The sequence below is a fragment of the Petaurus breviceps genome, unplaced genomic scaffold (genome assembly GCF_028583685.1).
Source record: "Petaurus breviceps papuanus isolate PSGF00001 unplaced genomic scaffold, PetGlider_PUasm1.0 176, whole genome shotgun sequence".
Classification (NCBI taxonomy): domain Eukaryota; kingdom Metazoa; phylum Chordata; class Mammalia; order Diprotodontia; family Petauridae; genus Petaurus; species Petaurus breviceps.
This window is the reverse complement of record NW_027185771.1, coordinates 3,922,348-3,990,158: the sequence shown is the minus strand read 5'-3', so window position 1 is coordinate 3,990,158 and position 67,811 is coordinate 3,922,348. Positions and strand designations below refer to the sequence as shown.

The following is a 67,811-nucleotide window of genomic DNA, read 5'->3' as shown; positions in this document are numbered from 1 at the left end:
TATGGGTGCTGCAGGCAGGCCTGTGCTAATAAGTGTATAATGGCCCTCTTTTATATATGACATATTTACCCATTTCACTGGGGGGGGGGGGAAGAGGAAGGGGAAATGTACATGTGACACACTTTTACGTTTAATCTGTATAATTAAAACTTTTCTAAGTCTATACAATCAATAAAACAATAAATCAAGCCCTGATTCATAGTATTTGCAAAATCTGGCCTCAGACACCTACAAGTTGTATGACCCTGGGAAAGTCACTTCACCCATATTTACCTCAGTTCCTCTTCTGTAAATGGGGACACGCTGGAGGAGGAAATAGCAAACTCCTTCAGTATCTTTGCCAAGAAAACCCTATGGACAGATCTATAGTGTCACAAACTAAATCCATGGTGTTATGCAACTAAACAACAACGACAATGACAACAGAATGCTCACTCTAAAAATTTAACATTTGGCTCTCCTGGTTGACTGGAGCTGGTTGCAGCATATTCCTGGCTACAGGAGAAGATGAGGTGAGGGTGGGGAGAGGCACAGAGCTAGGAACAGTAGTGGGTCCCTGGCCTTTCAGTGAAACAATTTCAGGGAACACAGAGAAAGGGAGCACAGAATTAGAAGATTGAGCTCCTGACTTTCTGCACACTTTGTTCTCCCTTCCTCTACCTCCTCTAAGCCTGTTACTTATTCCCTCATCTTGGTTCATAGCCAAAAGATTAAGGTTCCAACCTTGAAGGTTCTTTGCCAAGCTGGTAATGGTGGAAACAATGCAGCAACTTTGTTCAATGTTTTCCATTTACTGTTGGTGATTTTCCAGCAGGAATATCACTTAAAAGCCCCAGTCCTCTCTCTTTTCTTCCTGTGCTGGCTGGAAACTAAACCCACATCATCCCCTTTCAGGCTGTAGCACCTAGAAAATTCTCTAAGACCAAGAGGAACATCAGCACTTAAATGATTCTAGCAAGAAGTCCAGCTATTCTTAGTAACTCATTTCTGCATCCCGATCTTTCTGTGCACATAATTACTTCCTGTATCTAATCTAAATCTCTCTTCTTGCAAAGAAGTACAGTTCCCTTTGTCCCACCTTGGGAGGAAGTGAAGAGGGATTGGGCATCCTTACAATAATCTTTCATTTACTTTCAGACACTGAATAATTCAATTTCCTCTGGACTCTTCTAGTTTGTGTTTTATTCAGCTATCTAAATCACAAGCTGTTTGGGCACCCAGAGTGACTGGAAAACCTTCCCAGACAAATTGTAATCCTGAAGTCCTAGAATGATTTTTTTTCCATCTTTAATTTTAAGATTCTGCTCTCTGATGGGCTTCCTGTGATTGGCAGAGGACAGGGCCAGTTATTAACAAAAGGGGAACAGTACTCAGTGATTGCATCTGGTTTCCAGGTGTGGTGCTAATATACAGTACTGTTTTATAATATTTGTAGACATTTATATGAAAAGGCAGGTTACATCAGCTTTCCACTGAGGGTTAGCTGGGACTTAGTGCCTCAGACCAACCAATCAGAACCCAAGCAACCTCTGGAAAGAGGATGCCAGAACATGAGGCAAGGGTCTGTTGGCCGCTGAATTTTCTGTAAAGTTAGGCTTCTACATTATATGTGATATACATTGCCTATATGTGTTCCACGTTGTGTCTTTGCTTTCCCGTCCTCTCAAGATTTTACCTTTAGTTACAGCAATTGCTTATAAGGGCTTATAACCTGATCTGTTACAAACTGAACTTAATCACACAGTTTTATGCAGCTCGAGGGTGGGGGCAGGTTTCATTTTTGTTTTTTCATCTCAGGGTCCAGCACTGGGCTAAGTGATTAATAAATGCTTGTGGATTCATTGATTCTTAATCCCATCTGTTTATTTCATCCCAGGAGCCTTCATCCTCTTCCTTGGGTTCTTTAAACACAGTTGTTTTTTTTTAAACACAGTTCCAAAAATTGATTATACAATTATAGAGTCCTGCCTCAGACACACATTGACTGTGTTCTTGGGAGAGGTAATGCTCAATTATGCTCAATCCCCAAAACAATTAATCTAAAATATTATCCTACCCCAAACTGGTAAAACAAGTTTCTCCCCTCCCTCAACCCCCTACTGCCTGTATCCATGAAATTATATTATGAAGAGAGGGAGTGTGGCTACATAGGAGTCCATCAGAAAAAACGTGTGTGTGTGTGTGTGTGTGTACTACCAGAGCAATATGTCAGTAATGTGATGTGACAGTCAAAAAAAACTCATGTGATTATAGGCTGCATGGAAGAACACTGACTCCAGGACTGGGGAGGTGATTATTTCACTGGACAGTATTTCACTCAGAGCAGCTGGACCTGGAGTCAGAAAGACCTCAAGTTCAAATTCAGCCTCAGACACATGACATTTGTGAGACCCTGGACAAGTCACTTAACCTCTGTCTGCCTCAGTTTCCTCATCCATAAAAAAGGGGTAGGGGTAATAACAGCACCTACCTCCCAGGATTGTTGTGAGGTTAAAATGAAATAATAATCATAAAAGTGCTTCACATAAGTGCCTGGCACAGTTTAGGCACTAGATGAACGTTAACTATTGCTATTATTATTGTCAGTCATATCACATTTGGTATATTATGGTCAGTTCTAGTCACACAGGTGAATTGTTAAGTGGGAGCCCATGTACAGGAGGGAGAATATGAATGATGGTTAAGGGCCTTGAGTTCATACCCTGAGAGGTTCAGGTGAAAGAACTTGGGGCTACTTGGCCCAGAGAGAAGACTAGGGTTGGGAGGAGGTGTGTGGCACAGACAAGTAGCTGTCCTGAAATATCTGAAAACTGTCATGTGGAGAAAAGATTAAATTTGTTCCATTTGGCCTCAGAGAGCAGACTCAGCTTGATCAAAGGAATACTCTGATCAGCAGCAGAGGTTGGGGGTTGGAGGGGGAAGGCAGGTAGGTGGTCCAGTGGATAGAGCACTGGTCCTGCAGTCAGGAAGACCCCAGTTCAAATCCAGCCTCAGACACTCACTAGCTGTGGGACCTTAGGCAAGCTACCTAATCCTGATTGCCCCCCCCCCCCGAAAAAAAGGAATACTTGAGAGGTAGATTTAAGCTGAATTCAGGAAAGACTTCCTAATAATTAGAGATATCCATAAAGGGGAATGGATTGCATTGAGAGACTGTGTGTTCCCCCCTCACTGGAAGTCTTTAAGCTAAATCTGAATAGCTAGATTAGATAGATAGTAAACACTTTAGTTGTGAACATTGTTCAGTCATTTTAGGTCGGGTCCAACTCTTCATGACCCCATTTGGGATTTTCTTGGCAAAGATTTACGAGAGTGGTTTGTCATTTCCTTCTCCAGCTCATTTGATAGATGAGGAAACTGAGGCAAACAGGGTTAAGTGACTTTCCCAGGGTCATACAGCTAGCAAGTGTCCAAGGCTGGATTTGAACTCATAAAGATGAGGCTCTCAGACTCCAGGTCTTATGCTCTATCTGCTGTAGCCACCTGTAGCAGCAAGCAACCCAGCATCCCCAGGGTGGCTGCCAACACAAGTTCTTAGATCTGCTTTTCTAAAGGAAAACAACTCAAAATGGGTTAACAATCTTGCTTTAATCAAACATAAGTCATTTACCTAGTTCAGGGGGAAAAGGTCAGCACCCAGAACTTCAGAGAATACAAACAAGTTACAAGCAAACAACAAATACAGAGAAACATCAGTAGACAGGCTTCCAACTGTCTGACCATTACATCCATACCTAGTCAGTTACCAGAGAGGGAAGCACCAACATCTGGGTTTTCAAAGTAGGGGGGCTCAACGGCTGCCCAGAGTCTTGTCTGGTCAAATCACACAATTCTTATCACAGTGAACCCCAAAGCAAAACCTCACATCAGGGTATATATAGCCTCCTGGGTCAGAGAATGTCACAGCCCTCTAGAACCGCTGCCCAATCAAAAAAGCAACCAGGTGTAGGCATTCCTGAAAAACAAGCCTCCCATGTGACCACATTCAGCCTATTATGGGGCAGAGTATATTTTCAAATCAAGGAAGGTTCTCAGAGTCACTTAAGCCTATCAAAGGGCCTAAGAGCAGAGAAGATCTTAAATTCCTATTCCCATAACACCACCTAGCTGCCTTAAAAACACTTTTAAGACACTGGTCTCTGGGTGGGCTCAACCACAGTTAGCCAAAAAAGAGAAAAAAGATTTTAAAAATTCAATAAAAGCAATCAATATATCCCCCAAAAAAGCTTATGTCACATGCATTTGTTCACATTTTAAATTCAACTTGTAACTTTTAAAGCAGTCATACTCATTTGTGAATCTTCCTTCTCTTCAGTGCAGTTTTTAAAAATGCTTTAAATCCCCTGCTTATTTTTCTTCCTTTCTTGCCCCCCCCTCTCATTTATTTCCAGTTTAAAGTAAAAAAAAAAAGGAAAGAGAAAACTTTATAAACTTGATAATCAAACAAAATAAATTCCCAGCCCCCTTCACAGGACTGGGAAGAAGTTTAAGAGGTTACATAGTAATAGGGAAAAAACCAACAGATAAAGGAGAGCTTGGAATGGGGAGAGGGTGAGAATCATGCAGTGGGCATTCTTTTCTGGGTATGTGGCAGACTAGAAAGCCACTGGGGTCTCCCCCGACTCCAAAACTCTGAAACGATGACACTGTTTATGACTTTCTGTCTGACCTTAAAGAAGTTACTCAAGCTCTTCTTGGTTATAATAGCTGACTCTTCAAGGTTTTCAAAGCACTTTACAAATATATTAGCTCATTTTATACCTACAACAACCCTGGAAAGCTACATGCTTCTATTATCTTCATCTTACAAATGAGGAAACTGAGGTCTATGGAGGTGAAATAGCTTGCCTGGGGTCATGAAATAATTAAGGTGGGATTCAGACCCAAAAAGTCCTACAGTTTAGCCACTGTACCCTGCTCTCTCTACATCTCACAATCTGGCCCTCAAATACCTCCTTGGGACAGTAAACATTAATATTTCAGTGAATCTGTGCTCTCAAATTATATCCAAAATAGGTAGTATCAGAAATGAGATCTGAACTGGATTTAGTGATGAAAAGGACAGTTTCTTTTTTAATGAGTTTCTATTGATGCCTTCTGTTTCTTGCATCATCTATAATTATACCCAATATCTGTCCCCCTCTCTTTCCCAGAGAGTCATCTCATATAATAAATAGTATTTTTTAATAGGAAAAAAAAAGTCAGACCACCTGATGGATACATTGAAAAAGTCTGAAAACATGTGCAATGTATAACACCTGTGGACCGCCAGCCTCCATAAAGATGTAGGTTCTGCTGACTTCTGCTGACTTCACTCTGCATCTGTTCATGGAAGTCTTTCCAGGCTTCTCTGTATTCACTACATATGTCCATTTCTTATAGCACAGTAGTATTCCATAGATCCATGTATACCACAATTAACCATTCCCAACTTATGGATATCTACTTCGTTTTCAATTCTCTGCTGTCACAAAAAGTGCTGCTATAAATATTTTGGTGCATATGGGGACTTTTTTCTTATTAATAGCTTTGTTATAAAGAAATCTGGAAAGACTTATATGAACTCATGCAGAGTGAAATGAGGAGAACCGGAAACATTACATATAAAGAGAAAGAACTCTGAAAGGCAGAACACTGATCAACACAGTGACCAACCACAATGACTTTAAAGATATTCTGCCCTCTGCCTAATGGAGAGGTGATGAACTCAAGATGCAGAATAAGATATTATGCTATCAGACAAGCCAATGTGGGAATTTATTTTGTTTATCAAGTTTATAAAGTTTTCTCTTTCCTTTTTTTTTTACTTTAAACTGGAAATAAATGAGAGAGGGGGGCAAGAAAGGAAGAAAAATAAGCAGGGAATTTAAAGCATTTTTAAAAACTGCACTGAAGAGAAGGAAGGTTCACAAGTGAGTATGACCGCTTTAAAAGTTACAAGTTGAATTTAAAATCAAATTACCATATAGTGTTCCAACATCACAAATAAGTATAGCAGCTTTTAAAATTACAAGTTGAATTTACCATGAGATCGAATTACCAAATAGTGTGCTAGCCTCTGGCCCATTAGGAGTATAGAGTACATAGCAACACTATGATTGTTGGACCTTTGGCAGTTGAGGGTCTATCAATGAAACTGTTTTATCCAGATTAAAAATTTGGTGAGGTATTGCAACCATAATAACAATACTCACAATATTAATAGCTAGCATTTATATATCTCCTTATGGTTTTCAAAACTCTGTGCATGTTATCCATTTTAATGGTACAGGACACTATTAAGTGAAGGGACACATATGCACTGAACATTTCATGTCACAGGGATTATATGTTTTTATATATATTTGATATATACATACATAAATGCACATTATTTTTTATAACAGCATAGAATGTCACTTTTTTTTCTCTCAACTCAGAAAAGATGGGGTTTTTTTTGCCTCTTCAGAAGGATATTGTAGATAGTTTTTTACTGTTTCCTTGTCACTGTATCAGCTAATTAATGTTTGGGAAAGGAACAAACTTGTTATATTTTTAGCTATCTTTTATTTATTTATTTACTTTTGTAGAATGTGAGCTCTGATAAGAATTATCGTGATTGCCAAAGTGTCATATTGTTAAAAAGAGAAAAATATAATAAAGTTTTGCAGTTTCTTTCTTCTTCCCCCTCCCCCCCCATTTTATGACTGGCATTTGCAAACTGTTTTAAAATATCTCATTTGATCCTCCCAACAGACTTGGGATGGCAAGTGCTACAATTACTCCCCCCCACCCCCATTTTACAGCTGAGGAAACTAAGGCAGGCAGAGGTGAAGTGACTGGCCCAGAGGTGAAGGGTCCCACTGCTAGGCAGCGTCTGAAGCTGCATTCGAATTCAAGTCTTCCTGACTCGAGGCCCGGAGCTCTGCGCACTGCGGAGCCCCTTAGGTGCCCCATTTTATTGTGGTGTTTAAGTTCAGAACTTTAAAAAAATTTTAAATAAACCGGAATCCCCAAACTAAAGACAGCTTTCAGGGAATCTGTAAACGCTGCAGGAGGCTAAGAACCGCCCCTGCCGCCGACCTTCTGAGCAGACATTGGCTACCAGGGCGGCCAATCTCGGGAGGACTCGAAGCTCACAGGAGCCTAGGAGCAAGCGTGACTGGCTTCCTTCAAGCCATTTAAGGGGAACTAAGGTGGGCCCACGGCTTACAGCGCGCACGCGCAGCATTCTCCCCCCGCCCACGCCCCGGTGCGGCAGTGCGCAAGCGCGGCGGGTCCGCGGCCGTTGGGTCTTATGTCGCGCCGGGCCCTCCGGAGGCTGCGGGGAGAACAGCGGGGCCAGGAGCCCCTGGAGCCCGGGGCCCTGCGCCTAGGCCTCGAGGATCGTGATGACGGCGGCCAGGAGGACGACGAGGAAGTGGGGCAACTGCCGAGCGACCCTCGCCGGAGGAGGGGGAGGAGGGAGCGCAGCGCCATTAGCAACTTGTACGAGCTGGTGAGGAGCCGCCGAAGGGAGGGGCTGGAGCGGGGAGGGGGAGGGGGAGAGCGAAGGAAGAAGGAGGGGGAGGGAAGGGCGTAGCGGGGGAAGGGGAGGAGAGGGGGGCGGGGCAGGAGGCGTCGGCGTGAGGGGCGGGGCGGGCGCGCGGCGCTGCCGAGGAACCGGGAAGGAGCCTGGGGCGGGGCGACCGGAGCCACGTCGAAGGCGTGGTGGGGGAGGAGTCCTCCGGGCTCCGGAAGATCCCGGGACATTCCATCTCCCGCCCCCGCGTTTTTGCCTGGGACGCCCTACTTCCTGTTCCCTAGCCAGTGGAATCCGGAGCCCTCCCCCCCCCCCCCCATTTCCCCGGCGAGGTTCAGCCCCGGTGCCGCCCCCTGCCCGAGGCCTTTCCTGATGGCCTGTCCCGGGTTCTCAACCCGGAGTGCTGGGGGTAATGTGGTGTATCTATCTGCCTATATATCTGTAGGTAGAGCTATAGCTGAATCTTTTTGTAGGTTATCTATGTTTAGGTAGATATCTGTATAGCTTATCTGTATATATCCTAAGAATATATGGCTATGTCTGGATTCAGGTATCTATACAAGTTATATCGAGATTCATCTACCTACATCTCCATAGATACCTCTATGTATCTACATTTCTCTTTAGATCTATCTACATAGATAGCAATGTCTGTCTATGTAGTTAATCTGTCTAGATACATAGATATCTGTCTGTCTATTGGTCTGTATCAAACTGTCAATATAGATAAATCTATAGATAGATTTCTTTCTGTCCAAGTTCCCAGAAACCTCTGGATTCCACATTGAGATTGAGAGAGAGAAAAAAAAGATAGCTATAATCAGTTTCTTTTGTAATGTTATAGATTTTATTTTACGCACTTAAAAATGTTATTCTGAGAAGGGTTCCATAGGCTTCACCAGCCTGCCAAAAAGGGGCTATGATACACACAAAAAAACGATAACCCTTTTGTTAGTAGCGCTCCCTCTTTTTTAAATATTTACTTATCTTTGTGCACTTTGTTTATCCCAGTAGAATGTCAGCTCTTTGAAAGCAGAGGTTGTTTATTTTTTAAATCCCTCATTTTCTAACAGTGCTTTTGTATATATTGTAGGCACTGGATCATTTTTTTTTAGTTGAATAGGCTTTAGAGCTGGAAGAAAACTTATCTAATCTGACACTTCGTCCTTTTACAGATAAGGAAACTGAGGCCTATAGGAGGGAAGTGGACTAGATGATCCCTAATGTCCCTATTCTAAAATTACTTGCCAAGGTCATACAGGGAGTAAGAGGAGAGATTTGGGGAACAGTGATATGGGGGAGGAGGAAGGAAGGGACTTCTTGAATTCTTTTTTACCACTAAGGGTTTGATGATGATGGTAATGATGATATAATAGCAGAAGGGCTGTATCCAAGTAATAAAAAGCTTATATTTATATAGTGCTTATATGGTTTATGGATTTAATTTGTCTCATTTGATCGTCATAACAACCCTGTGAGGTAAATAGTACAAGTACTCCTATTCCTACTTAACATGTGAGAAAACTGAAGGATTTTTTTTTTTTTTTTGCTTTTTGGAGGGCATTTGGGGTTAAGTGACTTGGCCAAAATCACACAGCTAGTAAGTGTGTCAAGTGTCTGAAGCCGCATTTGAACTCAGGTCCTCCTGACTTCAGGGCCGGTGCTCTATTCAGTGAGCCACCTAGCTGCTCCCAAGGAAACTGAAGTATAGTTGGAAATATCTGAGGCATTGAAAGAGTTGGATTGAATGATACCTAAGCACCCTTCCAGCTCATAACATTCTGTGAATATTGGAGTCCTCATGGAGAAAATCAGTTTGGATTTGTGGTTGTTTTTGATTTGTCAGAGGGCATACTTACAAGTGGCAGATGGAGGTATTGTGCTAGCAACCGGAGATACAAAGACAAAAAGAAAAATGCAATCCCTGCTGTCAGACAGTGTACATTTTACTAAAGGAATATGGCATATATAGCAGCAGCTAAAAACTATATGCAAAATAATTGTAGGAGCATTGATAACTAGGGAAAATCAGGAGAAGAAAGAGAAAGACCAAGAAAGACTGAGATTGGGTGGATGCTAATGTTCTCAACAGAAATAAAGAAGTTAAGGGGGATGCGAATCCAGTTTTGAACTTGTTAGAGATGGCCAGCAGATAAAAATTAAGACTTAAGGATCAGGAGAGACATTGGGCTGAATATATATACATTTGAGAATTTATAGAAGTTATATTGAACCAATGGAAGGTGGAGACATCACCAAAAGAGAGAGAAAAGGGCTCAAGAGAGAACCTTTGGAATGCTAATTGTTTATGGTTAGAAGTTGAGTGAAGATCCAGTTAAGGAGAGGCTGAAAGGGAATGGTCAAAGAGGTAATAGAAGAGTTAGAGACGGCCTTGTCCCAGAGACCAAGCGAAGAAAAAGGATCTAGGAGGGGACCCAGTTGATGCTTTCTCAAACTACAGAGAGGACAAGTAGAATGAAGACTTGGGGGGAAAGCCATTAAAATGATCAGTTAAGTTGATCTTGTTAATCTTGGAGAGCACAGTTTTAGGTAGAATGGGTAGCATGAAGTTGAGAAGTATTGAGAGGTAAGGAAATGGAAGCAACAAGTACAGAGGGTGGGTGTTTGGTTGTGAAAGGGAGAAGAGATGTTAGATTGAGAGAATAACAAAATCAAGTGAAGGTTTTTTAATGACCTGAGAAATGGTTATAGGTGGCAGGGAAATACCCAGTGGATAGAGAGAGAAGAGGAATTAGGCAAGGTCTTGGAGAGATGGGAGGGGATGGAGATGAGGGCATACGTAAAATTGTGTACTGTGGCCAAGAATAGGAAATGCTACCCCATAGCAGCAAAGAAGAGAATGGGAGATGGTGATGAGGTGTGGAGTGAAGGAGAAAAGGAATCTGGTGACAAGCAGTGGCCTTCATTTTCTCAGAAAAGCTCGAAGGGGACCATCTGGTGAGAGAGACATAGAAGAGGAAGGTTAAGAGTTTTAAGAAGAAATAAAAGGTTGGACTAGCCACTGGGAAGAGTGAAACTATCTGTATCCCCAGTACCTAATACAACATGTAGTAGGTTGCTTAATATATACTTTTTAAATTGAATCAAAAGAAGGAACAAAAGAATTACTGTGTGGCATTAAGGACTCTGTTTAATAGCAGATTGGTAATGATTCCATTTGTCTTGGTTGTTTGACTTTCTCTAGGAGCATTTGGCAGCATGTCGGGTGAAAGTAGAAGGTGGATGAAAGGGTAACCTAGAGTTAGGACTTGGCAAGTCATGTCCAGGGTGGGACAAGGAGGACACAAGAGTCAAGGGTAGAGATAACATATAATTAAATTGTACATCTGTGTGGCTGACATTGAAGGGAAGAAATGGTGAGACCAGAATGGGGTGATGGACCAGGATAAAAGACTAAAGGTGTTAATGGTGAAGACTAGGACTAGGATGAGTGAGGAAGAGGGAGAAATGGAAAAAGAGCTAAGGATCTAGGTAAGAGGACACTTGGTGATGTTGAGATCAAAGATGGAGGTCATAGGAGTTGAGGAGGCTGATGTACAAAATTAACACAGTCATTTGAAAAATCATGGACACCATGTCAGATCAGGCCAGCAGAATTGTAAAAATTATGGAACAGAGTTGTCAAGGCACCATGACTGTGTTTTGATTTTTTTTTTTTTTGGAGGGCAATTGGAGTTAAGTAACCTGCCCAAAGTCACACGGTTAGTAAGTGTGTCAAGTGTCTGAGGCCGGATTTGAACTCGGGTCCTCCTGACTCCAGGGCAGGTGATCTATTCACTACCTAGCTGCCCCGAGTGTTTTGAATTTTTTTATTGGTTGAGTCCTGTGGTTCCATTGGTTTAGGACAGAGTCAGGGAACCTGTGGCCTTCTAGGTCCTTGGGTGCAGTCTTTTGACCGAGTCCGGGTTTTACAGAACAAATCCTTTTATTAAGGGGATTTGTTCTGTGAAGTTTGGATTCAGTCAGAGGGCTGCACCTGAGGACCTACAGGGCCACATGTGGCCTCCTGGGCTGTAGGCTCCCCACCCGTGGTTTAGGAGCTCCCAAGTGAGGAAGCTCTTTCTACCAGTGCAGCTCAGAAGCTGAAGGGTTAAATGATGTGACTGAGTCACACAGGTAGGATTGGAGCCCTAGCCTTCTTGACTCCAGAGCCAATACATTCTTCTGCCTCACCTCCACTCATAAAATGTGCTGTAGCCTCAGTGTCTGGGAAGGGTTTGATTGTAATCACAAAGAATAAAGCTAATACAGTCTATGACTTGGAGGAGGTTACATTGTGCTTGGAGAGGGCTACAACATATACTAGAGAAATGTGAAAGAATTGGAGGAGATGGTAAATAACACAGAATCATAATCAACAGGACTTAGCCACTTGTTGGATATGGGGGTTGAGTCACCCAAATTTATGGTCCTGGATGACTTTAAAAAGATGGTGTCATCAATAGAAAAGGGGAGGGGAGTTCTTGGGGGAAAGATATTGTTATGTTTTGAAAATAACAAGTTTGAAATGCCTATAGAAGGAAGGGAAGGTGTTATCAAATGCTACCAGGCACTGTGCTAAGTATCAGGGATACTAATATAAGCAAAAAGAAAGACAGTCCAGGTGGAGATATCCAGCAGATGGTTAGTAATATGGAACTAGATGTCCTACCATTACCATAAATTCAGCAGGTCCCATAGTTGACCTAAGATCTTCTCTTGCTTTGGTAATTCTGTTAGTGACTCTATCTTTTGTCCAGTTATTATGCTCAAAACCTTGGGGTTATACTTTAACTCTTCCCTCTCCTTCACAATTGGTTTGAGTTTGATTCCACCCCTGCAAAATCTCTGGCATCTATCCCCTCTTCTCTATCCCTATCACCACCACCCTCCTGCAGTCCCTTTCCGCCACCTGCTAGATCATTGCCACAGTCTTCTACCAAGTCTTCTCTCTCCTGGGGCTGCCAGAATTATCTTTTTCACACATTGGTCTGGTCATGTCCCTTCTCTGTTCAAACATCTTTAGTAGTTCCTTATTGCCTGCAAAATATTTTGCCAGGAACTCCCATTTTTCCATTTAGTGTACTTTTTGTAGCAGTAAAACTGGACTCCCTCCATGCTTCCTATATACTCCTTTCCCCTCTGAGTGGGACAGCCTTTTTACTGATCAATTCCCATGCTTTCTTTAAAGTCCAACTCACATGCCATCCCAATGAAACCTGTACTGATTTTCTTTTTTGGAAAAAAAAGATGTTGATTCTTTTCCTTCTTGCTCTCCTCATATCAAATCTCTCCACTCACTGGTCCCCCTCTCCCCCACCCTCATCAGTCTTTTTAATGGTCATTGTATTGACCTGAGTTTTGATGTGTTTTAGGATTTTCCTTTACATTGTTGTCATTAGGGTTCTTATTATTTCTCTCTACATCAGTTCATATAAGTCTTCTCAAATTTCTCTGGATTCTTCATAGTTTCTATGGTACAATAATAATCTATTATTTTTATGTACTACAATTTGTTTAATCTTTCCCCATTCAATGAACATCAACTTTGCTTCCATAGTTTCGACTCCACAAAGAGTGCTGCTAATAATGTTAATGATAATGATAGCAGCTAACAATTTATATAGCACTTACTATGTGCTGGCCACTGTACTAAGCCCTTTTACAATCATTATGTCATTTGATCCTCACAACAACCCTGGGAAGTAGGTGCTGTTATGATCCCCCCAGATGAGGAAACTGTCAGGTATAGGTTAAGTGACGTGTCCAGGGTCACACAGCTAGTCTCATATATATATATATATATATATAAATTTTTTTCTTTTTGGAGGGGGGGAGTTAATTCCTGACTCCAGGGCTGGTGCTCTATTCTCTGTGCCACCTAGCTGCCCCTAGCTAGTCTATCTCTGAGGCCAGATCTGAACTCAGGTCTTCCTGACTCCAGACCCAGTGTTCTATTTACACTACCACCTAACTATCTAAATATTTGTTTAATTATTTTATTGATATTGATATTCTAATTCAAAGGGAATCTTTCTGTCATTAAGCTGTGTTTGTGTACATACATACACACACAGATATGCCTATTATCCTTTTTCCCTTCCCTATTTTCCCATTAGAAATGTTCTTCCCGGGGTGGCCAGGTAGCACAGCAAGTAAGAGCACTGGCGCCAGTGTCGGGATGACCTGGGGATCAAATCCGGGCTCAGATACTTAGCACCACACCCAGAAATAACTGGCCATGCAACCTTGAGCAAGTTACTTAACCCCAATTGCTTTTAGAAAAAAAAAAAGAAATAATCTTCCTCTAGGATTTCACATAGTACTTCTCTTTTGTAACTCCCTGATGCATTTACCAGGTAATACTAAATCTTAGTTATCTATGCATTGTTTGTGTCTTTTAAACTTATCTGCTCCATAAAGGCAGAACCTCTTATCTCAACTAAAGGTTGCATTTTCTCCAGCAACTAGCATGGTGCTATGCACCTGATAGGTGCTCAATAAATCTTTTTCAAACAAATCTGAATAAATAAATGAATATAGTCAACCCTTGAGCATCCACATTAATAGAAAAAAGGAGGGCATGTGGTTAATCCTCAAACACTACCTATTCAAAAATATCTTTAGAATGCAAAGAAAGAAAGTTGAAAGTATGCATATACATATGGACATTAATCCTTTCTGTGTCAAATTCTGATCTCAGGCGACTAGGTGGTGCAGTGAATAGAGCACCGGCCCTGGAGTCAGGAGGACCTGAGTTCAATTCTGGCCTCAGACACTTCATTGCTTCATTGCTTCAGAATTAGATTGGAGCAAATGGAAGCTAATGACTTTATGAGAAATCAAGATGCTGTTAAACAGATCCAAACAAATGAAAGAATAGAAGGCAATGTGAAATATCTCATGGGAAAAACCACTGACCTGGAAAATAGATCCAGGAGAGATAATTTAAAAATTATTGGACTGCCTGAGAGCCATGACCAAAGTAAGAGCCTGGAAAGCATCCTCCAGGAAGTTCTCAAAGAAAACTGCCCTGATGTTTTAGAACGAGAGGGCAAAATAGAGGTTGAAAGAATCCACCGATCACCTCCTGAAAAAGATCCCAAAAAGAAAACTCCTAGGAATATTATAGCCAGGTTCCAGAATTCCCAGATTAAGGAGAGAATATTACAAGCAGCCAGGAAGAAACAATTTGAATATTGTGGAAACACAATCAGGATAACCCAGGATCTGGCAGCTTCTACACTAGAGGGATCGAAGGGCCTAGAATGTGATAATCCGGAGGTCAAGGGAGCTGGGATTAAAACCAAGAGTCACCTACGCAGCAAAACTGAGTATCCTGTTTCAGGGGAAAATATGGTCATTCAGTGGAATAGAGGACTTTCAAGCATTCTTGCTGAAAAAACCAGAGCTGAATAGAAAATTTGACATTCAGATACAAGAAGCAAGAGAAGCGTGAGAAGGTAAACAGAGAAAAGAAATCAAAAGAAACTTATCAAAGTTGAACTATTTTTTTTTTTTAAGCAATTGGGGTTGAGTGGCTTGCTTGGGGTTGCACGGCCAGTTGTTGTTTCTGGGTGTGGTGCTGGGTGTCTGGGCCCATATTTGATCCGGGTCGTCCCGGCACTGAGGCCGGTGCTCTTGCTTGCTGAGCCACTTGGCCAAAGTTGAACTATTAACATTCCTACATGGAAAAACAATAATTGTAACTTATGAAACTTTTCTCAGTAGTTGAAGGGATTAGAAATATATATATATTATATATATATATATGTCTTTATATGAGGGTATGCAGGCATATGAATACATATGTGAATGTGTGTATATATGTTTACAGGTATACATAGATAGAGGGCACGGGACCAATTTAACAGGAAGGGATGATACTTAAAAGGTGAAATTAAGAGGTGAGAGGGATATAATGAGAGGAGATGGGGAGAGACAGAGTGGGGCAACTATCTCATACAGAAGAGGCAAGGGAAAATGGTTACAATGGAGGGGAAGAATAGGAAGGCAAAAGGGAATGGGTCAACCTTATTCCTATTGAATGTGGCTTGAGGAGGGAGGGAAATACACACTAAATAGGGGATCTCACCCTCCAGGAGAATAGGGGGGGAGGGGATGTGAGGGGGGATGATGGAAGGGAGGGCAGGCTTGGGGGGAGGGAAGTTGGAAGCACCCACTTTTGAAAAGGGACAGGATCAAAGTAGAGAATAGAACAAGTGGGATGTGGGATAGGAGGGAGGAAAATATAGTCAGTCTTTTACAATATATCTGCTATGTTATTGTTTTGCATTAGCCACACATGTACAACCTATACTGAACTGCTTGTCTTCCCAGTAAGGGTGGGTAATAAGGGAGGAAGGGAATGAATCTGGAATTCAAAGTTTTAAAATCAAATTTTTAAATATATATATACTATTATCAATATTGTTTTACATGTAATTGGGAAATATAGAGATCCACCATGCCCTACTGGAAAAGTTGAAACGGGTATGGGAGAAAATATGGGAGAGAGCAGATCAGAGGTGGGGATATCCTGTGGGACTGCTGTTTTGGGGGGATGGGTGGGGGAAAAACGGGGAGAAAATTTGTAACTCAAAATCTGGCGGAAATGAACGATGTAAATCAGAAGTTAATAAAGCATTTAAAAAAAAAGATAAATATAAAGTCAGTGCAAGGTTACCTTTGAGGGGAAGGCACTAGCAGCTGAGGGGGAAGAGAACCTAGGGAGTGGCCTCCTGCAAGAAGGACCTTGAACTGAGTCAGAGATGTTGAGGAGGGTATGCATCCCAGCAAAGGGGACAAGCAATTAAAAGCCTTGAAGGAGATGGATAGTGGAGTATTAGGTGTGAAGATTAGCAAGTAGGTCACTATGGCTAGACTTATGAGTATCTGGAGGGAAATAATGTGTTAAAAGACTAGAAAGATGGGAAGGGGCCAAGTTGCAAAGAGCTTTAAAAGCTAAACAGAAAAGTTTGTGATTAACTATACAGGTAATAGGGAGCTACTGGAATTTATTCAGTTGGGAGTAGGAAAATCACTTTGCCAGCTATGTAGAGGATAAATTGGATTGAGGAGACTTGTCAGGAAGACCAATTAAGAGTCTGTTGTAATAGTCCAGATGAATGGTGATATAGGTGGTGACTGTAGAAATGGAGAGAAAAGGACACATGCAACAGCTGTCATAGAGAAAGAAATGACCAGATGTGGCCACTGATTGGCTGTGGGATGTGGGCTGAGTGAGAGAAAAGAGTTGAGGATGACCCTGAGTTTTTGAACTTGGGTGACTAAAAAAATATGGTACCTTTAAAGTAATAGGTAAGTTTGGAAGAGGGAAAGAAAATTCTTTTGATTCAGAACCATTACAGCTGCCTATCAGTGTATTGTTCAAGAAGCTCACCTCCTTCCGCCACAGTGATGTAATGAATCAAGATGTCTGCAGAGAATATATGGCTATGATGCAGATTTCCATAATTTTTATTTTTAATCTACGGCTTTTGCCTGCATTCATTTACAGTAGTAACTGAAATAGGATTCCTTCAGAAATATCCAACAGTGAGAAATCTTTCGTGTTGGTACATTTTTATGTTACACATTACTGCTATTTAGTAATAAATATTTGGAGCATAAGTTTCTTTCTCACCCCAAGAGCCAATTTTGAAAGTAGCTTATATTTCCTATTCTCTAGTTTAATATATAGGCTTAGTATCTCTAACTGTGGTCCAAACTCATCATTTTTTTCACTTAGCAAGTCTACAATGCAATCACTTCTCCCAAGACTTTTGGAATTTATTTTCTTTTCACTGACATAGATAACCAGTGAAGAACCTGAGGATGAACTTTTATCCAAAGCAAGGGGAGAAGATTACAGACTGAAGATACAAGAGGGCGCAGAGAATAATGAAGACACTAAAACTGGAGAACTAGAGGTCAACCAAGGAAGAGATGGGGAAGGTCTTTCACATGAAAACCAGGCAACAACTAGTTCACAGGTATTTGGGAACGAATAACAATCATTCTTCTTTATAGAACACAAAATCTTTCCCACTTACTGAGGAAGGTCAAGGTGTAGTAGATAGGAACCTAGTAATTAAGCATCTGCTATGTGCCAGGCTCTGTGCTAAGTGCTGGAGCTACAGAGAAAGGGAGAAGACAGAACCTGCCCTCAAGCTTGTAGTCTGGAGAGACAGCATGCAGACAGCTGGGTAAAAACATGGCAGAGACAGATACATTGGGAATTGTCTCCAAGGGAAGGCACCAAGATTAATAAGGATTAGGAAGGCCTTCTCGCAGAAGATGGGACATAAGCTGACTCCTAAAGGAAGCCACGAAGCAGAGATGAGGAGTGGGAGAGTTCTAGGCATGAGAGAGCCAGTGAAAGGGCTTGGAGTTGGGCAATGGAGGCCAGTATCAATAGATCAAAGAGCATTTCGAAGGTAGCAAAGTGTAAGAAGACTGGGAAGATATGAAGGGGCCAGGTTATAAAGGGATGTGAATGACAAGCAGAAGATTTTATGTTTGATCCTGGAAGTAAGAGAAAGCCACCAGAGTTGATTGAATTGGGGATGATTCAGTCAGACTAAAATGTGATGTTTTAGGGAGATCAGTTTGGCAACAGAATGGAGGATGAACTGAAGTGGGGAGACTTAAACAAGGGAGACCAGCCATCAGGCTAGTGTAATAGTCCAGGTGACAGGCGAGGAGAGCCTGCCACCAGGGTGGTGGTAGTGTCAAAGGAGAGAAGAGGGGTATAGATTAGAGATGTTATAAAGGTGGAAATGACAGGACTTGACCATTGGATAGGGGAGGTGAGAGAGTTAGGAGTTGAGGATGGTGGTACCCTTGATTGTAGTAGAGAAGTTAGGAAGAAGAGAGGGTTTGGGGGTAAATATGAGTTTAGTTTAGCATATGTTGTGTTTAAGATGTCTATAAGACATCTAACTCAAGATATCTGCTAGGCAATTGGAAATGTGAGACTGGGGGTCAGCAGGGAGCTTAGGGCTAGGTAAGTAGATTTGAGACTCATGTGCATAAAATATGATAATAAATTAGCAATTAACATCTCTGCACACGAGTCTCATAATTGATAATGAAAATTGAAACCATGGGAGCTGATGAGATCACCAAGTGAAATAGTGGAATAGGGGGAGAAAAGAAGAAGGCTCAGGAAGACATGACTTGGATAATGATTAGCAAAGGAGGCAGAAGCAGTAGTCAGAGAGGTAAGAGGGGAATCAGGAGAAAGCAGTGTCACAAAAACCTACAGAGAAATAGAAGGGCGTGATCAACAATGTCAGAGGTCAAAAAAGGCTGAGGATTGAGAAAAAGACATTAGATTTGGTGATTAAGAGACCATTAGTAACTTTGGAGGAAGCAGTCTTGGTTGAATGATGCAATCAGACACCAGATTGCAAAGAGCTAAAGAGTGAAAGGAAAGGAAGTAGAGACATCTGTTGTAGATGGCCTTCTCAAGCAGTTAACCACCAAAGGGAAGAAAGATATAGGATAGTAGCTAGTGGGGGGGGGTGTTTGTTTTTTGAGGGGGGAAGGCAAGGTATTTGGGGTTAAGTGACTTGCCCAAGGTCACACGGCTAGCGTGTCAAGTGTCTGAGGTCGGATTTGAACTCAGGTCCTCCTGACTCCAGGGTTGGTGCCTATTCACTGTGCCACCTAGCCTCCCTGAAGGCAGGGTTTTTTGAGGATGGGGGAGACAATTTTTCAGTTTTCAGTTACAAATATTCTCCCTTCTTCCACCCCCTCTCTGACCTATTGTAATGGTAAGAAATCATGTAAAACATAGTTTCCATATTAACCATGTCCCACCCCCAACCTCCCAAGAAAAAGAAAAGGCAAGGAAAAATAAAGAAAAAAAATGTGCTTTAATTTGCATTCAGAGTCTATCAGTTCACCAGAGGTGGATAGCATTTTTTATCACGAGTCCTTGGGAGTTTTGCTAGGTCATTATATTGATCAGTTAGTAAATCTTTGACAATTGTTTATCTTTACAGTATTGCTGTTACTGTGTAGGTTGTTCTCCTGGTTCTGCTTACCTCACTTTGCATCACTTCATATAAGTTTTCCCAGTTTTTTCTGAAACCACGCCCTTTATGCTAATACTAGTAGTGGTATTCTATATATTCATATATCATCACTTGTTCAGTGATTCCCTGATTGTTCGGTATCCCCTTAGTTTCCAGTTCTTTGCTACCACAAAAAAAGCTGAAACAATTGAATATTATTGAGATAATAGGAAAGGGGGGCGGCGGGGCAAGGCTCTGGAGAGAAGATGGGATGGAATGAGGTGACTTGTACGTGAAGAGCAGTTGCCTTGGCAAGGAGAAGGGCCATCTCTTTAGGTGAAAGGAGGTTGAAGGAAGGATGATAGCCAAAGGTCACTGGGATGAGAAACAGGACAGGAGGCATCTCTCTGTAAATGGCCTCAGTTTTTTTCAGTGAATGAGGTAAGATTATTACCTGGAGGTGAGGTGGGCAGAGGCAGGGAAGATGTGAGAAATCTCCAGGGTTTGGACAAAAGGGTTTGGAAAAGCCACAGTGGTGAGTGAGATAGTGAATTGATTTAGGCAGGTATAAAAGGATTGCCCTGCCACAGTGAAGGCCTAGTTGGGATTATGTAGCATAAACTTGTAGTGGCTCCAGTCATCTTGGTTTTGTGATTTTCTTCAGCTTATTTCAGCAGCACGTTTGTAAGAGCAGAGGCAGCAGAGAGTAGGAGTAATCTAGTGCCAGAGTTGGGAAGGGCAAGATCTTCTATAGGTTAAGGTATCAAGGGAATTGAGCCTTGCTCCATCTTCATTATGCCTGTATTCATGCTTGAGAGGTCTCATCTCCATAGCTTAGTAGCTTTGTTTTTTGGATGCTATTAATTGTATCACCACTAAATATATCCCTTTTAGGACCATGTTTAGATTAGAATAGATTCTAAGAAAACAATAAAATGAGAAATACTGACCTGTTGGGGTTAAATCTTGGGTGCAGTTTCCCAATCTATTGTTTCCCTCTTGTCCCTTCTGGCTGCTTTTCAAGGGATTCTTGAAAACTTTGTTTTCTATTTAATATCTACATACTTTCCCATTAGTTTTAAAGAGGAGGCAGCCTTTAAGTAGTATACCTTAGAAGTAGGATCCCTTAAATATTTCTTTTACCTATCCAGGTCTCTTTCCCTCTTCTGTATTTGGGTACCCTTTTCTTTAGGATAGGTTCCCTCTGTATATGTTTAGCAGTAGTTTATTTGGCAGCTCCTAATTAATGTTGAGTGGCTTTTGTAGTATTTACTCTTGGATGGGGAAGAGAGTTATAGGCTACCTCCTCAAGTTTCTACAGAGTTTTGTCTTTGGGAAATGTTTTTTTTTTTTTTTGAAAATTTTAGCAGTGTATTTTTTTCCCCAATTATATGTAAAGAAAGTTTTCAACACTGACTTTTATAAGATTTTGAGTTGCAAACTCTCTCTCCCTCCCATCTCCTGTCCCCAGGATGGCAAGTAATCTCATAGAGGTTATACATGTACAATCATATTAAACATATTGGAAATGCTTTTTAAGCTATGCACTGGACTGAATTACTGATTCTGATGCTCATTTGTGTGTTTGAAAATACTCAGGTTAGATCTGTATTTCATAGTGCCTAACCACTGCATTCTATCGTTTTTATGTTCAATCCCAAAAGAGTTCCTAGAAAGCTCCTTAAAAGGGAAAGAGCTCACAAAAATAGCCTTCTCTCTCTTTTTTCCCCCTAGTCTCCTTACTTCTATGTTTATTTTTTCTTAAGCATATTCCTGTTTGGGGACTTGGAAGCAGAAATGGGAAGCCTGCTCATACCATAGGATACATCATTGAGTTTTATGCCCAGATCAACCTGTCCATAATCTCCTCAGAAATTGTAATCTGGATTCTTTATTGATATGACAGAGCCCTTTCTTACCCTCTTCAGTGCATTGGCTCCTTATTTTTTCTGTGGATCACAGTGTTCTTCTTTTGACAGCCTAATCTGAATAACAAGCCACGGAAGAAAAAGAAGAAGAAGAAAAATAAGAAAACCACAATGGGAGAAACTCCGGTATGTTTGAGTCAAAGCTTGTGTGTAGTTTGGTCATTATTTATTGTTTCCCTTCTGTCCCTTCTGGCTGCTATATAAAGGAGTTTTGAAAACACTGATTCCCATTTTTTTCTCTGTAAGTATTTTAAATGCTTGCTGTGTGCCAAGCACTATGCTTAGAATAAAAAAAAAAGGCAAAAACACTATCCCTGCCCTCCAAGGGCTTACACAAACAACAGTGTACATATAAGATGTATATAGAGTAGTTGGAAATTTATCTCAGAGGGAAGGTTAGGGGAGTAGAGGCTGGACCAAGAAAGCCCTCCTGTGGAAGATGGAAATTGAACTAAGTCTTAAGGGAAAGCAGAGAAGCTAAGGACATAGAGATGAGAGAGAGAGAGAGAGGTCCTGACATGGGGGACATTTAGAGAAAAAGCACATTAGGTGATGGAGTAGTGTGTATGAAGAATGTCAGTAGAGTATGTGCAGGGGTGGGAGAGGTGAAGGGACAAGGAAAATAGGAAGGACCAAGGTCATGAAGGCTTTCAAAGCGAAGGAGGATTTTGTATTGGACTTAAGAGGTGACAAGGAGCCTCCAGGATTTTGAGTGGGTCAGAGCTGTGTTGTAGAAAGTCTTTTTGGCAGCTAAGTGGAGAGTGGCCAACTTTGGGGTGAAGCATGAGGCAGGGAGACCCACCACGAGGCTATTGCAGTAATCCATTTGTGGGAGTGAGAGACTGCCAGGATGATGATTAGGTGAGTGGGCAAACATGGTGAAGGTGGGAATGACAGGGCTTGACAACCGACTGTCTATATATATAGAGTGAATGTAGGGGGATTTGGGGTGACACTGACAAATGTGGATGGTGTGAGCCTTAGGGAAAGGCTGCACAGTGACCGTGGAGAGGGAGTTTGGGCATGGCAGTAGGAAATGGGGAGTATGAGCAAAAGTACAGTCAATGCTACAGAGGGTGACCAGGGCAATTTCAACAGCAGCTTTACTCACTGTGCCACCTAGCCACCCCTGAAGTTGGTTAATAATTAAGCATGTATGCATTCCACAGGACACAGTGGAAAGGGATGGGCAAATCTGGAGTGGGACATTTGGGTATGGAGCTAAGGGAAGGGAGATAGGGTTTGGGGAACAAGCAGTGGGGGTGGGGGAACAGGTTTTCTACTTCAGCACCCTGGAGTTTAGAATCATTGAGTTGGGGAGAGTTTTGAGCTATGAGTCCAAGCACAGTACCAGGAGGCAGGTGATGATCAAACTGTCCAGGGCCCTCTTTTGAGGTTCAGCCTCCCATCAGGTAGGCCTGCTTCACAGTGGACAGGGAGAGGTAAAGATAGAGCATGGGGGGAGTCTAGACAGGAAGCAAGAGCTGGCAGTTACTGTGTGTCTGTTCTGGGAAATGTCCATAGAGCACTGGAGAAGTCTTGGAGCCTGGATCCCAGGCTGAGGCAGGCCTCTGGCAGCAGGCCCCAGTAGTAGTATAATTTAGATAATTCTGAAACAGAAAAAAAGATTGCTTAACAAGGTTTGCTCTCCTTGTTTCATGCATTTCCTTTGGAAAATCAGCAATCCTCTTACTCTACTGCCTCTTTTTTTCCTTTTCCAATCTGTCTTATACAATTGATAAGCAACATGCAAGCAATTGATAATTCTCACTGCTCCTGTGAACTGTACACCCTCTGTTGATTATTATTCTGTTAACTTGTCAGTTCAGTAGCAAGTGGAAATAGTAATTTGTGTTCAGTTTATTGTCAACAAATACATTTCAAATTAATGCTTTTGCCCCTTTGGTTGTAGAAATGAATCGCTTTCTCCTGGCATTACAGTTTTAATTTTATGTTTGCATAGTCCAGATCCTAAAGCTGTTTACCTGTTTCTTCCTCTTTAAAAAAATAAAAAAAACAAAAGTTCTTGATAACTAATGTGTCGAATGGTTCTCATGGCAGAGTAGAATAGAATTATTTTGATGTTATTCTCTCTTGAATTTTTTTGGTGCTTGCAGGAAGATGATGGTCTGGAGGATATTGACAGCATTTTAGAGAAAATTGAAGTTACCAGTGGTCTTTCAAATCAGACTCAGAGCAGTGTCATTATGGAGAGTCGGCCTCTGCTCTATGTTGAACACAGGTAAAAGACTAATGGTGGATTTTTTTTCCCCAGCCTTTGATGTAACATAGAGCCCATCTGTTGTTTAGCAGGGAAACTATTCCTTGGAAAGTGTTAGATTTATTTTGTTTTAATTCTTCAGGATGTTTTCTTGAAAGATGTTACTATAAAATGTGGTCCTTCATTTCAGATCAAATTACTCAACTGTTAATCTTTTCCTTATTCTAACTGCTGGCTGAGAGGGAAAATTAAATCACTTGGCTCTTAATTTCCAAGTTTTTCTGATTTATTCACTCTGATAGGAAAACAGATAGTTACCTACATGTTTGGGGTGAGTAACTGTTTCATTTGCACTTTTTTGAGTTAGCAAACCTCTCTGTTGGCCAATTCCTACAGTTATTCTTAGTCCAGAGAGCCTGGAAACCCTCTGGGCTATGACCTTAGTGGCTCTTCCTGGAAGAGAGAAAGTTTGATTGGACCTACATGTTATAGGGGAAGGATTCCTGAACAGGGAATAAAGATACTATCATCAAGCCCTGGTTCTGTCATTGAAGAGTTGTCTGAATTTGAGCCTTTTTTGCCCCATACATAAAGTTAGGAAAGGTTTTTTGATTGCAACATTACTTTTTAAGTACTTTTAAAAAAAAATATTGTTGGTATCACTGGTTTTTATACCACTTATTTCCCAATCACTTCTTCAGTAGCCCCTTCCCATAGAGTTATCCCTTATTACAGAGAACAAAGACGAGAAAACAGTTAAACAAAACTAACCAGTATATCCCCAAAGTCTGCCATTATATGCAGTGTTCTACATCCCTCCCACCTGTACCCTTCTGCAAAGAAGTTGGGGAGATACTGTCTCATATGCCCTCTTTGGGGCCAAGCTTGGGCATTATAATTTCACAGGATTTCATTTTGGTATTTTTTATGCCTTTTGTCTGGATGTCACAGGGTTTGGGTTTTTGGGTTTTTTTTTTGAGGGAGTTCAGGGGATCCCTCTCCTCTTCCAGCTTAAATGCTCCCTTGAAATAAAAGTAATTTAGCAAAAATATCTTCAGTCCTTTTTAACTCTAATATGCTAGTTACATCTCATCTGCCTTCATAAATTTCCTTCTGCTTTCCCTAGGCAATATCTCTCACTTCCTTCTGTCTTGGTGCACATCCTCCTGCCTTCCTCTCCCCTGCTCTCTTTTCAAGGGAAGATGTTGGAACAGTGTTGTTTGGCACGGCTGCCTTGTCCTCAGTGAACTGTAGGTCCATAGCTTATTCCTGCAGCCACTACAGGGCATTCTGCATATAGGTTGAGGTGCAAATAGCTAGTTTAACTTGTAGAGGCATGCACGCTGATACTGATCTTTGGACAATGCTTGGATACAGAACTCAGCTCTCTTCTCTTATTTTCCCATCTCTCCAGCTTTAGGTAGATGGGTTTGTTTAGCTCACTCTTGTCATGTTATTTAACTGTTAGGGATGCGCTTTGTCCTGCTAGTCTGCTATTCTTTTAAAGATGTGGAAGACATCTTTAACAATTGGACAGGTAATCTGCTTTTGAGAGGAGCGTCTGTCTGCAGGACACATGCCTCAACAACCCATTGCAAGTACTAGAAACTGTCATTCTGGTCTTTTCCCTGAAGCATGTGCCTAGCCTAACTCCATGGCTGGCCCTGCAGAGGGCAGTAACTCAGACTTCAGAGTGAACAGGATCGCTGATTGTTAACTGTTGGTCAGTCTAAGGCCACGATTCTCACTGTTCCTTTGTTATTTGGAGTTTAGGGATTAAAAGAAAAATTCTCAGTTGTAGAAAAATTCCACTTTTGTTTGTTGTCTTTTATTTCTAATTCTCTAGACACTTGAATCCAGAGACAGAGTTGAAAAGATACTTTGGAGCTCGAGCTGTCCTTGGAGATCAGAGGTGAGAGCAAAGCTTGATGTAAACTGAACTACTAAACTTTAGTAGTATTTAAAACAGCTGTTGACAAGAAATCATAACATTCCAAAAGTATGCTGTGGATACAAAGGAATAGTATTTGTCTTCATTAATTTTGGAAAAATAAAGTTATAGTAAATTGTTGGAATCTTTGGTGTTAACATGTATATGAAAGTCCTTAGAAGGAGATAGACTTTGCTCAGTGCTTCTTTTTGAGGGGAAAATGTGTATCTGTGTTGCTCATCTTTCATTATTTTTCCCTAACTCATGTTCTTAGACTCTGTGTTGACTTCTTAGTAACCATTGGCATTCTGGGACTTGATGGTCATGGCAACCTAAGTCGGATGCCTGATTGAATATTACCTGTCATCAGTAAAGCGTAAAGTACCTGACATGGGTACAGGGCTAGTCTTGATTTATTTACTTGGTTAACCTTAGGAGTGTTGGCAGTTTGAGATTAGATTTAGATTGGAGACTGTTAAAAAAAAATGATAGAAAATCACATCCCAGGTGACACTTTTTGGTCAAATATGTTTACAAGGCAAATACTATAGGGTGTCTCAAAAGTCTTAAAGTGCAGATTAAACTTCAATTGCTTATCTAACACAGCTTTAATACCTTAAAACTGTACCAGAACTTTTGGGGCATTCCATATTTTATGGTGCTAGAGAAAGTCAGATCAGTCAGGGAACTGAATCATGTTTAGATCAGAAAGAACTTCAGAGATCATCTAGTGCACCCTCCTTTTACACATGAGGAAACTGAGGCACACAGGGGGTGAAGTGACTTACCCAGGGTCACCCAGACAGGGAACAGAGCTGGCCTTTGAACCCAGATTCTTTTTTTCCTCATTCCAGGCTCTTTGCTCAACACTTGGCTTCTGTAATGTTTGACATCAACATTTCACTTGATTTAACGTCTTAAAACAGCTGGGGATTTTAGTCCTACTTCTAAGTTCTAAACTTTAAAAAACTAGTATCTTTTTTTTTTTTTGGAGGAGGGAAGGCAAGGCAATGACTTGCCCAAGGTCACACAGCTAGTACATGTGTCAAGTGTCTAAGACTGGATTTAAACTCAGGTCCTCCTGACTCGAGGGCCGGTGCTCTATTCACTGCACCACCTAGCTGCCCCTAGTATCATTTTTAAGGAAAATTCTACAGGGACCATGAAGCTTTGTGTCTATAATGTTGCAACTTATAGTGTGAAAGACTTCTTAATTTTTTACATATTTACCAATGATTAATAACTGATGGAATTTGTCCCCAGAGATAAAACATTTTCTGTTTTTTAATCCACAGACCTCGACAGAGACAGCGTCAGTACCACCGAAGCACTTGGCTGACCACTCCAAAGAGCACCTGGCCCCGCTATAGCAAAACAGGTTGGGGCTTCATCAGGTTGTGGTCAGCAGGGTATCTTATGCCAGCTGTGGTCATCATCAGTTGTCATTACAAACCTTTTTTGGGGGGCCATGCTTGTTCTGTGTAATTTTGGAGCATTCATGCAAGACTTTCATGCACATTATCCTGTTTGATCTTCATAGCAGCACTTTGAGTTTGGCAGGAATCATTATTCCTATTTTATAGGGGAAGAAATAAACTCATTTAAGTAATTTTCCAGTGGTCAAGTAGCTAGTAATTGAGAGTGCTGGAACTAGCACCTAGCTTTTCTTGTCCAGAGTTTTTTCTGCTGTTTGCAGGGGGAAGTGGGGAGGTCTTTGATGTTTTTTGCCAACAGATACATTAGCGTTTGGGAATAAGGAATATTTTGAGGTATACATCTATTAAATTTTATAGCTTTTAAAGCACAAATTTAGGGTTAACTTTAACCCTGTATTAAGACTTTTAAGATGTACACATTTACTTTTTCAAATACCACCTGAAAATAGGTTTTGTTTTTTAAAATTAACCTTTTTAACTTTGGAATTTTGAAGCATAGGAATCAATTTAGTTTTCAAGCCGTTTGATATATAGTGAATTTTAGCATGACTGTATAGGAGATTCATGTCCATGTTTATCCCTAGGACAAATTGTGACTGTGGCCAATTCTAGATTTTCTTCCCATTTTTCATATCCTTCAAGCTTCTTATGTTCTTATCAAAAAAATATCTTGTGAACTACAGGCAATATCTATAGTATTTGGACAGTTATTTGGTCTTTGTGTTGTCCGTGTGATAAGTGTCTTGTACTAAGATGTTCATCCAAGCAGGGCATCACTTGGGAGGAGATAGGGTTAAAAACTACCAAGCTGTTTCATAAGGGCAGACCAGAGCTGGATTTTTTCTGGTTGATCAGAAGAATTAAGATTGTAAATACCAGTCAACAGTTTTAATTTGCTTATGAAAATTGAGCTGTTGACACCTATCCAACACTATCCTTGATAGAACAGGAAAGAATGAGATACCTTTTCCCCTTCTTTACTAAAAAAAGACCTAAAACTTATGTAGCTACACCATCAAACATATCACCCCAAGGCAAAGAGGGTGGTATTGCCTGTACCCCATTCCATATTCCTCTACCATTTGAGTATACTTTTTCCATGACGTTTCCCCTTTCATGGCTGTCCTTAGATATTCATATTAGCCTAACATCATATGGATACAATTTTGGGATGGAAGCATGTGTTAAAATGTGGGCACCAGCATTCCCATCCTCCAACAACCTTTCACGTAGTGTTTTTAAGGCAGTCTAGTGCTGTTAGTTTTATATTCAGGTTTCTGTATCAGGTCCATTTACTGTATTTCAAAGTATCACCACTAGTATTGTCTGTTTTTTTCTAAAGCAGGTTATGTGAGTAAATTATTCTATAGATCTAGACTAAACCAGTTTAAATTAAGTTTGAGGAAAGGGTTTAGCTCTGACTTTTAGCTGTTATATTTTATCTAAAACAAGCATTAAAACCCTGGAATTTGGGAATTGAGAATTGAGAATATAGATTAACAAAAATTCTGCCAGTAGATTTTAAATACTCAAGAAAAAGCAGAAGTTATTAATTTTTACTAACCATAACAACTATTCCTTATTGCTGAATTAATACATATAGTTTTGTGAGTGAGATGTTATAGCCCTATTGAAACTGGCTAGGATTGGCTTGGTTCACTGATAGAATTTCCACTAATCCTAGGTATTACAATGCGAGTATTAGAATCAAAAAGGGGAGTTCAGCACTTCACATTTGAACACCACCGAGAGTACCAGCAGGTGCAGTTCCAGTTCCTGAATGCAGTGGAGTCCATGGACCCAAATAACATCGTGGTATGTTTTGAAGAGAGTGTGACTAGAATGTACAGTCCATCCTTGGGTCACTGTTATGTTATGGTAACACCCCTCCATGGCCAAAGGGAAAAGAGTAGAGGACAAACTTTCAGGCCAGTATGAGAAATAAGAATGCTCCTTTGTGTGAGTCCTTTCAGATGAGGAAATGGGAAATGATTATATAAATAAGTGTGAGATGACCTTTAAAGACAGGGTTTAGCTACCAGCTATTCTATTTTTAAACCTTTTTCTTTAGAAGAAAGCTAAGTTATTTATTAGCATTTTAGTAGAACAACTTCAGCATTGAAGTTTTATGAAAAGTGTCCAATTTGCTTAAATTTGATAGGAAAATTTGAGACTCTGGGCTAAAGTTGAAGTGATATGGATACATTGTTCAGGATCTGAAGAATTAAAAAACTCACATGAACATCAAACGTTTCAGACCCATATCACTCCTAAAGACATCTTTTTACAACATGATTTCTTTTCTAGATGGGTCTTATAAGTGGATTAGGTGCTAGGTAGGATTCTTGAAACAGAATTGATTGAAATTGAAAGTTATCACAGTGCACTGCCCTTGTTTCTCTCTTTCACATGACAGGTTATCATGTAGCTAAATACCAGCAGAGAGCCTCTCTTGTAGTGTGCCAGTGAAAAATATAGCCTGAACTTTTATATGCCCAGTACGCTCTGAGCTCCAGAGGAGCTCCTGGAAATGAATCTGTCTACATACTTTGACCCAAGGATAGGGAACCTGCGACCTCAAGGCCATATGTGGCCTTCTAGGGCCTTAGATGTGGTCTTTTGTTTGAGTCCGTGTTTTACAGAACAAATCCTTTTTTTAAGGGGATTTGTTCTATGAAGTTTGAATTTAGTCAAAGGGCCACATTTGAGGATATAGAGGGTCACATGTGACCTTGAGGCCACAGGTTCTCCACCCCTGCTCTTCCCCCAAAGTAGGTCCAAATCTTGTCCCTGGGAACTTTGTTAATTTAAGATTTTTGATGGGATGAGAAGCCACCTGAATATAATCATACTTGTACTCTAGAGAGGCCAAATTTCAGAAGGTTCAGAAAAAGGATAGGTAGGATCCTGTGAATAGATATTTTGCAAAGGAAGTCATCCTAGAAGGGATGGGATTCTCTCAAGAAAGAAATTCTTTAAAAAGTAATAAAAAATAATTTTGATGAGGAAATGGAGCTACCTAAAAAAAAAAAACTAATGTGATGTATAGGTAACACAGTTTTGATTTTTTTTTAAAAGATGTATAGAAGATAGAGACAAAGGTAGGTAGTAGAAGATGCTTCTAAAATCTTGGAATGATTTTGTAAGAATAGCATGAGGATCACTATAGCTCAGAATAAGCTGAGGCTGGCAAGGAGAGCCAAGGATATCAAAGGTTTGGGCAGGGGGGAGGTTAATTTAATTTAATTTTAAACCTATATAGGAAGCAAAATAATATAGGAGGATAAGCTATAGGACCAGGGTTGATGGAACAATCATAACTGACAATAGGAAGAAGACAGAGCTTGCTAATTTTCATTTTACTAAGAAGAAAGGTGTTTGGATTAGAAAAGATGAAATGACCAATAGGGACTTAATAGACACAAGAAATATTTAGATAGGAAGAGGAAACTTAGCTACCTTTGATTAATTCAGGTGAATAAGCCTAGAAGAACATGACACTTGCTGAAAGGATAGATCATTGTAATTACTGAACTGCTGTAAGAGATGTTTGAAAGGTCACATTGTACAAGAAGGGTACATAAGGACTGGGAAACCTTGAATTTTGATCTAGTTTTTTAAAAAGGGAAGCGAATACAGTCTGTAAACTGGAGGCTCTTGAGCTGGATTTTTGATTTGTGGTAGAATTTTACTACTTATTGTAAGGGTGGTTAACCTTCTGAAAAGGAAACAGGAAGCAGTAGCATGGCTTCATTAGAACAGGTCAGGCCCATCTATCTTTGTTTGCTTTTTTAGCAGAGTTGCTAACTGGTATGTCAGGGTAGTATTGTAGGGATAGTTTACTTGGCCTTTAGCCAAGTCTTATGGAAAAGCTAGAGCAGTGGGGCTAAAAGACAGCACAAGTAAGTGAATTCAGAACAGGCTGAACGGTTGGATGAACAGCTCAATTGCAGCTTGGAGAAGGTCTCCCGTGAAGGCTTCCCTTCCAGAATTGTGGTTGGTTGGCCCTGTGCTGGTTTTTTTTATCAGTGACTTGAATAGACATAAATGGCACACGTCTCAGATATGCAAATGAGACATCACTAGGAGGAATAGCTAACATTGGATGATAGATTCATGAACTAAAAAAAATCTTGACCGACTGCAACTTTGCAGTGACAGAGTCTTATAAGAAGAAATTTAGTAAGAATAAAGTAAAAAAATCAACTTCACAAGAACAAGGCAGGGGAGATGCAGTGAGCTAGGAGTTTGAAAAAGATGTGTGAGTTTTTGTGCACTGAAAGTATGAATCAGTGGTGTAATAGGACAGCCAAAAAGGCTGACATAATCTTTGATGGCATTGAGGACAGTGTCCGGGACCAAGAGAGGGAGAGTTCTCTGATCAGGCTATATCTGTAATGTATTCAACTCTGAGCACCACTTTTTAAGAGGGACGTTATCTGATGAACTGGAAAGCATCCAGAGGAGGTTAATCAGTTTGTGGTGAAGGGCTTTGAAAGTGTGACATGTGAGTATCATTTGGAGGACCTCGGGGTACTTAGCCTGGAAAAGAGAAGACTTATTTGAAACATGTTAGCTTTATTCAAATATTTGAAAAACTTAGATAGAAAAGGTATTCTTCTTGACCCCAGAGGTCAGAAGTAGGAGCAGTGGGTTACAGAGCTTTCCAGAGATGGAAAAGTCTGCCTCTGGAGGCAAGCTGTTCCCCCATGATAAGAGGTCATCAGGTAAAAGTTGGGTGACCGCTTGTTGGATATATTGGCGAGGGGAATCTTGTTCTGATGTGGGATGGTCTAGATTGCCTTTATACCTTTTTCCCACTTAGAGATGTTGTGATTATCCTCCAATATCAGGAAAGGACACTAAGTCCTCTTCTGGCATGTATAAACTGATGTAAATGATGGAGAGATGAGAACTACCAGGTATTTTTTGAGTTCCAAATGAATTCCCTTATGTGAGAAAGTTTAAACATGCTGTAAAAGAAATGTGAATCTATCGAGTGCTTTTATATTATTTGTATACTCATAGGTTTAATTTCCAAAGAAGGTCAGTTGCATTAAACAGTATGTGTCTGATATCATAACCATCTCTTTTCCCCTGCATTTTCAGCTTCTACTCCAGGGAAACCCTTATCACATAGACTCACTGCTCCAGCTCAGTGATGTATGTCGACTCCAAGAGGATCAGGAGATGGCGCGTGACCTTATAGGTAAAAGTTAGCAACAACTAGGACAGCTGTCACCTTGTCGGGGCAAAGGGAGATTGTAAATTTTTATTCCTGGCTTAGTGTGCTAAAACAATCCATCTCTCCTCTTTTAAGAGCATTTTAGTGGCAAGAGAAATGGTTTCTAAATGTAGTTTTGATAGATGCCAGGCAGTGATTAGTTTTGCCAAGATGGAACAACAGGATAAGGTGCCCTTGTTCTGACATCTTGAGCTAATAGTTATTAGCACTTTAAATGAAATCATTGAGTCAAAATATCATTCCTTAAGAAACTTAATTCTGTCAGTCTCTCAAATTGTCACTCTATATCTAGCCGCCCTTTCAATGCCAGAGTCCTAAAAATAATTTGTACTCATTATGTCTACTCATCCCCATTCTCTTTTGAACTTCATGTAATCTGGCTTCCATTCCCACTTCTTTACTGAAACTACTCTCAAAGGTTATTTGTGATCTTTTTATTGCTGAATTCCAAGGTCCCTTTCAATCTTCATCATTACTAAAACTTTTGACACTTGTTGCCACCATACCTTGTGGTTAAGTTTTTCTTTCTTGGCTTCTGTGGCATTGCTGTCTTGATTTTCCTCCTACCTGTTTGTCCTTTTTTAGTCTCCTTGGCTTGTTTAGCAGGCATCTCATGCCCCATAACCATGGATATGCCACCTATGGCTCTGTCCTTGGCCATTTCCTCTTTTTTTTTTTTCCAGTGATGTTGTTTATTCTAATGGACTTGGTTGTTATCTCTATGTAAATGACTCCCAAATTTCATTATGCAGCCTCTAATATCTCTCCTTACCTCCAGCCCTGTATTTCATTGCCTACTGGACATCTCCACTTTGATGTCCTGTCAGCAACTCAAATTTAACATGTCCAAGAAATAGCTCATCATCTTTTTTCCTAAACAGCCCCTTCCTCTGGGTTTCCTATTTCTGTTTAGAGTTTCGTTATCCTCCCCTTAGACACACACACCACCAATCTGTTACCATAGCCTATTCAAGCTTCACAAATTCGCTTAATGTCTATTCCCTTCTGTTCATTCATATAACCTCCATCTTAGTTCAAGCCTTCCTTTCTCTTTCCTGGATTGTTATAATAACTCCTAAATGGTTTTCCTATCTTAAGTCTCTACCCTTTTTTTTTGCTTTTGGAGGGCAATTGGGGTTGTGACTTGCCCAAGGTCACATGGCTAGTTTTTGTGTTAAGTGTCTAAGCCTGGATTTGAACTCAGGGTCCTCCTGACTCCAGGGCTGGTGCTCTATTCACTGCGCCACCTAGCTGCCCCTCTACCCTTTTTCAGTCCATCCTCCACACAGCTTCCAAAATAATCTTCCCTGAAGCATAGCTCAGTTTGTATCTCAAGAATTTTCGTTGACTTTCTTTTGCCTCCAGGATAAAAGGCAAACTCCTTGACCTGGCATTCAAAGCCCTCTATGCTCTGGCACCTCCCTAATTCTCCAGACTTGGAATGTAGCATTCTAACCAAACTGGAACACTAGCTGTTTTCCTTGACCCTGCATTCCATCTCCTGTCACATGACAGTCTGCCATGCCTGGAATGCACTTCCTCCTCCTTTCCACCTGTCAGAATCCTTTCTTCTAGCTCAGTTATGATGTCAAGTTCTACATGAAACTTCCTCATATCCTTTAAGTAGCTGATGTTTTTCTCCTTCCTCAATAATACCCAATTATCATTGAATAAGAGTAGAAAGAATGTTACACTTAATCTGTCGAGTGTTTTTTCCAGTTAAGCTCCTTGATGGCTGTCAGTATTAGATTTATTTCCTTTTTCCTTTGCGGCACCTAGCACAATGCTTTGCACAAAACAGTAACTTAACAGCTGTTAAATTGAATTTAAGTTTAATTGACTTAGTCACACCAAGTGAATTGCGTTGATGAATCCACTGGGTGATGGCAAAATGGATACCAAAGAAGCCCTGTCTTAGTGTCACAGGCAAGTCAGGGACAAGCATCTTGGTATTCTATCTTCTGCTTATCCATTCTGTTAGCTTGCAAAAATTTTATATGTGCGTGTGTGTGTGTGTAGCAAATTAACCCCTGCCACAAAGAACTTTTTAACTTGGTGAACATTATGAAAATGGCTCCTATAATAGCATTTTTCTTATTTTTAGAGAGAGCTTTGTACAGTTTGGAATGCGCATTTCACCCTTTGTTTAGTCTCACCAGTGGAACCTGCAGACTAGATTATCGCAGAACTGAGAACAGGTTAGTGACTTCTCATTTTTGTGTTTTGCTTTTGTTCCACAAACTTAGATTCAAAGATCTCTAGATCATGGAGATCTGTTAGCACATTATCAACTGCAGGTTGTGAAAGAAGCAAAGTGTATCTCTGTCCCATTATGTAGTGTATTCACTAGAAGCATTCTGCTAGAACCAAAAATAAATGTCAGTATTAGATAAGTAACAAGAGACTTTCCTCATTTCTTTGCTTTTAATTTCTGGAGTCGAAACTTCTAAGGAAAAAAATTCTAAGGAAATTTTTGAGGGTCAGAAATCATAATCGTATGTCCTGTTGTATAATACAGTAAAATCTATAACTTACTTCACCCTACACATGTAAAATACTTAACATTTCTGTACCCTTGATAATTTTGACTGTCCTTTCATATGCATTATCTCATCTGATGTTTACAACACTGTAAAGCAAGCAGAGCCAGATATATTGTACCTTTTTTTAGGTGGAAACTGATGTTCTTAGTACTTAAGTTATATGGCCAAATTTTCAGTAAAACTCTTTATCTACATAATCTGTTTCGTTATCTAGAGCTTTCTACCTGGTTCTCTTCAAGCACATGATGTTCCTAGAGAGGAGAGGCTGTCCCCGAACAGCCCTGGAATTCTGCAAACTTATCCTAAGGTAAATGCTAGCTGTTAACAGCTCAGTCCATATAGAGGCATATGCTAGTCATAAGCTCATTTGAGTCATGAGACATCCTGTGTCTTCAACGTAACTGTTCATTGAAGATGGTTGAAGGAACTCACCCTGCTAAGAAAGTGCTGAATAATCATACTTTGTGGGTTTTGTTGCAACTGTAGCTTAATTTCTTGTGCCGAGATCATAACAGCTTCTTTCTTTTATTCTTTTGCTCATTTTCCCTTCTCATGGAAGTCTCGATCCAGACAATGACCCCCTCTGCTTGTTGCTGATTATTGATTTGCTGGCATTACGAGCCAGGGATTATGGGTTCCTAATACGTATGTTCCAGGAATGGGAGGTGAGTTGTGAGAATTTTTGAATCACAGACTTTTAGTACTTGAGTGGCCTCTCAAAAAAATCTAATTCAACCCCATGAATGAATGACTTTGGAACATTTTTGACATGTAATCATTATAGCCTCTATTTTGACATTGTCATTGTCAGGGAATTCACTAACTCTTAAAATAATTAATTGCATTTTTGAAAAGCCCTAATTGCTTGAAAGTTATTCCTCATGTTGAGCGAAAATCATCCATTTTTCTGTATTATTTTTTTTTAACCAAGTCTGAGTTCTCTTCTCTGGAACAACACAAGAGTTAAATCTAATCCGACTAATGCCGTATGTGTACGAGAAGACTGGTGTCATATCTCCCTTAACCTTTTCTTCTCTGATTAACATCCCCAATTTCTTCATAAGACACACTTTCCAGTTCCTTCACCATCCTGATTACTTTCCAGACATACTTCGTTTTGTCAGTACTCCTTAAAGTATGGAGCCTGGGAAGAAATACAATGCTTTGAGTGCATTCTGACTTAGACACAGTATAGTGGAAATAATCCTTCCCTTGTTCTTGGCACCACTTACTAAATAAAGCCCAAGATCAGATTAACCTTTTCCACAGCTCGTGTCATACTGCTCATTTTTGATGACTATCAATTAAAATTTATTTCTTTTTCTTTTTTGCCTTTTGGAGGGCAATTGGGGTTAAGTAACTTGCCCAAGGTTACACTGCTAGTTTTTTTTTGTGTGTGTCTGTGTGTGGGTATTAAGTGTCTGAGGCCGGAACCAAACTTGGGTCCTCCTGACTCTGGGGCCAGTACTTTAAAAACTGCGCCACCTAGCCACCCCCTTAAGATTTATTTCTAAAAATTTTAAATTCCCTTTTAAAAAGCTTATCAATAAGGATTTCACCATGCAAAGGGCACATTAATTCTTTTTCACAGGAACTGCTGTCTCATCCTATGCTAATAGTTCCTTCAAACTCAGAAATTCACATTTTCACTCTTTAAGTTTTGTCTTCTTAAATTCAGGCCATTCTTGTAGTCCTTCAGAATCTTTTTAAGTCTGTTAGACAACATATTGGCTATGATTTTGCTAAGTGATCACTCAAGTGAAAAGAGGTGATCACATCCTCCTATCTAAGGGATTTTCTTTCTTCCTTTTATCTTCTTCTTTTCTTCCCTCCTTAAATTTTCTTTTACTGAGCAGCTGAATTGTCGAGAACTTTTTCTGAGAATAGCTTCTCAGTTTAGGCAGTATATGAGACAGCATTATGTGATAGCTGGAGGGCTGGGTCTGCAATCAGGAGGGACCTGGGTTCACCTCCCATCATGAGCAAATCGCTTCACATCTCTGAGCCTCAGTTTCCCATCTATAAAATGGATATGGATAAATACAGGGTATTTTTTAGAAAATAATGTGCTGTCCGTTTTTGTCTTTGTAGTTGTTAAGCCTGCCTAGTCCTTCTCCCTGCCTCTTAACCAGTCTTCTCCATCTCCTCACAGTGCTCCAAATTCCTGTAGGTTCCACAGCATCATTAAGCCTTGCAAATGTTTCTGTCTAGCATGTCTAGTTCTGGGCATTTTTCCCAGAATTAAACAAACAAACATGAGGAAGTAAGAGTCTGAGAACCATAGGTGCTTATGAAGTTAGAAGGGAATTTAGATGTCATTTGGTTCCTCTCCTCCCTGAAGCATTAATGTATAACATCCCGTTGTGAAAGGTTATCCATATTATCTCCAGTGATGGGGAACTTTACTCCCTCTTAAAGTGGCTCATATCTTTTGTTAATAGCTTTTATTGGTAGGAAGGTTTTTCATATATTGAATGAAAATAATGTCTCCCTGTAATTACTTTTAGGGCCAGAAAGAATGAACCTGATACTTGTAAATAACAACCTTTCAAATATTTGAGGACAGTGATCATTTCATTCCTTAGGTTTTTGGGGGGGGTTGGGTTTTTTTTTTGTTTGTTTTTTTGGAGGGGAGAAGGGAGGGCAATTGGAGTTAAGTGACTTGCCCAGGTCAGCCCAAGGTCGCATGGCTAGTAAGTGTTAAGTGTCTGAGGCCGGATTTGAACTCAGGTCCTCCTGACTCCAGGCCCAGTGCTCTATTCACTGCGCCACCTAGCTGCTCCTCTTAGGTTTTTTTCCAAGCTTAAATAGTTCCAATTCTTCCAGCCAGAATTTAGTTGGCTAGTTGAAAGTTCTTTCATATACTGTCCATCATTCTCTGAATGCATTGCTGCTTAATTTTGCTTTTCCTAAAACGTGGTGCTGAGAACTGGACAGTTATCAGTCTAGTTGTGTCTCAGAACTGAGTAATGGAAATTATGACCTCCCTCATTCTGAATACTAGACATTTTTTAATGCAACCTAGGCTCGGGTTGACATTTTTAACATTTGTAGCATACAAATGACTTGTAGTATGCTTGCTTTTTAGGTCTAAGAACTTTCCATGTGACTTGCATTCTGACCATGTTTCCCCTATCTTGTATTTGTATAAATTTTTTTTTTACCCAGTAACAGGATAATTTATCCATTAAATTTTATCTTGTGGAATTTGACCCATTATTCCAGTTAGAGACTTTGACCTAAGTAGAGATTTTCATCATAAAAAGAGACTACTAAAATGTTTTTGTTAGCCAATGTAGAGCCTTTACCTGTGTCTGCTGAAGAGGCTGAACCACAATAGCATTAGTTTAACATTTATTTATGTTCCCTCCTTCACCTCCTTCAACTAAAAAATCTCATTTCTTTATCATTTATAGAGTCATCGAAACTTGTCCCAGCTCCCAAATTTTGCTTTCTCTGTCCCACTGGCATATTTTCTTCTCAGTCAGCAAGATGATCTCCCAGAGGTTGAACTGAGTTCTGCAAGGGAGAATGCATCTCGCCTAATCCAGCAGGCCCTCATCATGTTCCCTGGTGGTAAGTTTGGGTCGCTCCTTGGAAGGCAGGAGTGGGACATACCCAACAAAGGGCTACACTGGAAGCTAAGCTTGTTAGTCAGGAAGCCCCAAGCAGAGTTCCTGTGAAACAAACCATAGCTGCTTTATGCCTTAAGAGGCAAATCACCCCCATGGCTTATTGGGTGCAACCTTAAGCCAGCACCTCCTGAATCCTGAGATCACAGGAAAGAAGCATGTGCAGGTTTTTTACTCTGTTGAGTCACATATCCTTTATAATGAAAGTGGCTTCAGACTTGGTTTTTTGAGCATGATCATAGTCTTCAGCAATGCAGCTAGTTTTTAATAGGGTAGGGTACCATATCCTCTTTTTCTTTTAATTTTTTTTTCAGTTGAACATTTTTTCCCCTCCTTCACACCTTCCCATCTTTCCCATTGGAAAAAAAAGAAAAACAAAACCCTTGTAACAAATATTCATGGTCAAGCAAAACCAGTTCCCAGATTGGCCATGTCAAAAAATGTGTCGTCTTTTCCATATTTCATTCATCACCACTCTGTTAGGAAGTAGATGGCATTCATCATCAGTCTTCCAGAATCATCGTTGATCATTGCATTAGTCAGAATCTGTGTTTTTCAAAATTGTTCATTTTTATAACATTGTTAGAGTATAAATTCTGATTCTGCTCACTTCACTGTGTATCAGCTCATACAAAACTTCCCAAGGTTCTCCAGAACTGTCCCCATTTATCATTTATTACATCATAGTAGTATTCCATTACATTCATCTACTATAATATGTCCAGCTATTCCCTAGTTAACAAATGTCTACATAGTTTCCAGTTCTTTGCCATCACAAAAATAACTTATAAATACAAGATGTTTTCCTCTTTCTTTGATTTCATCAGAGTATAATACTAGTAGGAGTTTTGCTGAGTCAAAGGGTATGTACAATTAGTAATTTTTTACATATAGTTCTAAATTGCTTTCCAGAATGGTTATCCCAATTCATAGTTTCACTAATGATACATAAATAGATCTGTATTTCCTCAGCCTCTCCAAGTTTGTCACAATTCATATCCCATTCAATCATTCCCCAATTAATGATCATCCCCTTGGTATCCAGTTCTTTGCCCCACAAATATAGCTGCTATAAATGTTTTTGTACAGATAGGTCCTTTTGCCTTTTCTTTGATACTTTTGAGCTACAGACCTGGTAGTGGTATTGCTGGGTCAAAGAACATGCAGTTTTATCACCCGTTGGAGGACATAGTTCAAATTGTTCTCCAGAATAATTGGACTTCACAATTTCACCAGCTATGTGTAATAGGCATAAGTGTTCCTACTTTTCCACATCTCTGCCAGCATTTGTCATTTTCCCATTTTTGTCAGCTTAGCCAGCCTGAGGAATGTGATGTAGTACCTCAGATTTTAATTTTAATTTCCATTTCTCTAATTAGTGATTTAGAGCATTTTTTCATGTGGCTATTGATAACTTGGATTTCTTCCTCTGAAAACTGCCTATTCATATCCTTTATTTTTGTGAACTTCACTAATTTTTGTATATGTGTTTGGAAATGAGGCAACAGAAACTTGCTGACCTTTTAGGTATCTGTAAGAGGGGCCTCCTTATTATTGGGGCAGGCAGCTGAGGAAAGGAGGGGCACAGAGGGTGAGAGAAGAGAAGCCTGAGGGTTAGTGAAGGCTCAGGGGGATACAGGCCCCAACATCTGAGATAGGAATCATCTCCCCCTATTCAAGACAAAGCCAAAATGGTAAAGGTGGCAGGGACACCTTGAGAGGGAGGCTCCCCACCGCCTGAATCTGGCCAGCGAGCACATGTCTGTATGTTCACATATCTACTCACCCACCTTCCCTTCCCCCCACATACCTGGCTGCCTGCAGGTGGTCACTTAGCAGCTCCTCCTTTTATTTCTTCTCTCACCTTTTCATTCCCAAGCCTGCTTTAAAAAGAAGCCAGACATCGGGGCGGCTAGGTGGTGCAGTGAATAGAGCACTTGTCCTATAGAGTCAGGAGGACCTGAGTTCAAATCCAGCCTCAGACACTTAACACTAGCTATGTGACCTTGGGCAAGTCACTTAACTCTAATTGTCTTGCCTTCTCCCCCTCCAAAAAGCAAAAAAATCAAAAAACAAAACAAGAAGAAGCCAGACATGACACAAACCTTAGGCAGCTTAAGCCTTCTCCTTATCTTCTTTTGATGGGTTTCATATTTAATATTTTGGAATAAAATATATTACTGCTGTTGAAATTTTCTTATAGAATTCTTATTTACTTTCCATAGATTGCCTAGTATGGATTGAGAAACATTATGACAAGACTGATCGACTACAGTTGATCATAGAATTATTTAAAAGTTCACTTCCTTGTGACTGTTTATTCTCTGTGCTCGTGGCAGGAGGACAGAGCACCTTAGTGAGGTGGTGCTATCAGGGGCTGGTTCCTCACTGGAATGGCTTGTGTGAGATTCAGACAGGATTTATGGTACATGGAAATGGAAGCATCTCATACTTTGTTCAAGTGTGCTGTAAAAAGCTATGGTGATTCTGTCTGGGTCCTTCCCTCTTCCCCAGCCAGTATTTTTTGGCCCTGCCTCTTTGGCCTCCCTTAGGAGGCCATCCGTTGACTGATAAATTTGTGGTGGGTTGTAAAGATCATTTGGAAAATTTTTTGGCCTGAGTGCATGTTTCAGAAAAGCATGCACAAAATTGCCTGTTGTGAAATGGGGCCTTTATTATGGTCACTAGAAATTTTTGTAGGAAAGTGAATTTTAGAAAGTAATTCTAAATGTTTCCTGTAGCATGTTTTGCATATATTTCATGTGCACATGCAAAAGGTGATCTCTAACCAAATGCTGGTTTTTGTGCCTTGGAATCAGCTTAATTTAAATGATTTGACCGTAAGTCTTACTCTCTTTTGTAGTTAAGAGGATGTGACTTTGGCCTTCTCTAAGAGGCTGATTCACATGCTGTGTAAGTTTTCTGTTCTAGCAGTTTTCTTGGGTTCTTCACAGTCCCTTTTGACTACAGTCATATCCGTGCCAGACAAGGGTAAGAGGCAGCTAGGTGACACAGTGTGCTGGGCCTGGTCTCAGGAAGACCTGAGTTTAAATCCAGCCTCAGACACTTACTAGCTAGTTGACATTGGGCAAATCATTTAACCTCTGTTTGCCTTAATTTTCTCATTTGCAAAAATGAGAATAATAATAGTACTTACCTTACAAGGTTGATCCTTACGGGATCAGTGAGCCTTAAAGCCCTTAGCACAGGGCCTGGCAACGTAGTAAGAGCTTAAATGCTTATTTCCTTCTTGTATCATCAGCAGAAGGCACAAAGATGAGGCCACTAATTTGTCTGTGTTTCATGGAAGGATCTGACTGTTTTTAAATAGAGAGAGCCAGATTTATGGTAACTTTCTGGTTTAAGCTGTTCTGTCTGCTGTTTGCCATATTTTTTATTTTACTTAAGTAGTGTTGTGATTGGAAATGCCCTACAATATTACAGGGAAGACATTTGAAAATTGTGTTTTCTCCTTCTGAAATTGGTTATTTACATATTACAGACCAAATATGTGGCCAGCTTAAGAAGCCCCACCGCTCATCAGCTAGGAAAGCATGTCTTTAGGACAGAGCAAGGCTAAATGAATTCCCATGATTTCAAGCCAATAGATAGGTTGCCATGGAACAACAACTCACAGAATTAGCAACACGTCATGTGATACTAGTTAGGTAGAGTCAGTGGGGAGCTCAATGCCAGCCAACAGTGTCCAGTTCTAGAAAAATACACACTGTCCCATAGCTTACCTAGCACATCTTTCCCTATGGTCCGTGTTGCATGCAACTGAAACTAAGCATAAGATCCTTATAATGAAGGGCATCATGTGGCACCTCTAGTCAGAAATGTGTAAAGGGGCATCTTTAGAAGAACATAGGGAGATCTCTTGGGTTTCCCAAGCAATCTTGGAGGCCTGCAAACAACAGGCAGACATTGAAGTGGGTATCGGCTGTGCCTCCCCAACCAGGAAGGAAGGAAGCAGGTCTAGGTCTTTATCTTACCGACTGGCCACATATTTCTCCTCTTCTCTGTGCTACTGACCACTTGTTTAAAGAAAGATCCAAGAGATTGGCTGCTGCCACCACTCCACTGCTGCAGGTGGGGAGCTTATGCATTCAGCCTCCAGGGACGGGTGGTGACAACAGGCTCAGCAGCTCTGCCTTTCCCTTGCAGTTCTCATGCCCCTGCTGGATCGCTGCAGTGTTCGCCCAGACTCCGCAGTTTTAGCTCATCCTTTCTTTGGACTCAGTACTCAGATAAGGTAAAAGAAAATGGAATTCATTGCATGCTTGTGATAATCTAAGGCAGGATGGCAAATGTTTTCCTTGTGTCTTCTCTTCCTCATGGCAGCTGATGATGTGCTAGGAGCTCGTGTGATACCTGTTAGAGGGTGTGTTTAGACCACAGCTCTGATCTTCTCTGGCTGCCTAGAGAGATGTGTATATCAGTTTACCATTCAGAAAACTTGGAAATGAACTTAATTTAAAGATACCAGCCATTTCACTTTGCATTTGTACAGCTACTTCTTTCATTTTGAATAAGAAATGGAAAATCTCAGGAGCTCTGGGTCAGGCAGCATCCAAACTGGAAACAAGAATATGCAGTCAGCTAAGCCAAAGATCTCAAACAGTTTGGCATACTCAGTTTCCTATGTGACTTATAAACTGAATTTGGAAATCATTTAAATTGAGAGGCTGAGGGTTCTCGGAACCTTCACTGGTACTCATGCCATGGTGATGGGAACAGACCTAAAGTTACAGGGTGAGATTCAGGGGTGGCAGGAACAGAATTGAGGTGTTCTGGTATCCAGGACAAATCTAAGTTCTCATCCTTAGCTACATTTTCTTGTTTGATGATGCCAACAGAATGCTGTTAGTACATTCTTAAAATCTCAACTCACTGAGGAGTATTTAGTCATTAGTGAATGATTCCTAATGTATTTATTCTTCCTAAAAATAAACGGGAAATCATAAAATACTTAGCGTGCTTTTTTTTCACTTTGATTAGGAAGAACAAGAGCCGTTTATTTCTAGTTCCTCACATATTAATTCTAATATATTAGGGAACTTTCTAAAAACCTGTTTTGTTGTGTGAGCTCTTGGGGACATTCCTGCCTCAGACTAGTCAGGGACTTTGTAGCTCACACACTGAACAACACCTTTTCACTAACATCAAGGCATAAGCCTTTGGGTGTGCTTAAGGACTAGAGGGCATTTCCCAGGCTCTGACTCCATAATGGATTAATTTACAGGATGGTCTCTTTACTATAGCCAACCTCCTGCCTTGACCCAGCTGGTTGCCCTATACATTGGGAGGACATACTGTCTCTGGAAGGACTCTACCATCATGGCTTGGCTAGAAACAAACGTCAGAGAAGTGCTGCAGACAGTAGATGCTGGTGCACCCATGGTGGAGGAAGCTGAAAGAAGGTCAGTAATGCTGTGCCCAGCTGTTTCTGCTCATATTGGCAATCAAAGCATCTATCTGACTCATTTCTTGCTAAGGAGAACAAAAGCTATTTTGTAGAAAAGTTCCCTATCTGTTAATGTGGGACCTACTGAAATGGATTTTTAAACTTATCCCTGCTCCCTAAGAACTTGTGGGATAAGTAATAAGATAAGTACTGGGCATCTTTCTCTTTCTTCCTACTTTCATTGATAAATTCCCCTAGTTTTGTTTTGTGTACCAGGTGAAGACTGCATAAAATTGATGGATTTGTGCCAAATGACTTAAGAAATGTTCCCTCTGTATTTATTGTATTTAGAATATAGCCCAGTGGACTAGAGGAAAAAGCAAAGTTTAGATACTGTCTCTAGGCTTGTGGAATAGAAGGGTGTGTGTGTGTGGTTGTGTGTTCACATACACCTTTTTGTATTTGCAAAGTAATTATTCATAATATTACATGATAAGCACATTAGATTGATAATAAACAATGCTTTTTGAGGTGTGGGAGGTTGGGAGTCAGGGTGGAGATTTCTTTGCTGGTTCTTTCTGATATCATCATTACTAATTGAAAGAAGAACTCATTGCTAGTTTTAAATCATTAGATATTTGCCTTCTGTAATTGACTCTGCTTTAGAGGTTGTGACTTAGTAATCCTTTATAATGTGTATTGTGTGTGATAGGAAAATTGCAGTGTTAGGATTTGCAGTATTGTATAGATTATGTCTCAGAAGTTGCTCTGTGTATCTTCCATGGAGTGTGCCTGCTAGTATCATAACAGTCATCACTACTGCCAGGAAAATGTACTTAGCTGCTTTCCAGAAGCAGATGTAGCTATAAAGTGCACACCTCCCCTCCAGCAAGACTTCTGTGGAACTTGAAATTGGGATTTTTTTATGCCATCGGCTAAGGGACAAGCATATTTATGGGTACTTAAGTGTTTGTTTCATTTTGATGATTAATTATATACTTACAGAAATATAAAACTGCTGTCCTAGGATAGTCTTGATGCCTCTTTGAGCAATTGTGGATCTGAAGCTTATGCCATTGAGCAGAAGAACATTGTCTTCTCCAGAGCTCAGCTTGCTAGAGCGTTGCAGAATGTATTATTTTGTTTGTTGGTCTTTATTTTGTTCCCCTCTGCCTGCCTTTTTAGGCGGAAGGTCCGGTACCAGAGTGCCCCCAGAAATATCTATCGCCATGTGATCCTTTCTGAGATGAAGGAGGCCACTGCAGCCCTGCCTCTGGTAAGGAATCTCACCAGCTGAAAAAGAAGGCATTGTATATACATGCAATGTCACATGCACGCCTTAGCCAACTTCTCCCTCTCCCTAACTGATTTGACAGAGGTAGAGACTTTGTAGCTGTATGAAGTCCTTGAAGGATTCTGCCTCTTCCTTTTCTTGGGATTGGTCAGCAGCCAGCGGGACTTGCCGCATTGCAGCCAAGTAAGACTGGCTCAGTGTAGGAGAGGCACTGTGGTGTAGTGAATATAGCGCTAGTCTTGGAATCAAGAGGACTGGGCTGAAAATCCTGCCCCTGGCACTGATGAGATGTTTGATCCTGGCTCAGTCCCTTAGCTGCTCTAGAGCTCATCTGTGAAGTGGGGTGAGGACAGCACCTCCCAGCACAGCCAGTGTTCTTAAAACAGGCTTGAAAGTGACCCATGATGATTTTTGCTGTAATGATGACCAAGTACACAGGACCACACCCACACCTTGGCAGTCCATTCATCCAGAGCTTGTGCTTAGAGGAAAAGGAAGAATGGGAAGTTAGATCAGTGGAGTCAAAGGAAAGACTTTACCACAAGTCTTTGGTCCAGTCCTCTCTGGCTCCCCTAGCAGGAGTCCTCCCACCCCTAGAGTGACAGATACAATGCAGGGAGCTGAGGCTGAGGCTGAAACTGCCTGATTTTGAGGGAACCCAGTAGTTAGTGGTTGACTTCACTCAGAATTTAATGTCTTATTGAAAATGTTCTCTTGTGGAGCCTGATTGAGGCAGACTAACAGCCTTCCTGGATCTTATTTTTTTTTTTATCCCTTTCTGAAGGAAGTGACATCCCAACCTGTGATGGGGTTTGACCCTCTGCCTCCCCTGGATTCCATCACTTCCTACACCAGGCCACGAAGGTACCCTTTCCACCCTTTTCCTTTGCCTTCTTGCTCACCCTGCTCTCGTGCTGTTGCTTTTATCCTTCTCCATGTTGACAAAAGCAGAGGGGATTATGATCTCTTTGGGATATAGACCTAGTAGTGCTTTTACTGGATCAAAGGGTATGAATGATTTGAATACCCTTTTGGCATAGTTCCGAATTGATCTCCAGAATGGTTTGATCAGTTCACAACTCCACCAATAATGCATTAGTATCCCAATTTTCCCACATCTTCTCCACCATTTATTATTTTCCTTTTCTGTCATATTAACTAGTCTAATAGGTGTGAGATACTACTTCAAAGTTGTTTTAATTTGCATTTCACTAATTGTGATTTAGAGCATTTTTTCATATGACTATAGATGGCTTTAGTTTCTTTCTCTGAAAATTGTCTGTTCTGTCCTTGACCATTTATCAATTGGGAAGTGACTTGTATTCTTATAAATTTGACTTAGTTCTCTATATATTTGAAAAATGAGGCCTTTATCAGAAATACTAGCTGTTAAAAACTGTTTTCCAACTTTCTGCTTTTCTTCTAATCTTGGTTTCGTTTGTTTTGTTTGTGTAAAACCTTTTTAATTTAATCAAAATTACCCATTTTGACCTTTTCTTGGTATATCTAGAGTGAGACTTTGGGGTCTTAACCTAGTTTCTACCATACTATTTTCAAGTTTTCCTGGCAGTTTCTGTCAAATACTCGGTTCCTATCCTAGAAGCTACTCTTTTGAGTTTATCAAACATTAAGTCATATGGTCATTTCCTACTGTGTCTTGTATACCTATACAGTTACACCACTCTATTTCTTGGCCCCAAATAATTTTTTTGATTACAGCTTTATAATATAGTTTTAGATCTCGTACAACTAGGACACCTTCCTTTGCATTTAAAAAATTAATTCCTTTGATATTCTTGGCCTTTTGTTCTTCCAGATGAATTTTGTTATTTTTTTTCTAGTTCTATAAAATAATTTTTTGGTAGTTTGATTGGTATGGCACTGAATATAAGTATAATTTAGGCAGAATTTTCATTTTTATTAAATTAGCTCAGCCCAACCCATGAGCAGTTAATATTTTTGAATTTCTTAGATCTGACTTCTTTGTATGAAAAGGATTTTGTGATTGTGTTCATGTACCTGGGTTTGTCTTGGGAGGTAGATGCCCAAATATTTTATGTTGTCTACAGTTATTTTAAAAGGAATTTCTTTTTCTATCTCTTCTTGTTGAGCTTGGTTGGTAATATAAATACTGATGATTTATTTGGGTTTATTTTATATTCTGCACCTTTGCTAAAGTTAATTATTTCAAGTAATTTTTTAGTTGATTTCTTGAAGTAAAACATATCATCTGCAAAGAGTGATAGTTTTGTTTTCTTATTATCTAGTCTAATTTCTTTTTCTTCTCATTGCTAAAGCTAACATTTCTCATACAGTATTGAATAATAGTGGTGATAATGGGCATCCTTGTTTCATCCCTGATCTTACTGGGAAGGTTTCTAGCCTGTCCCCGTTACTGATGATACTTGCTGATGGTTTTAGATAGATAATACTTATTATTTTAAGGAAAAGCTCATTGATTCCTGTGCTCTCTAGAGTTTTTAATAGGAATGGGTATTACATTTTGTCAAAAGCTTTTTTCTGTGTCTATTAAGATAATCATATGATTTCAATTGGTTTTGTTATTGATATGGTCTATTAAGCTAATAGTTTTCATAATATTTGAACCAGCCCTGCATTTTCCTTTTATAATTTCTTATTTTGTGTATCTCTCATTGATGTCCTTTTATGAATACTCCATGGAAACCTCCCTCAGAATGCTGGAAGCTTTACTCTGGGTCTTTCTTGCCTGGGAACTTATTCAACCCACTAGCTGTGTATCCCTCATCATCCTTCACTCTTATTAACATGACTGACTAATCACTCCTATTTCAGTCATATATTCTTTGATGATGTCTTTTATACTGCCTTTCCCCTCAGTTTGTGGTGGAGATCATGCTGTGGCTTACTTATTATGCATGGTACAGATTGTTACAAAAATATTTTATGGTGAAAAACATAAACACCAGTTATTTTATATGTACTATGATGAGAAAGACCAAAAATTAGATGATTGCATCATATGTAATAGAGTGCATTCATTGATTGATTCTAGACCAATCAGAAACCAACTTTGGGCTCACAAGATCTATTTAAATCGTCTTCCAGTGGTCCTCTGCATCAGCCTAGGATTGACAAATTGCAAAATATACAACTTGACTCTGTGTTTGTTTGCCTTACAACCTTTTGCACAGTTCAGTTTAAGAGGCTCTGGCCTCTTGCATTTGATTTTTTTTTATTATTTTTTAAAGCAATCAGGGTTAAGTAACTTGCTCAAGGTTACACGGCCAGTTATTTCTGGGTGTGGTGCTGAGTATCTGAGCCCGGATTTGATCCAGGTCATCCCAACACTGGAGCCGGTGCTCTTACTCGCTGAGCCACCTGGCCGCCCCTAAGCTGTTGGGGTTAAGTAACTTGCTCAAGGTTACACGGCCAGGGTGTTTCTGGGTGGGTGCTAAGTGTCTGAGCCCGGGATTCGATCTCCAGGTCTTCTCAACACTGGAGCCGGTGCTCTTACTCGCTGTGCTACCTGGCCGCCCCTTGCATTTGATTTTTAATGTAATTTCAGCAGGCCTAGGCTATACCAATAGGTCCTCATTGTTACTAGGATATTGAATCTGCTGTCTTTGTAAAACTAGTTTGTTGCCTGTTTTATCAATTTTGTAAGTTTCGAATGCTGTAAATTGGATAATTTTTTTTTTAAAGCAATCGGGGTTAAGTAACTTGCTCAAGGTTACACGGCCAGTTATTTCTGGGTGTGGTGCTGAGTATCTGAGCCCGGATTTGATCCAGGTCATCCCGACACTGGAGCCGATGCTCTTACTCACTGAGCCACCTGGCCGCCCCAATTGGATAATTTTTTTAAAAAAAAGAATACTTAGGGGCGGCCAGGTAGCACAGCGAGTAAGAGCACCGGCTCCAGTGTTGAGAAGACCTGGAGATCGAATCTCGGGCTCAGACACTTAGCACCCACCCAGAAACACCTGGCCGTGTAACCTTGAGCAAGTTACTTAACCCCAATTGCTTAGGGGCGGCCAGGTGGCTCAGCGAGTAAGAGTACCGGCTCCAGTGTTGGGACGACCTGGAGATCGAATCCCGGGCTCAGACACTCAGCACCACACCCAGAAATAACTGGCCGTGTAACCTTGAGCAAGTTACTTAACCCCGATCGCTTAAAAAAAAAAAAAAGAATACTTAATCATGGAAATTTTTTATGTTTAGCATCAGTATACCCTAGTTTCTACCTGCTCTCACAATTATTTTGTGATTTGGGATGATGTGAGTCTCCACCACAATGAAACTAATGTAGCCTAGAATGTAAGCCTTCCTCCTATTGTCTATGTATGAATATTTATATATCATATGAATATCTATACCTTTATGTTCCCTTCTCAAATCCTGCATGCCCCTAGCTCCATGCATTCACTTATTAGAAAGCAGCATCCTTTGGCCCAGGGTCCATTCTGTTGCTTTCTATCCCTGTTCCAACCAAGCTCCTTTTGTTTCTCCTGCTTATTTCATTGCTACTGATGCCACCCATTGCTTATAACTCTCTTTCCTTTTCCTGCTGGGGGCAGGAACAGAAAGGGTAAACTGCCCAGATGAGAAGGATTAGTTTTTAGATTATTACTTGCAAGGCTGTGCTAACACACTGAAATCTACATGGTGCACAGGGCCATTTAAAAGAATTAGAAGGAAAAAATATTATGACTTTCTGACATTTTCTGGTTTTCTCTTTCAGGGTAAACCGTTACTCCAATGAAAGCACATTATCTCTCTTCTTTCGATCATTGTTGCCAAATTTTACCTTTCAGGTATGTTAAGTGAGTCTAGTGCCATTTCTGTCACATCCATAGTCTCTTCTCTTACAGACTCCATCAAGGCAGCAGAAGTCATTGTATAGCTCCTTGTACCCCTAACAACTAACTAGAATAGTATCTTGACCACAATGTAGCCACTAAACAAAGAAGTGTTTATTATACAGAATGGTTGATTGAGACATAACTCTTTCTTTAAAGGACTTACCTCCTAATTCAGAAGAAATACACAGAAATCTAAAGTTAACTGGGTCACAATATAAGATTGTCGATGAGTGGTATGAACAATCACACTAATGTTTGATTAGAATAGTGCAGGAGAGAATCTTTCTATTTAGTAAATGTTCATAGGGAAAGTTGTCTTTGAAGCTTTGGACTTACTTTGAATTCACCCAATATTACAGTTTGTCATTGCAAATATCTTGAGATTATTTTTTAATCCCTCCCACCTGTGGCGTTCCTCAAAGATTAGAAATGAAGTGTCATCTGTGGAGAGAGGCATTTTCTTCTGTGTTGGTGCTAGTACATGGCATGTCTGTAATGGAAGCATTTTGAGCCTGTCCTCATAGCACTTTGTGCTCTGCTCCTGTTGGGCAGAGCAGAGCACACCCAGCTAGCCCAGGAAACCCTTTGTCATCTAGAAGTTTCTTCTTTAGCCTTCTGCCTCTTTTTCTGTCAGGGAGAAGATACACCAGATGAAATCGATCCAGTTGGCGCAGAAGAGGACCTCGACCAGGGCTTGAACAGGCTGATGGCAGCCATGCGAGACCTCCTGGCCAACATCCAGTTCCAGGACCCTCCAACAGAAGATAACCCTGATGGGAATGGAGATGAGGATGAAGATGAGGATGAGGACTGGGATTGAGACTAGAGCATCCAGAATCCCAGTGATATGCTGTATAATTATGTTCATGATTTTTTTCGGTTGAAATTTAATAGTTCCCTAAAGTAAAAAAGTAAGTGCTTAATTTATAAAGTCATTTGCCTCTTTCTTCTACAAATTTGGAAGAGTTCCTCCTTAGTATGTCTTATACAAGGCAGGGCATCAAAGTTCTCTGAAGTGTGCTCAAAGTACAGCTTAGAAGCAGATGAAGCAGCCACTGCTAGTGACTGAGGACTTTTCATCTATTGACTCCATCACTTTCTTAAGCTACTCTTTGGGATAACAGCCTATACAGGGTTAATGTGGAGTCAGTGCCTGAGATAAGTTTGGAGCTAGGGATGGAGGAGAGTTAGGGAAGGAAGGAAGGAACAGAACTAGGGACAGATGGAGCCCTGGCTGCCTTTGGTAGGCTCCCATCAACTGGCCTCTCTGGACAGTCTGGCCTGGCCTCAGATCAGGGGGCCACCATGGGACTGTGCAGAACAGAGTTCCTGACCATGACCAAACACTGGTTTTGTCATGTTTTAGCTGCTCCTTAGAACATTTGAGAGAGCTTTGGTGCCCTCTTGGTATAAAGTACAGTTACTTGTTTTAGGGGAGGAATACCTGGAGTGGGAAGGATAGAAGTCCTGGTTCTGCAACTGTGACTTACCTCACCTCTCTGGCCTCAGTCTTTTCATCTGTAAAATAGAAACAGTAATGTTTGCACTAAAAATCTCATGATAGAGTTGTTAAGAAACTACTATGTAAATGTGAGATACTGAAAAATCATGGACATTATCATTGCCTAAAAGAACAGTTGAGAGGCTATCAGTAATTGCAAGCCAATAAGCCTACATTCTTATATCTACACTTAACCTCTGATTTTGGGATTAATTTACAAGTCAGATGAATATAGACAAGAACAGGTAGATTTTGCCAAATGGTACTTGACTGCAGACTATGTCTTTATAATCAGTCGTTTGACTAAAAGATACAGAGAATAGAGAATTCCATCATATTTGTTTGTTGACTGTAAAAAAGTAGTTGATTTATCAGAACAAAATGCAGTCTTCAAAGGCTCTGTTTCAACAAGATGTCTTCAGAATATATGTTAAGATCTCAGAATTACAGTGTTGGAAGGGACCTCAGCAGCTGCGAGTCCAGCTGAAGCCAAATAAAAATGTACTCTGCAGTGTTCCTGACAAGTGGCCATCCACCTAGCCTTTACTCAGAGACCTCCAGGGAGATCCAGTGCACTCCTTCCTCAGGCACCACATGCTGCTTCTGCAGCTCAAGTCACTGGCTAGCATAAATTGACAACTTCCTCCAATTACTTTCCGTTCTTTCCTTGGGGGCCAGGTAGAATAAGTCTAATCCCTTTTCAGTGTGACATCTCCTTCACTTCAAGATAGCTCTTAAGTCTTAGCTTTTTCAATTTCCTTTAGCTCATCCTCATGTCATGAACTCAAGATCCTTCATCACCTTGGCTGCTGTCCTCAGGACACCCTCCTTCCTAACTTGTGGTGCCCACAGTAATGATGACTTAGAACTTTCATTAGGTAGTACTTTATGGTTGCAAAGCACTGTATGTATATATGATCTCATTTGAACCTCACAACCTCCAAGGTGCATTTATTATCTCCATTTGATGAACTGGGAACTGAGGCAGGCAGGTTAAGTGGCTCACCCAGGGTCACATCACCGACAAAAGTGAACATAATGCTCCAGCTATAGCCTTAACAGGGCAGAGTACAGCAAGACGACTGCTTCCTTGCTCCTCCCTGGACCCTAGGGCTTTTTTACTGCAGCCTAAGATTGTATTCATTTTCTTGGCTGCCTTATCACACTGTTCACTGACATTGATTTGAGATTCACCAAAAAATCTTTTCCAGAAAGACCAAGTCTAGCCATGGCGCCTTCTGATATCTTGATTTTTAAAACCAATTCTAAGACTTTATATTTATCTCTATTAGATTTCACTTTATTCATTCCAGCCCAATGTTCGTGTTTGTCAAAAGCTCTCTTGCCTCCTGACTAGATTTTCCATTGCGCTGGCTCACCTGCCCAGCTTTGTGTCATCTGCAGATCTGATAAGTGCCCTCTGTGCCTTTGTCCAAGTCACTGATGAGGATGCTGAACAGCACAGAGCCAAAAACGGATTTCTGAGGCGCTGCCGTCCAAGCCGTAAAGAAGCCTTTAATGACATCTTTAGGGTCAGCCATTCAGCCGCTTCCAAATAGGTCTAACAGTATTGTTGTCTAGCATCTTTTCCACAAGAATAGCAAGGATGGAGGTGGCTGGGTGGCACAGTGAGTAGAGCACTGGCCCTAGAGTCAGGAGGACCTGAGTTCAAATCCAGCCTCAGACACTTAACACAAAAACTAGCTGTGTGACCTTGGGCAAGTCACTTAACCCTAATTGCCCTCCAAAAAGCAAAAAAAAAAGAATAACAAGGACACTTTGTTAAATGCATTGCTAAATCTAGGCAAAGTGTAGTTACAGTATCAGTCTTGCGGTTTTAATAACCCTGACAACAAAGGAAATCAGTTTGGGCTGTTGGGGCCTGTTCTTTGATGAAACCATGCTGGCTCTTGGTGAATAGAGCTGCTTCTCGGCATTCTCTCATCATCCCATCAGTATGGGATGTGTAACACATCAAAAACTATAAAATAACAACTCATCAAATTGCCCTGACTGTTGCCTCCACCAAGGAGGTATTAATGGACTACTTCATTGCTCCCCTTGCCATTTTTGTGGTTTGCCCAGATCATAGCACCCTTTCCCTGGTTACCACTCTATATCATACTGTGTCTCTTCCTAAAATGTAAGCTTGGAAGCTGGAACTACTTTTGGTACCTAGCAGAGTACCTGGCACTTAGTAAACACTTAATAAGGTTTTTATTTATTCATAAATCGTGGCTATTAACAGAACAATTTTGTCAAATTCAATTGAACTTACCTGTGGTTTACAGACTCCATTCTCTTCTCTTTTTTGAAAATTGGGACATTTGGCCTTCTTCAATTCTAGGGTACCTTTCTCATTCTCCAGAATCTTTGAAAGATCACATACAATGAGGAATCATATCGGCAGTTCATTTGGGCAAGTCCCTCCAAAACTGCAGTCTCTTAAGTAAGAGCCAGAACATCTTAAATATTTGGCCTAACTAGCCACATAGGAAATAACCAAATGGATGAAAAATGCTTATTGCTCAGTCTCAGAGATAGTTCATTTAGCTGATCCATCTTGAACAGGTGTTGCAGGTGGACGATGAACTGATCCTAGAATTGAATAGGAGAAAGACAATACCCTGAATTACATGTGGGGAATTATGTAGGACAATGCACTCTCATAAATCAGATCATAGTTCCATTGAAATCTCTTAAGTATCGGCTTTATTCCTCCGCTGAAATCCTTCTGTACTTCATCATGGCTTGGAGGTGATTCTAGAGTCTTGCAGGGTATACCAATGGAATGTAAAATCTGCAGGATCTTACCAAGAAAGAAAGGCATCCACTGTGGGCCCATGCAGGCATTCTCTCCTGTCAGACAACTACCATGGTTATGTTCAAAGAAGCCAGAAGCTTGGCTACTAAGTGATCAAGTCTTCCTGGCCACAGCAAGTCATGAGGACCATCTATTAAAGTATGGGAGCATTACCAGCCACATTGTTGGTGAAGGCAATAATTAACCAATAACATCAACAGATGTTCTGAAATGTTATGATTATTATTGTGGCTGGTTCTTTGCTTAGGAGTAAGGGCTCCAGCAATTAATCATTGCTTCTTGGTCTTTAGAGGAATTTTGTTTTGTTTTGTTTTTTGCCAAAGAGGAAAAAAAGCCCTACTGGTATTTCTAGCTTCATGTGACTAATGTATCATCCTGGTCCTTGAAGATGATTGAGGGTGAAATTCTGTTTCTGAGACTTTTCAGGTGCAATCTGTAAACTCCGTTTAAAATGACAGCATGAACAGGACCAGAGAAGATGGTTTAGCTAGGGAGGCACTAAAAATTACTAGTGCTATTCCAACCCCATTAAAGAATGTATATGGGTAATAACTCTTTTTTAAGTCAACTTTCATTGTAGGAGAACACTAGACTGTTGTTGGAAATCAGGGAAGGTGTAGTGGACCCAGGGCACTAAAAAATGTAGTTGAGTAACCTTTTAATTCTTGAAGGGACAGAGACGGTGAAGAGCTAGAGATGGAACAGTGCTGGGGAGGAAAGTAATGCTGTAGCTGGTTTAGCTAGTCCAGAGTGACAGTGTAAATTACAAGCCTGCTTTGAGGGGACTCATCTGCCTGCCTTAGAGAATGACCCTGAAGTGCTGCCACTGCCTGCAAGACCCTAGAGGCCTGTGGGAGCTCGGAGAAACTCACCATCCCAATAGCCCACTGCATGCTGCCCAGGTCACCTCCTGCCGTGCCTAGCTATACACGTGAAGATGAAATTTGTCAGACACAAGAATAGAGACAGTAGATGTTGGAGCTGCTGTAGAAAGACAGGTCTGCCAATATGCTGTTGGCTGAGCCACCCTAGAAGGCAAGTAGAAATTAGAGAGAAATGCGTGAAATGCCCATTCCTTTTGACCTAAGGATCCGACCATTGGGCATATTCTCCAGAGAGGCTAGAAATGGAAAGAATGGTCCCATACACACCAAAATATTCATGGCAACATTGTTTTGTTTGAATAAAAAGAGTTTTGTTTTTAAGAAAAGGGGGAAAAAAAGGAGGGTGGAGTGGGAAATATGACCCAAATGGGCATCAGTAGTTTTCCCAAGTTTGTGGAAACCTCTGTTTAGAAGTCTTAGATTTAGCTTAGGGGGATATTGGGAGATCCAGAATGATGTGTTTTGCTACTTAAATTTAAACCCCATGATGTTTGAGTGGAAAAGGATTTGAGAACATCAGTCCAGCTCCTTACTTTGCAGAGGCCTGCAGAAATTCCATGACTTGCCCAAACCGGAAACCCCTGCAGCGATCCCTACAGCTCAAGGGACTGATGCTGCCCCATCATTTCATTTCTAGCCTCTCCTAGTGACTGGTGGAGGGAGATGGATAGGATCTGTTTCCCACCCATCTTGCTATTACACCTGGATCCTCTCCAAAAAGATTCTGGTCACAGAACATGCTCCTGTGGGCTTTGGTTTTTTTTGTATTTTGGAGAGAGTTAGGGAGGTTTTATACTAAAAAAAGAAAGAGAAATGTGCTTAAAATAGCCAATTTTGAGTGGAAGGCAGTAAATTAATTAGGGGACGTAGATAAGCAAGGCAGCGTTGGACCTAGCATATTTTAAATTTAAACATAAAGATAAAATAGCTAACATGTAACATTTTAAGGTTTGCAAAGCACTTTACAGATATCTCAAATATTGCTCTAAAAACCAAACTATATATAATGGAGATTCATGGTTCGATATGTAGTGCTCTTTCTCTTCTTAGGGGCAACTAGGTGGCCAAGTGGATAGAGCACTGGGCCCGGAGTCAGGAAGACCTGAGTTCATATCTGGTCTCAGACTTACTAGCTGTGTGACCCTGGGCCAGTCATGTAACCTCTAACTGCCCCAGTTTCGTCATCTGTAAAAGGGGATAATGGTAGCACCTACCTCACAGGGTTGTTGTGAGGATCAAATGAGATACGGTTTGTACAGTGCTTAGCACTTTACACAGTAGACACAGCAAATGCTTATTCCTCTCCCCTTCCCCCTTTGTACAAGGAAATGTTCATGTTTGTTGGATTCTGTAAAGTTCATAACAATAAAATGAGGCAAAAATAAAGAAGTGCTCCTACTTGGGGTCTTTTGGGCTTTGAATAGTGCTACTTTATATGGGACTGTTGGGTGGACAAAGGACATCACCCTGATGTCTCCCATGAGCTGATTGAAGAGAGTCTTGGAGGTGAGAGGGACCTTATAAAACTGAGGTCATTGAGTACATCTTATTTTATAGATAATAAAACTGCAGTCCATGGAAAAAGGAGGGACTCCCCCAAGGTCACACAATTAGTGGTGTGGCAGGAACCAGCCACAGGGTCTCCTAATTTCCAGGTTAATACTCTGCCCACTGCTCCAGGAGCCAGGGAAGCAGAGAATGCCAGTTTACATGAGGGTAGGGACTGTTTTTGCCTTTCTTTGTGTTCCAGGGCTTAGCACAGCATCTGGACACGTAACAAGCCATTTAATAAATGCTATTGATTGTTTGAAATTGTAACCTATGGCCCACGCATCCAGAGCAAGACAGAAATATGGATTCCTTGTCAGACTCCAAGGGGAAGACCAGGCTAATGACTGGGTAGAAAGTGTGAAGTATAACCTGACACCAATAGGGAACCTTAACATACTGCCAAAGTATGTTTTTTCTTAGTATATTTTACTGTTCTGGAGCTTCTTGTAAGAGCTACGTGTCCTACATACACAAGAACTAGGGGGTAGATTGGCCCGGAGTATTCTACTATTCCAAGCGGAGATATGTTACTGTAACACGTCCCAGCACAGGAGGCTCTCCTGTCATAGGAACAATAAAGCCTAGTTAGTGTGGTTTGGAAGAGCAGCTGAAGAGTGAATGGATTAACAAGAACTTCACCATTAGGACTGGGATTAAAACCTCCACTGGCTCTTGTTTATGGACTAGTGCCTGGCCAACCTCGTTTGGATAACACCTGGTGATGTGATACTCCCAGTCAAAAAGAATACCATTGTCTCAGAAGAATTGAAGTTGAAGGATACTAAAAGGCCTGCCCAGTAACCACTTCCCTGTTTCTCCCCACCTGGATCAGCACTCTTGCAAAGTCGGCTTCCAGAATCCAGGCCCCAAAGGAAGTTAATCCACTTAAACTTTGGAACTCCCACCCTGGGGCTGAGGCATTTTGATCGGTGATTGAATGAATACAGACTTAGCTAGTCCACAATCTCTAACCAACTCCAGACCAGACCATGCTTCACATCCCATTCAACTGTCAGTGTGCAATCTTACCATCTTCTGTGTGTGCCCATATATGTAATATCCCATTCCCTCCCCTCCCACCTCTTGCTCTGGGCACAAGAACCAAATTGATATAAATATCAAAAGGATATATTGACTGACCACCTTGTGAATCAACTGACCCAGTTCTGTAACTCTCCAAACCAAACCCTGTTCTCCAGCCACCACTCCCCTATACATGTTTTCTTCCCCTTTCAGAATATAAATTCCTTGAGGGCAAGTATTCCCAGGACTTAGAACAATGCCTGAGATACCTTAAATGCTTAGAAGAAATGTTTTCTCAGAAGAAATGCATTCATTCCTTCATTGTGGGCAACACATAATATAAACAGTTGGAAGTGGTCTGAAGTATATCATCAGAAAAACAGTTGAGGGGGGGACGGTCAGTCATGTAACAAATGCCAGAGACAACCAGTGGGCCACCCATGTGTTCTGTTGGTACCCCTGGACTTCAGGGGAACCTGAAGAAGGGTCCCAACAGGTTGAGTGGTGAATTCACCCTCTGGTGAAATTATGAGAGAACATGGATGGGAGTCTTAGGTACTAACCCAGCATGGTTAGGTTACCATCTGCATTGTGGGAAGGAATGTCTACATCTGTATCTGCTAGTGTTAGGGTCCATTGAGTAGACTATACCGGTTCCTTTTCTGGTTATTTCACTATTCAGAATTCTACTCAGGAAGTGCATTGCCAGAGGGAGAGCTGAGCAAAAGGAGATAAAATTCAGATCCGTCAGTACCCCTGGTGAAAGACTTGATGAGAAAGACAGTTGAAGTATTGGGTTGCGATTATCTGTGAATTCTATTTATCTATGTCCTCATGACAATAGGCAAATGCTATGCCCCTGGCCTTCAATAGTCCTTACCAAGTGACCATATTTATCCTAATGAGAATTAATGTAATGTGGGTGCCCTGAGGGAAGATTACCCTGTCTTAGTTGCCCACTGGCCAGGATCTCGCCAGGAAGAGTCTGTGGTCAGCTTTCTGCCAAAGGTTGTCCCATTCTCACGCTCTTTGAAGTCTGTGTGCCTTGGTGGGTGGGGAGCATCTATGTCAAAGATCTCATTTATGGACTGAAAATATCACTGAAACTCAGGGACAGCTCCTTTCTGCAGTGGTGGAGACAGGAAAGCTGAGAGTGGAGTCCTTTAGTCCTGATTCTGCATCATGCCCCAGATACAAAGAATGGTTTGAGTTATTACTTAGACATTTAGAGATGAATTAGGATAGGAGTCTCTTAGGCTCCCTATTGACAAGGGAAAAGTGACAAACCCAAGGAGCTAATCTAGGGGAACTGGCTTCCTATGGTACTGATGCCCCAGCATGACTGTGGAAGTCAGAGGAGAGAGCCAAGAGGTCCGTAAGTTCGCCTCAACCATCTTTGCCCCTCCTCCCACTCTTATTTTTCAGATGTGGAACCTCAGGCCCAGGAGTTAAGATCATTTGCCCAAGGTAACAACTAATTTGGTATTCCATAAACTCCCAAGTGCAAGGACATGGTGAGGGCCCCTTTTACCCAACCAGGGCACTTGCATGATTAGAGTATTAGGAAGATAACTTTGGTGTGTCATGATGCCCTGGGTTCTTTCATTCCCCTTTGACAATTTTTTTTTTTAAACAGGAAGAAAAGTGGTTAAGATGGTGGATAATAGGATTTAGAGTTAAAAGATCAGCTAGCCCAGCCTTTTCATTTTGCAGACAGGGAAGAAAATAAGCAATGTATGGCATCTAATGTGCCAGCCATTGTACAAAGCCCTTTACAAATACCTCATTTGATCCTCAAGCAGACAGAGATAGGTGCCTGGGATGAAGGTATGGGAGAACTGGTAAGGCTAAGTAGAAGGGGCCCATCTCCACGGGATGGTCTGATGCTTTCCCAAGGTGTGTCATGGACTGGAAAAGATTGAGACACATTGACATGAAACCAGATATTTTAGATGGGACATCAGTCATTGAGTTCTGCTTCCAGCCGCACCTCTGACTTGTTATATGACTTGGAACAAGTCACTCTGTCTTTGTCTTAGTTTTCCTATCTGCAAAATGAGGCTAAGAACCCCATTCCCTGTGAAAATCAATGTAATTATAGATGTGAAAATGCTTTGAGCTCTTTGGAAGAAAGAGTGTCCAAATCGTGCTATTTGTAGTCATTGACTTCGTGGTAAGGGTAATTCCCTGCCATCACACTACCCTCCCTGTGGGTGCTCTGCTCTGCCATGAATGATTTCCAGTGTAGCATGCTCGGCTTCTGGCTAGCCAGTGCTGGAGCCGAGAAGTCTAGGTTTGATGTGACTCCTTCCCTGGGGCCAATGTGGTCTTGCTGGCCAGTGGAAATGAATGAATAGAGAGAGCTGTTGCTGGCCTTCATCCCAAACAAATCCTTGCTTTGGGTTGAGGAGTGTAAATCAAAAAGTCATGTCAGAGAATGTTCCAAATTACTGGTGATAATAGAATTGCAAATTAAAGCAACTCAGGTCCCAGCTCACATCCTACAGATTGGTAAAAATGACAAAACAGTATTGGAGGGGCTCTAGGAAGACAGGTACATTATTGGTAAAGCTGTGAATTGGTCCTACTCATCCAGAAGACAATTTGGAATTCTACTAAAAAAGTAACTAAACTATACACAACCTTTGACCCAGCAATAAAATTATTAGGACTATTCCCCCAAGAGGGTCTCATATATAAAAGAGCCGAGACCTGCGAGGAATATAGGTGCCTAAGTCAGGCTGAACAAACAATGGTATATGAATGGAGTGGAATAGAATTTAATTGGACTATAAAAAATGGCAAAGGGGGAAGAATTCAGAGACTCTGGGAAGATTTGAATGAAATGATGCAGAGTGAAGTAAGCAAAGCCAGAACAGTTTACATGTGATCATAGCAATACAAAGGAGAATAACACTGGAAAATCTTCATCATTGACTAATAACATGTCCCATTATGTCTTCAAAGTAAGTGAGGCATGCCTCCCCTCTCAGAGATAACAAAGGAGAGGTACAGAATGAGGCATCCATTTTCAGACCTGATCAGGGCATCGATTTATTTTGCTAGACTAGATTTACTTGTAAGAGATCTTACTTACAGTTGAGAGGGTCATGGGTAGGGTAGAATTACTGGGAAGTGACAGTGACATATCAAATGAAAAGACCACCAATAGAACATTTTTAATAAGTAGAAAAATTGCTAGTTACCACCCCGTTACAGAATGGTGCAATGGGGCATGACTAACCGCTCCCAAGCAAACCAAGCTAGAAGAACGTCTTGTTCTTATCGTCAAGCACTCCTTAAATGTGTTGCATTCTTGGGCTCATGTTCAGTGGAGGGCGAGTTGGTCCATGTTTTTTTGTTCACCAATGATTGTACACTCAATGCAGCCTCTGAAGCCAAAATGCTGCAAAGTATGGACCCATTTTCTGTTGCTTGTGCTAATTTTGGCCCAGTAATTAACACCAAGAAAACACAGGTGCTCCACCAGCCATCACCACATCATCTATCTGTGGATCCATCAGTTACAGCAAATAGAGAAGTTTTGAACGCTGTGGGTAAGTTCACTTACCTTGAAAAAAAAGAATACTTTCTAGGGATGTACACATTGATAATGAGGTTGACGCATGCCTTGTCAGAACTAGCACAGTGTTTGAGAGGCTCCAAAGGAAAGTATGGGAGAGAAGAGGTGTTAGACTGACTATCAGACTGAAGGTCTATAGAACCATTGTGCTGACCTCATTGTTGTATGCCTGTGAAACCTGGACAGTCTGCCAGCACCATGCCAGGAAACTGAACTGCTTCCATTTGAATTGTCTTAGGAAGATTCTGAAGATCACCTGGCAGAAGATATCAGATACTAAGGTCCTTACTCGAACTAAACTGCCAAGCATTCACACTGCTTCAGAGAGTGCAACTCCGATGGGCTGGCTACGTTATTTGAATGCAAAATGTACTCTTACCAAAAAGACTATTTTATGGAGAACTCACACAGGGCAAGTGTTCACATGGTGGTCAGAAGAAGAAATACAAGGACACTCTCAAGGTCTCTCTGAAGAACTTTGAATCGATTCTAAGACATGGGAGATACTGGCACAGGACCACTCAGTGGAGTGTGCCCTCATCAGAGAAGGTGCTGGGCTCTATATGAGTTAAGCAGAAATGAAGAAGCTTGAAAGAAACGTGAGGTGTGTAAATTTAGAGAACCCACCCCGGGTGTTCAAGCCCATCTTGGGCTGCTCAGCCACAGTTGGACATACTGTAATTAGACTCCTAATACAGTGGTGTTGTTTTGTTCCTCTTTGAGAACAAAGGACAACATGCGTTGTTTCAATGGCATGCACCATTTCAATTTTCAAGTGAGGTTGGTCACTTCCTTTTCATTTTGGCCTAGTGTTGAACTTTTGGGGTAGAGCGTGTCTAAGATCTTGGGCTTTTCTCAGATAAATGAATAGAGCTCTACTGGTTGGGAAAGAGAGGCAAGCTAATTATTTGAATAATGGACTGGGACTCTACAATTCTTTCTAACCTCTGTACCACTACTGCCTTAGTAAATGCACTTATGGATCCCTCTTTCCTCCTGGGACTTAAGAGGATGAACAGAAAGGTTCCATATGAACGTAGCCTTTAGGGTTCACAGAATCTTAACATTGAGAAGGTCTTTGGAAGTCAACTCTTCCAAACTGAGACCTCAGTGCAAGAATTCTTTCTAATACAGCTGACAGTTGGATAACCTAGCCTCTGCTCAAATACTTCTAGTGCTGGGAAAGCTACTCTAACAAGGCAACCCAATTTAACTTATAGGCAGTTCTCTCTGCTAGGAAAGTTTTCCTAATTTTGAGCTGAAGCCTATCTTCCTGTAACAATCCGGTATTCCTCGTTCAGCCCCACTTGGGCACTGCTTCTTTGGGTTCAGAACCCCTAGTGCCAAATGAGGGTATCCTTGGTTTCAACTGTCAACTCCTTGAATCTAGCAGGCAGTACCTACAGTATATTTATGTAAGGTCTTGAACTTCCTCAGCTCTAACAAGTTTCATAACCATTCTGGTGTGCTGGGCATTCCCAGCATGAGCTGCTATCATGTGGTCAATCAGCCTCCTTTGAAGGAGGGGCTCCACAGACTGTCTTTAAAGGAAGGGGGAGAGAGGCTTCATTCTTCACTGGGACATTAGCTCTGATCCACTTCTTTGGATCAAGGCTGAGGGCTGCGGCTAGAGTTCCCAGGGGATGCAGAAACTATAGAGATGTGGACCTCATGTCCTACTGACTGGTTCACTTCACCCAGCTAAGAAAAAGAAATGAAAAAGCCAAGAGGGAAAAAAAGAAAGAAAGAAACTTCCATTCCTTTGGAACAAAACAACCTGTGGGAGAGAACTGCACAGATTGAGAATTTGGGTTTGTTCAGGAAGGAAATTTGATACTCTCTGGGTCCTAGAATCAAGCAGTAGAGAAAGGATGACCAGGCAACATTGGACATGACATGGGTTATTGCAGCCTCTATTGTACTAATGGAATCAGTAGGATGTCCTTTGACAGGTTAGAGAAATAATGAGTGTGGGGTGGGTTTGGTGACAGTGATTTTTGTTTGAGACCAAAGCGGGAGAGGGGAGGAATGAAACATTGGGGATTCCTCTGGACACTAACTGATAAGAACAATGAACTGAAATAGCAACGGGCAGCTGTTGGATTTTGAGAAAGCCCTCCAGGGTAGGAATTTGAAAATTCCAGTTCTTCTGTGTTGCTAGTTTCACATTCATAGATAGCTCCCTTGCTCATAACCGGGAACTATGCCGATGCCAGGTCAACAGAAGAGATTGTTTAACTCTCTGAACTCCACTTCCCCAGATACCCTCCATCATGTTATCCCCCCCAACCAGACAGAATTTCTGTGCCAGGGATTCTTCATTCCAGATGGGTTGTTCTTGACCCTGGGACTGCTGAGCCTGCTGGAGAACGTCATGGTGGTGGTGGCCATCATTAAGAACCGAAACCTCCATTCACCCATGTACTATTTTGTCTGCTGCCTGGCTCTATCGGACCTTCTGGTGAGTGTTAGCAACCTGCTAGAGACCTTGGTGCTGCTGCTGCTGGAGAATGGGGTGCTGGTGATGCAGGCGCCTTCAGTGCAACAGCTTGACAATGTCATTGACATCTTGATCTGCGGTTCCATGATGTCCTCCATTTCCTTCCTAGGAGCCATTGCAGTTGACCGCTACATCAGCATCTTCTACGCCCTGCGTTACCACAGCATCGTCACCCCTCGTCGAGCTCAGGGTGTCCTTGCTGGCATCTGGGTGTCCAGTGCCCTTTCTGGTACTCTCTTCATCTCCTATTACAACCATGTTGCCGTCCTGCTCTGTCTCATTGGCTTCTTCTTGTCTATGTTGGGGCTTATGGTGGTCCTCTACATTCACATGTTTATCCAGGCATGCCAGCATGCCAGGAGGATTGCTCGACTATACAAGAGATACACTGTTCACCAACTGTCAACCCTCAAGGGGGCTGTCACCCTCACAATCCTGCTGGGCATCTTCTTCCTCTGCTGGGCACCCTTCTTCCTGCACCTCACACTTATTGTCCTCTGTCCCAAGCATCCCACATGCAGCTGCTACTTCCAGAACTTCAACCTCTTTCTCATCCTCATCATCTGCAACTCAGTCATTGACCCTCTCATCTATGCCTTCCGCAGCCAAGAGCTCCGAAAGACACTCAAGGAGGTGATTCTGTGTTCCTGGTAAGGGGATGTGTGTGTGTGGGGGGGGTGCATTGTGAATGCACATGCATACAGGCATGAAGAAACCCAGTGGGACAGAGGTGTGGAATGTAATTGAGGAGAGAGGGGACAAATGTTCTGGTTGGTGTGCACGACCTGTTCTATCCCATGGTGAACAGGGATATGCATCATTTGTCAAACTGACCTCCAGCTTCTGAACTGCCCTTTTGAGAAGGATGCTGAGATGGAATGCGTGTGTGTGTGTGTGTGTGTGTGTGTGTGTGTGTGTGTGCAAGAGAGAGAGAGAGAGAAGGCACATGTACATTTTCGATTTCACTCATGCTCAAGTATGCACACAAGTGGGTGCTCAGATGTGCACATAGTATACAACAGGAACAAGAGAACAATTCTCCAATTGAGAATAAGATTTTCAACCCCATCCCCAAAGCCTTGAAATTCAGCCTGTTCCTGATATGAGTACCTGGACACCTGTTCCCTCCCTGCCCTGCCCCCCCCATCATTGCTTCAGTCTGCTACAGATTCTGCATCTTAGAGGCAGGGCCAGCACACTCCAGACTGGAAAGATGATCCCTCAAGAACAGCTGGAGCCATGAAAAAGCATTGGGAGTACCCCTGCCCCCACCCCTCCTGCTTCCCCAGCCAGCTCCAAGACATTGAAGACCCATGGGACACACAGTCCTGTGGATGCCAATGGTAACCAGGGACAGAGGACTGGGAGCCCCAGCACTGAGCTTCTGCTCCCAACTTGGCCAATTGACTCTGACTCTCCTGCTCCTGTCCATGATGGTATGGACAGTATGGACAGGCAGATGGCTGCCTGTGCCTGACCTGACCTGGCCTGGCCTGGCTGGGTTAGTGATTGTTACTGCAGCTGTGTGGGAACCATGTGGTTGAGAAATGACAATAAATCCACTCTCTGCCCAGACCTATGTTTGACTGCTGGGAAAAGGGCAGGGTGGGGTAAGGGGATTTGTGACTATGCTTCATCATCCCTCTTTGCTCTTTCATATTACTTAGGAGAAATGAGAGAGGGAGGTAAACAAGTGATAAATAGGCAGGCAGGCAGGCAAAAGCTAAGAAATGGACTAAACTTCCCAGATCTTGCCTGACTTAGCCCAGAGTCAGAGTAAAAAGCTTTCTTTTAGAGGAAAAGGCCCCAGAATATTGGTGAAGTTACCGTGGTTAAGCTGTATGACCCAGGGAAGGAGAAAAGTCCAAAGACTGAGCGAACTCCTCTCAGAATCACAGAATTTCTGAGTTGGAAGGAATCTTATAGGCCCATCTCCTCATTCAACTTATGAAGGAAACTGAGGCCTAGATGTCATACAAGTAAGTAAGCCACAGATCACTCAGGGTCCTTTGACTTTAAATCCAGTGTTTCCTTAGTCAATTTTCTCTGATCACCATCTAGAGGCCAGCAGGGGAAGGGAGGAGCCCAAGGTAGAGTGAGAGGCTAGAAGCCTTGTCTCCACTGTGGCAAGCTCTGGTCACAACACACCCCACAGTTAAGCTAAGTATCAATCCCAGACTTGAAAGCCCTCAGAGACAAAACACCAATACAGGGCAGGTTTAGGTGTGGGTAACTGAGCACCACCAGAGAGTTAGCTGAGAGTTAGCTTTTACCCAGATCAGAGGATTTTCTCAGCCTTGTTCCAGTTCAGGCAACATTATGTATTTATGTATTATGTATATATGATGTATTTCACTTTAGTGAAATCTGAAAACCCTGGATTCTAGTCCTGGCTGCCACTCACTAGATATATGACCTTGGACAAGTCAGTTTCCCCATCTGCAAAATGACAGTGACAAACTAGAACCAGGATCTCTCAGGTCCCAACCAAGACCCAGCCATCTAGGATTCAGTAGCTCTATCTGTCTTCTGAATGTGGGGCCCTTTATATTCTGGACACATCTCAAAGGCAAGGATGCTAACAGAGGCTGTATGTACTCTCTAGTTTATTTGGTTGGATAGATCAGGCAGCTACTGGAAACTTGTGGGAGAACCACAAAATTGGGGCCTCTCCATGGCTCTCGCTTGTACTGAGGTGATCTGATGGACCTCCAGTCCTCATCTGTAAAGTGGGGATAACAGTAGCCCCTGCCACGTAGGATTGTCCTGAAGATCACATGGGATAACATATATAATGCATCAAACCCTAAAGCACTATAGAAATGCTATTATTTAATATCATTATTCCCCAGAGGACTCTGAGCCCAAATCTGACCTCCCCCCGCCTTGCATCACCACACCCCCCTCTAGGGTCTCTCCTTTTATATACGTCTTCCCCCCTTCTTTCTCCTTCACTCTTTTATTCTTCTTGCTCCCCTGCCTTCTTCAAACAAGGACGATCAACCCCTACACACATTGTTTCCCTTATTATGAAATTCAAGCGGAATCTTTTCTCTTTTGGAGGCAATTAGGGTTAAGTGACTTGCCCAGGGTCACTCAGTGAGGTCCTCCTGACTCCAGGGCTGGTGCTCTGTCCATCTAGTTGAGTCATAAGAACAACTCTTTCTGTATTCTACCTTTGTGCATAACAGACATACTATAAATACTTGTCTCTCCACAAGTGCCTTTTGTCTGGCTCATCTCTCAGGATCCCAATGTTCTCCCGACTTCCCCTCCCCTTGGCTGGGAACACAAGGTCAAAGAACAAATGGGGCTGCTGACTCCAGCCCCAGACTTCTTGCTTAGGGGTCAGAGAGCTGGTTCCTGGCACTTCAAGATGGGAGAATCAGTCAGGCTTCAGCCTGAGACCAGACCTCCACCTGGATGAGGGAGAGGGAGAGCTGGCCAGGGTGGGGCCGAGCTGTGAAGATCCCCCTTGCTTAGGTGTGTTGGTGGAGATTAAGAGAAGAGCAGCAGGCGGCATGGCCAGCCTGCCTTGCAGCCTCCAGCAGCCACCCAGAGAAAACAGCTAAAAAAAACCTTACCCGGGGACCCTGGGAAGCGGGAGAGGGAGGAGGGGCTACAGACAAATAGCCACCAACCATGAGAGGCCACATCATAAAGGAGAAGAGGAGGTGTGTGGGGGAAGGGAGAAGGGAGGGATGGAGAGAGGGTGTAGCTCAAGAACAAAAGACAAGATTTCTCGAAATTAAGAACACTAGAGCTTTTCCCGGAAGAAGGGGCCAAAGGAAACCACCTCCTGCGGGGACGCAGGATACAGACGCTGGCAAGACTCAGTCCAGATCCCACTGACCACAGCAACAGATAGTGCCCAGATATATGCACGAATAACCAGTCGCCCTTGTATACACATGTATGCATATTTGTAAAGAGATGCACCTTCG

The 67,811-nt window shown here is 41.4% G+C and overlaps 2 protein-coding genes across 2 annotated transcripts in view; both read left to right on the top strand.

The window, feature by feature from the left end:
• Positions 1-7,205: 7,205 nt before the first annotated feature.
• On the top strand, positions 7,206-50,932 carry TCF25 (transcription factor 25). Its single transcript, XM_069085509.1, has 18 exons — positions 7,206-7,477; positions 17,317-17,496; positions 21,504-21,578; positions 23,570-23,694; positions 25,520-25,585; positions 26,899-26,981; positions 28,724-28,854; positions 32,149-32,248; positions 34,389-34,482; positions 35,042-35,134; positions 35,387-35,492; positions 38,244-38,403; positions 42,627-42,714; positions 43,724-43,882; positions 45,052-45,142; positions 45,945-46,024; positions 49,881-49,953; positions 50,636-50,932. Exons 1-18 carry the CDS (start codon positions 7,277-7,279, stop codon positions 50,819-50,821), a joined length of 2,091 nt encoding a protein of 696 aa, XP_068941610.1. The 5' UTR covers positions 7,206-7,276; the 3' UTR covers positions 50,822-50,932.
• Positions 50,933-63,555: 12,623 nt separating this feature from the next.
• The window catches only part of TUBB3 (tubulin beta 3 class III), a 19,615-nt gene continuing 15,359 nt past the window's right edge, over positions 63,556-67,811 (top strand). The window contains exons 1-2 of the mRNA XM_069085880.1: positions 63,556-64,517; positions 65,161-65,303. Of these exons, the coding sequence (XP_068941981.1) occupies positions 63,571-64,517; positions 65,161-65,303 (1,090 nt within the window). The 5' untranslated portion in view covers positions 63,556-63,570. The remainder of the gene's footprint in view (positions 64,518-65,160; positions 65,304-67,811) is intronic.

Coding starts and splice junctions, on each gene's coding strand:
- TCF25 (XM_069085509.1), top strand. CDS start 7,277: ATGTCGCGCCGGGCCCTCCGGAGGCTGCGGGGAGAACAGCGGGGCCAG. Junction 21,579..23,569: donor CCACAATGGGAGAAACTCCG/GTATGTTTGAGT, acceptor TGGTGCTTGCAG/GAAGATGATGGTCTGGAGGA. Junction 42,715..43,723: donor GGACTCAGTACTCAGATAAG/GTAAAAGAAAAT, acceptor TCTTTACTATAG/CCAACCTCCTGCCTTGACCC.